General features: G+C 41.4%; 3 protein-coding genes and 1 pseudogene across 3 annotated transcripts in view; 3 read left to right on the top strand and 1 right to left on the bottom strand.

Annotated features, from left to right (window-relative positions):
* The first annotated feature begins 8011 nt into the window (after window positions 1-8011).
* On the top strand, window positions 8012-21753 carry LOC139453238 (salivary peroxidase/catechol oxidase-like). Its single transcript, XM_071234864.1, has 11 exons — window positions 8012-8156; window positions 9470-9596; window positions 11156-11364; window positions 12967-13146; window positions 14517-14595; window positions 16210-16316; window positions 17505-17606; window positions 17994-18693; window positions 19610-19779; window positions 20622-20724; window positions 21549-21753. The coding sequence occupies exons 1-11, from the start codon at window positions 8012-8014 to the stop codon at window positions 21751-21753; spliced, it is 2127 nt and encodes a 708-aa protein (XP_071090965.1).
* A 7208-nt stretch (window positions 21754-28961) lies between these two features.
* Window positions 28962-30510, bottom strand: LOC139453337 (uncharacterized; annotated as a pseudogene).
* Window positions 30511-50274: 19764 nt separating this feature from the next.
* Window positions 50275-53548, top strand: LOC139453295 (uncharacterized). The gene is made up of 2 exons (XM_071234941.1): window positions 50275-51219; window positions 52752-53548. The coding sequence occupies exons 1-2, from the start codon at window positions 50275-50277 to the stop codon at window positions 53091-53093; spliced, it is 1287 nt and encodes a 428-aa protein (XP_071091042.1). The 3' UTR covers window positions 53094-53548.
* Window positions 53549-60314: 6766 nt separating this feature from the next.
* The window catches only part of LOC139451849 (mucin-2-like), a 14453-nt gene continuing 13819 nt past the window's right edge, over window positions 60315-60948 (top strand). The window contains exon 1 of the mRNA XM_071233149.1: window positions 60315-60328. Coding sequence (XP_071089250.1) covers window positions 60315-60328 — 14 coding nt within the window. The remainder of the gene's footprint in view (window positions 60329-60948) is intronic.

Below are 60948 nucleotides of genomic sequence, written 5' to 3'. Positions count from 1 at the left end.
AACAAACTGCTTGAGTATATACAGCGCCATATTTTGTTCGCTGATTCCGTAATTCAGATCGACAACCCACTCAAAACACTGGACTCAACTCATGCCGCTTCACTCAGTATATTTGCTAACACCAAAAAGTTCGCATTTTATATAGACGGCAATACGGCACGCGTTACAGTTGACAGCTGCGCCACCTTGAATATGATTTGACTTTCTGCTGCTTTGGCACTTGGCGTCAACCTAAGTTCTCAGTCAACTCACCGGGCAAATGGATTATCTCCCTTGAATGTTGTAGGTGAAGTTTCATTCTCCCTATCCAGAAATGATAGAATCTTCCATGTCACTGGACTGGTGGTAGAGTCTCTAGATGTAGACATTCGGGCGCGTATCCCGTTTATGGAGAAGAATGATGTTGCTGTACGCCCTGCTAAACGTTTTATCATTACTCGGAGACGGTTCATCATTCACGTATGGATCCACAAGTACATGTGACTCAAACCACAGTGTGAGACGTGCATGTGTGACAACAGTATGGCCAGGCAAATTTATTGAAGTTGCTGTGCCAACTGATTACTCTGAAACAGATGATACGTTTGCCATAGAACCTTGAATTGACACTCGTCCGACTCAGTCTGCCTTATGCCCTACCAGGCCAGCTATCGGAGTCCTCTCAAGTTAGTCAGGAAGAATAAGAATCTCTAATCTCACGCACCAAACACAGGTAATTAGGAACATTTTTTTCCAGATACGTCCAGCTAAAGTCCAAGAGGACTAGACCACCGCCGACAACGTAACTCGGATGCACAAGGTTCATGTTTCTGATGCCATAAAATGTCAGTAATTTTTTTGCAGATGTCCGTGTTGACTCTGAGAATGTCTTGTCCAAACAGAGCAAGCACACTTTTCTTGCTCTTATGATGGAGTTTGATGAAGTCTTTAGACCCCATATTGATGGATATAATGGCGCGTCAGAACGATGCCAAGCTCTTGTCAACACGGGTCTGGTCCAACCTCTGCAACGGAATTATAAAGTACCCCAGCATTCCCCTGGTCGCCTCGTCGAGTTGCAAGAAAAGTTTAATGAACTGGAAGATTTTGTTTGATCAGAAGATGTTTCAATCAAAGTTGAATACATGCCTCTTTCCTTGTCAAGAAAACTAAAAGAGGCCACAGGCTAGTCATAGCCTTCACAAATGCGGGAACGTACAGCAAGCCACAACCTTCACTGATGCCTGACGTGAACTCAACCCTTCATAGGGCATAGTAGTGAAACTTGCTGATGATTTGATAACCCAGATGATATCCAGGAAAACTGGTGGTGAGTACTCGAAGCATTCAAGGACAATAGGGTACGACTTTCCCAACATAAAACTGTCATTGCTCCTACATATTCAACAGTGCTAGAATGGCACTGGCAACAAGATACAATGCAATCGAGTAAACACTGCATTGTAACTCTCACAACATGTTAGCCACCTCAAACTGTGAAGGGACTACATCCATTTATTGGAGCTCACAAGGTCTTACCACAGGATGTTCAAATCCCCTTGCACCCCTTAACTGTGCTACTGTAGGACTACATTCTGGTGACAAGATTCTCCTGTCAGACAATTTGTTGGAGGCCTTTAAGATTGCTCAGGATGTGTTATTGACCAAAAAATTAATCACACTGACAACCCAGAGGACCAACCGTGCTGTGAGGAAATCGGAGCTCTACGTGACCGGAGGGACTTCATTCCATGTAACGGGATTTATCAGTCTGAAATTGAGACAACAATACATTTCTTAGCTACCATGTGAGATAGAGGTACTGTCCAATGCTGCTTCCACGAAATATTTAAGCCCATTCATTGTATGTTCTTAACTGAATGCTTGTATACTCAGACAGCAGACCATCTGTACTTGAATCAGCATTACAGTTAGCTGATACCAACATACAGACGAACACCTTGCAAGAGCATCTTACTTGCCTGTAAACTTTGCCAGCAGAAAAGCCCCAGTATGCGAAACAACTTTCTGTCAATGTGCTCCTTCGTTGTGGCCCCAGAAGAATAAGGATATCCTTGACGGAACCTTCAGATCGCCCTTCTTAGAACCGCCTGGCGCTCTCTCCAAGATGAGTGTCATGATCTCAGGCGGCCACATGCCCACCTTCTCCAAGGCACAAGGCCATCGAAGAAATTGACATATATAAGGGATGTGAAACGCTACCTACAGTCCTTCACAATAACTCTGTATAGCTTACTGGTGGTTAAACTTCAGACCCGCTCTGTGCTTGTTGTGAGTGCATCGTTGCTCTCTGATAGGTGTAAGATGGCCTTCTGACAGCTTTGCATATTTAATTGGATCATCCGTCAGCCAACCAGCTAAGACGAGTATGTTCTCGATATTCCTTTGCTTTGGACCTTGACAAGGCAATTGGCACTGTCCAAATCTTTTCACCGTTGTGGTATGCAAGTCACCCCACATTGTAGTTGATCAGAGTACATACGACATACCTGAAGCAGTAGGACGCACATTTGCTACAGAGGTCATGAGAAGAGAGCGACAACTGATCCTCGTCACGCGTGAATGCACTACATCATACATTTGAGGACGGAAGGGGCCCAACTCTTGGTCAACCCCTCCTACGTTCCAGCTTGGAACTCTTTCCCCTTTATGGCCCTCCATCTGTTATCGAGACTGACACTGCTCCAGAATTCTTCCGCTTGGAACTAGACCTCCTGCTAAAGCAACATCAACTCATTCTGGAAATTGGGAGGACTAACAATGATCATATTGCAGAGAAGGCCATTCAGTAGTTACATTAAGAAATTGCAAAATTCACTGGCAGTTGCGGTCGTCTGCCTCAACTTGTCAGGCACGATGTGAGGCACGAGGCTTGTCATCAAGGTTTATGCTGAATCAAAGAGATCAGTTTACAAACTGTCAAACACCAGTCTCTGACAATGAACTTATCGCAAAACAACACAGTAGTCACTTGACTTACCATCCCTATAGCGAGAGGCAGAAAGGACCACAAGGACGTAGACCAAAAAGTTTTGATTGATAGACGCTGGTCACTTAGTGTACTTATATTCTGACCTCAACCAGACTTGTTCTGGGAGCCGGTACTTTTTTAAGTTTGTTGAATAGCAACAGAAGTTACAAAAGCGACTAAGATGTATCTTAATATTCATGTCAGTATTATGTCACTGGGTCCATTAATCGATCCTTGTCACAGTCTAGTGACAGCACCACTCCCCGGCTTTATTTCAGACACCGATCTCGGGGCACGGGTGGACCAGTCGTCTAGGGCGCCGCGATTCGCTGTGCAGAGTTGCATCCCTTGGCCACACCAGAAACCTATTATGTTTCTAGGTTTGTCAGCACCATATACGTGCTCGTGGGTTTCACCGAAGTGGTAAACGTCTGAGACCTGCACCACTTCGGGCTTTCCTCCCACATTAAGCTGACACGCCTCGATAAAACTGGAATACTGATAAAAGCGGTGTTAAACCCAACTCACTTACTCAGACACCGATCGGGAAAGTCCGGCGGACGTCATTGTACAGTGTCATTGCATTCTAAGTTAGAGAATTAGAGACCCGACTATTTCATTCCCTTGTGATTAAATGGCACACTCATACCCTGTATTGACTTGATGTTGGTTATCTCCTATACGTTTGCTACCTTCTTCATGTCTCGAAAATGTTTTTGTGACTATAATTTTCAAACACTGGGGGAATTTATATGTACACTCAGATATGTATTTATGATACTGTTTGCTGCCTCAATCAAGACATGGATTGTTGTATCTTTAATGATGCCGTTGGATAGCTTATGGTTTATTTTGATACTTACATCTTCAGTGTGGATATTGTAGTTTGTTTGCTATTCTTGTTTTCTCCGTGTTTAAATACACTCGTTGGCTGAACTCCCCAGACTATTGTATTCCCCGGCTGTCCAGGAGAGATTGTCTCTGAGGTCCGCGTGCTGTATATATAAACATTTTCAAGATCTTGTGTCTTTACCCCCAAGGATTCGTTAGACCGATTTAAGGGTCGGTTTGCTACTGGGTGTTCGTACGAAACTCAGGATTCGTTAGTAAGTGATTACGGGCACATTCGATCAAGTACTGACTGACTCTGGTTGTATTGTGCTGAACTCTGACTTAGGTTTCCAATGCTCAGTTTTTCTTGTAATCCACGGATAACCTTCACGTGACTGTCTAGCTTTTTTGGAATTTTTCCTTGCTCAGTCAAAGTGGCTGAATCTTTAGTATATTAGACTAGTTTGATATTTAGACATTCTCGTCTATTTTATTGTTTAAGTGACTTATTTTAGGGGTAGGCCTAGGCCCTCTGTGTTTATTTCCCGTTATTTAATCCAGTCGAGGTTATTCACTCATTAGAGTTAATTGGCCACAGCCGCGGCTTAATTGGCTGTCAAAGCATCTGGTGGGTATCATGTCAAAGTGTCGTTTTAGCAACACTCATTTTATTATTGTAATACAGTTGCTTAGCTAAAACCGCTTGTGTATTTGCTCTTATTTAATTAATCAGGGATCTTTGTCAGCGCAGATTGGGTTTATTTTATCCTTTTATTGTCATAGTACAAATAGCTGATATTAATAAACCTGTGAACCTATTACCACGTTTTCATCATTACTTTATTCTTGTTTAATGACACCCCTGATCATTTACAATAAAGACAATTGTTTCGTAACATAATTTATAGGATCAGCTTGTTTGTGTCTTCCTGATGAAAGTGCCCTGCACTAAGCGGCTGCACAGCCTGCGGTGAATGACTTCTGATACATACTCAATTCAACTCTCTACCGAGGCACTAGTTTATTTCTGAATGTTTTCTTTATTTCATAGAAAAATGTTTCATAAATATTTAGTCATTGGGTAAACATGACGTTTCATCACTTCCTCGAAATAACCTTAAACAATATAAGTAAAACATATTTGGTGAAATGTACAATATGGGTATAATTTGATTAAATTTGAGCAAGGTGAAGCTCATGTAGATCCAAATAATTATCAATGTTCTAAGTTCAAAATCAAAATAGATATATTTTGATAGGTCTGACAAACATTTAGCATTTGTAAGTGACATGACAGGTACGAACGTTTCTAGACTGGGATTGTTGTGAAATATCGGAGGTGAATCGCGGAGTTCAAGTTCCGAGTATGCAGTGCACTCGTGAAGAAAGAAGTATTCATTTTCAACAAAATTAAAACCATAACGTTCACAATAAGTACAGATTCTGTTTTCAACATCTATGCTAGTTTTTCTCCCCTTTTCTATTTCTATATTGTGGTTGCTGGATCGAAAATTTAAAAGTGAAATCCGATACGTATTATTTTCAACACAAGTAAGATAACTTTATATAGGTTTCCTTTTGATTGCCTCCATAAAACTATGTTTCCTTCTTTTTTTAAGTAGCCCCTGTATCTAAAGACAGATGTTTGACTTATTTAACTTTAGTTTCCTTCTCCATTCATCACAAAATGTGTCAATACAATCAATTTGTTCCTGTAGGCGCCTAATACTATCAGATATGTTAACTACATTATAAACTACTGGGTAAACATGGGATCTGTTGTTGAACAGCCTTACGGAAACCAAACTCTTTTATTTGTAATAAAATCTGTCCATGTTTTAAGCCTTTCATTTAGGATTTTCGTGAACACATTTCCTAATACAGGAAGTAATGCTGTACCCCGATAGTTACCTACATATGTGGTTGAACCCTTGTTATGTATAGGACACATAACAGCTTTACACCAGACTCGGTGTATTGAAAAGTTTATGACAGATTGGCACGACATCGTCAAGCGAATGTTTAAATAATTCAAATTGTAGTCTATCAAATGCAGCGGATTTTTATTTTTCATGTAAATAATACTTGTCGAGATTTCGTTTTTAGTAATGTATAATTTAAGATCATTCGATTATTTTGAGTGTAATCAGTACAAGGGAAGCTATCCTGATGATATAATTCTGTATTAACCATGTCTGATATGGAGAAGATACATCGACATGATTCAGAAGTACTTGAAAATAAGAATTATATTAATGCGCAGTTATTAACGAGCTACTCTCGTACGTTGAAGCTTGCGAATTTTTCTTGGTCTGCCTTAATTTATTAAACTTTTCTCTTTTCAGCAATTTATGGTCTTCTTTCTTAGTTTCACAAACCTTCTTGAATTGTTATTTTAAGAAATTTATAGTTTTGCAAACTTTATCAGTACTTTATTGTCTTAACATATCTAAAACTGAGAATTTGTTACGCTTTGAGCGATCACACTCCTCATCCTACCATGGCGGTCGTGATGAGCAGTCACGTGACCTACATTTTCGCCTTATATGTGCAGCTGCTCTTTGATAAAACTTGTTCAAACTTTCAACAGCTTTCCGAATATCTACATCTATTTCTGAATCTATTTCTTTTATATGTTTTACGGATTGCTGGTCAGCCAAGGTATCACGGAATATGGTTTCCTGCTCGTTTTTCCATAAATATTTATATAAAGGGAATTCGTAAACAAATTAATCATTTTGAAATTTCTGAATATCTACCTGGAAAAACATGAAATGGGGAAGTGATCTTAATCATTCATGTCAAGGACAGCGAAATTTTGAACATTTAGAATCAAATATGACGAAGCAATCATGCTATCTACTGTATTTTTACCATTATTTTCAAAACAACTAAAGTAACGTCACATTGAAATCTACCATTTAATATATGTAAAGAAAACCATTTGCAAAATTGTAACAAAATTATTTATTTATTTTTCTTTATTGTTTCTAGGTTTTGTAAACTCATCATTTTCATAGCAATCATCAAATTCATTTAAAATATGTTTGAAATTATCATCAATAATAAAGACGTCTTCTTCTCCAGTTCTGCAATTAAAATCACCTGTTAGAATTACTCCAGCATCATACATATAATTTATGTCGTATAATACATCTTCCAGTTCATCCACATTATTTTTGTCCTTGTTTAGATAATATGTTGATCTTTCTGGAGATCAGAAAACCTTAAACAAGATTTTTTCAATATTGAAAAAGGTATGGTCTAAGAGATAGACAGCATCTTTACACGCTTTAAATATACGTTTTCCACCTTTGATGACAGCTGCATGGACAAATAGCCCCACTCAACCATGTTTGCCCTTGTCTCTACAAAAGAGAAACAACAATGCGATGATAAAATATCTGACCAATTATGATACAAGAAAAACTATGTCTCCAACAGGCCAACTAAAGTTAAACAACCTTCCAATACTCATCCCGTTTCATTGCTTTCAACTATTCCATCATGTTTCCAAGCAAATTTAACGCAGTACATATCTTAATCGCTACCCCGTTAACGCATATCTCAATAAAATACAAATAACCCCCAACTCAGATGACATTTGCACCTGTGAAAATGTGAGGTCATCACCTCGGGACAAGAAAGGTCATCACTTCAGGTTATAGGCCATTACATACATGCATGAAAACACATGAATATTTTTTAAGCATAATTATGTCAATGTTACTTACAAATGCAGTCATAGGTCATAATGTATGTCATGACGTAATGCACTCTCTAGACATTAAAATGTGCTTTCCCCCTCAAGTATTATAACCGTTGCATATTTGACCGTTCGATCATTATTTTATATGTTTCATGAACATATTTAAATGGGGTTTAATTATAAATATGTTTAAACACTAAACATGTTTAAACGTCTGAATATGTTTAGTATGAAAACATGTTAAATTTCCTAACATGTTTAGATAATTAGGATGTTGTGTTTCGGTGTTTTTTAGACTGTGAGACGATATCTCATTTCATGTGTTTACACCCAAAGACACACCGATGTGCATTCCGTTTACGATTGAAACACATTCCTAAACATGTTTAGATCTAAACATGTCTTGTTTGTGCTTACATTCTAAACACTTTTTTTACAGTGTACTACATTCACTGGACATCAGCGATCTTTTCAAGCAGTGGACCAGTAAACGGTCTGGCATGATTCGAAAACAATGGCTTTCAGGGGCATGTTTTCTGATTGGCTGTTTTGGGTTGGTGATGCCACAGCCAGTTGTCGGAATACAGTCGGCTAAAAATGACTTCGCTTTCCAGCGTCAACTAGACCGCCAGTTTGCGATAACAGGTATGTTTTCTTGCTTAAATGTACCACAATATTTCCCGCAAGTCGAATGAATTTGGAAAAACCCGTTTAAAACAGATCTGTGTATGAGTCCGAGAAGGCCTTGAGAGACGATCCAAAATAATAACCTCGTGAGACGATCCAAAATAATACCCTTGTGAAACGAAGGTAAAGGTGGTACACGCATGCTGTAGTGCTCATGAAGGTAGTTCTCAGTCATACGATCGGTGCGACAATGTATAATACATTTCATACAAATATTCCCAGTGGGTTAAACCCGTGAAGAGGGGCGGTCGGGTAGCCTAGTGGTTAAAGCGTTCGCTCGTCACGCTGAAGACCCGGGTTCGATTCCCGACATGGGTACAATGTGTGAAGCCCATTTCTGGTGTCCCTCGCCGTGATATTGCTGGAATAGTGCTGAAAGCGGCGTAAAACCACACTCACTCACTCACAAAACCCGTGAAGATCCGGGGTCTTCAGCAACCCATGCTTGCCTTAAAAGGCAACTATGCTTGTCGTAAAAGGCGACTAACGGGATCGGTGGTCAGGCTCGCTGACTTGGTTGATGCATGTCATCGATCCCAATTGCGTGGATCGATGCTCATATTATCAATCGCTGGATTGTCTGGTCCACGTTCGATTATGTACAGACCGCCGTCATATAACTGGAATATTGCTTAGTGCGGCTTAAAACAACAAACCAACCAACCCAGTGGGTTAAATAGATCTCAAAAAGATCCCATGGTGAATCATCCACATGTTTATGTTCCCTAACTTTTTTGTTCAGTATGTAAAGAATATTTCACTCGTTCTCGTAAGCTACCATTTTACCATGTTAAAATGCAGCATGGTATCTCAGTAGACTGGCACTATAAAATCGGCATTAATTCGGACTAGTACAAACAGCCACACACACACACACACACACACGCACACACACACAGCCACACACAGCCACACACACACACACACACACACACACACACACACACACACACACACACACACACACACACACATGCATGCACGTCGTTTTATAAATCTTAACGCGTGGATAAAGCACATTTCACCTCTTTGTATCCAATGAATCTGCTTAAATTTGATTGACATTCAAGAACCCAATACATTGCAATGATGTATTGAGATTGATCGTCCTTGGAGAATACTTCTGTACATTTGATTGATAGCCAAGAACCCAATACATTGCAGTGATGTATTGGGATTAGTCGTAATGCAGGAATCTTCTGTACATTTGATTGATAGTCAAGAACCAATACACCACATTTTTGTATTACGATTGGTCGTTTCTGTTGTAGATGTAGATTCTTCAAGGCCGTCTGCTCGAGCCTCGCACACCGCATTTTCAGGTAGCGGCGCCATAGCTCGGGCACTGGGCGACCAGTTTCTGAACCGCATAACAGCAGCTAGGAACGCAGCACCCGGGTGAGTCTAGGCCAAGTCACAACATTTTGATGGACAAGTCTCTATAATATACAGCTATTTAAATACATCGATGATTGATACGTCGCCTGGAGACGTCCAAACGATTGAGTACAATCGTGTGTTTTATCTCAAAGTGACGCATATTTGTGGTGTCATAATCTTATAAGAAATTCTCCAAATGACTTTAAGATATTTGTGTCCAACGTCCTACAGTATGTTCATTGTAGAAATCCTTGAAGTCGTAGTGACCCAATGTGGATTCCAGTTCAGAAAAGGAGCCGGCTGGTGGGGCTTACAAAGAACTTGGTTCAAGATAAACACAAAAATGTGCAAATAAAAGAAGCTAAGTTAATGGAAACTAGGAAATTTTAAAAGTTGGCAGGTATTTAATTGTGTATTTAAAATTGTGTTCCCAAATGTGCTGTGTGACTAATATTACTCTCTCATACAGGAAACGGAAGCTGACAATGACAAGATATCTGATTACGAGGGCTGGTCAAAAAGATCTAAGCCTGACTTACTATGGGCCATAACAAAGTGAACAAGTCAATGTAGTACATCGATTGAGTAGTTCATTGCAGTGTTTTTGGTCTGTTGAGGCCGTATGTATATTAGTGAGAGCCAGTTGAACGTGATAGGGATTAAAATGGACACAGAAAAGAACAAATACCGTTATTGACTTTAGAGAAAACTACTCCGCATGTCACAAGTGTATTGGGATAAGTGCCCTAGCTATTCCACTGTTAAACGTTGGGCAGCTATGCTTAAGGCTGGGAGAACAAGCCTTGATGATGACCCTAGGTCTGGACGTCCCTCAATCAAGATTCAATCAAGGAGATAGAAACAATTATACTGTCAGATAGACGTATTACCATTGCTGAACTTGAGGAAGACGCAGGTCTAAGCCATGGATCCAGTGAAACGATTATTCATGAACATTTACAGATGCATAAGACATCTGCTCATTGGGTGCCAAAGTTTCTCAATTCTCATCTTAAGGAACAAAGAACTGACATTGCCAGAGAAAAGTTAAAGCTAATTGAAGAGGATTTCGTCAAGTTCAAAAAGAGATTAGTAACGGGTGATGAAACATGGGTCTACCACTATGATCTCGAGTCAAAACGTCAATCCATGGAATGGCACCATTTCACTTCTCCGGCACCAAAGAAATTCAAGTCTTCAAGATCAGTGAAGAAAGTTATGGCCACTTATTCTGGCATGCAAAGTGTGTGATCCGTGTTGATTACTGGTGCGGTCGGATAGCCTTGTGGTTAAAGCGTTCGCTCGTCACGCCGAAGACCCGGGTTCGATTCCCGACATGGGTACAATGTGTGAAGCGCATTAATGGTGTCCCCCGCCGTGATATTGTTGGAATATTGCTAAAAGCGGCGTAAAACCATACACACGCACTCACTCTCACCAAACGGAACAACTATAATAGACCTGGCTATTGAATACGACAGTGTATACCTTTATATATTTCAATGTTTCCAGTTAATCCATTTAATTCCAACAATATTAGAAATATAAGCCCATTTCATTTTCCTATTTCCGCCAAGACCCCGGCCTGGTGCGACCCTTCAGGATACCATGAAGCAGGCGATGATGACAGTTCCAAAGGTTGGGGTGTGTTCAGCCTTCATGGGCGTCTGTGACAACTCAAGCATCTACCGCACAGCCGACGGCAGCTGCAACAACCTCAACAACCCAACATGGGGAATGTCCAATACACCACAGAGACGCTACTTGATACCCCAGTATAATGACGGTTAGTAGTGGTTCTTGAAGTCCGGTGATTGAAGGGTAATTGGTGTTACTATTTTCATTACTGAATATCTATGATCCACTCAAGCAGTTGTCCCCTTTTGCGTTAACTGTTACGCCCAAATGAATCTGTTTCGGCATATACTTGAGACTGATTATTCCCTGGCGTTGAAGCGTTACAATTACGTACACCATAGACAACACGAAACCAAAGTAGTAAACCAGTGGTTGATAGCATGTTATATTTGTCGATAAGGCATGGCGACATACATCAAGTCCGTGAGCCACTATATCACTGATTAGAGCATGGGCCACATTGAAGAATGGCTCTTTGCATGAGACGATCTTCGAGGTATTTTATGACACAGGTCACACATTTTAAGCACCTAGTCAACCGGTCTGTTTCTGGGACAAGCTACTGATCATATGGTCTTAAACGGTAGTCCCACAAGAACAAAAGTGATCTATCAAGCTGGACATCAAGTACTGCTTGGTACCCATACAGACACTATGGCTTTAATGCTATCATTTCGGTAGTCTCAACACGAGGAAGGAACGTCCTTTGTATCCATTGGCACAGGTCGTTTGAGACGCCGCTATTCGCTGTGAAGAGTTGCCTCACTTTGGCGTGCCAGAAACCTATGATCGTAGGTTTAAAGACCAGGTTGGTCCAGATTGTATTTCTAGGTTTGTCATATTCGTACTCGTGGGCCTCCAGAGAGGTAAATATTCGTCATTTCGGGCTTTCCTCTCACATTACGCAGTGCTACAACCAACTAACTCACTTACCCACTCACCTTTACATTGCTGTTATATAGATAAACGCGACGTTAAACCGCTCACTAAGATATAATAGAATGTGTACATGTGTATATAAGTATTCATCTTTCCTCTGTGTGTATGATGGTCCAGTGGTCTAAGGCTACGCGGATTTGCGCCCCTTAGTTGTGCCAGGAGCCCATGATCATGGGTTCGAGTCCCAGATTCACCCCGATGATAATTCATGGTTTGGCAGCACTCTACCACGCATCATCTTCCCGATGCAAGAGAGTTAACTGACTATAAAAGTCCAGTTTCCACCCTTGCGGGATTAGGCCGGTATTATGGAGTCTCAGTTTGACTGGACTAACGAGTCTGTGCATTGTCCAATCAAAATCGCGCAACGAAATCTGCATCCGTTTCGTAAACTGTCGTGCAGTTTTCGGTCGATTGCAGGATTTGCAAAGCATGTGCACCGCCAACTCCTTATCAACAGATATTTTCCAAAACTTTTCATGTTTTTAATAAAGGTGCTCACGTGATTTGCTGCACTTCGCGATGTAAGACCCGATTTATCACAATGTGGATCGTGATTATCGATCAGATCGTCTTGACCTGGCGCCGCCATTTTGTTTGATACGAGAGGTGGAAACTGATTGGTCCATGGGAGAGGTTTAGAAGGGACATAACTCGTAATAACCACTGGTGGCGCTACGATCGAGCCCAGGAATTCCAGCCTGGTTCGGCAAGGGTGGAAACTGGACTTATAAAGTCAGTTAACTCTCTTGCCTCGGATACTGTTCAAAGCATAGTTAGACTCAACTCACTGACCTCATTGAATGTTAAGGAATACGCAGTCCACGTACTCGTGGTGTGTTCGGCGACCCTCTGCCAAGTGCCCGACTGGTCAGCACCACCGTCCACGCCCCCGACGACAAGGCCCCTCAGATGAAATTCATCTCCCAAATACTGACGCAGTGGGGGCTGTTCCTGACCCTCGACATCACAAGCACGCCAATAAGGACAGGTGCGTCCGACATCCAACTGGGTGCGCGCGTGTGTGTGTGTGTGTGTGTGTGTGTGTGTGTGTGTGTGTGTGTGTGTGTGTGTGTGTGTGTGTGTGTGTGTGTGTGTGTGTGTGTGTGTGCGTGCGTGTGTGCGCTTTAGTGTGTCTGTCTATGAGTGTGTGTTTGTTTGTGTGCGTGTGTGTGTGTGTGATTGTGTCTTTGTGTGTGTTTGTCTGTATGCGTGTGTGTGAGCGTGTATGTGTGTGTACGATGGTGCATTAATGCGTTTGAGTGTGCTTGTATGTGTCGGACTAGTACCCCAAATTATATGGTTTATGGCGAACTTGGACGATCTTCTGTAATAAATGTACCTAAGATCAGAATGGTCTCTTTTGGGGCAAAACTCCTACACGGAAAATCATCAAAATTATCTTTACTGATTTACAAGCTTTTATATAATGATAACCTATTTGAAAGACGCAAACATAAATGGATAACGTTTGTAAAACAAATCTTCGACGATCTTGGCATGTTTCATTTGGCAATCACAAAGTTTTCATACTCCAAATCATCTTAAAAATATGGTTAAGAACAAATTAAATGATATCAATTTACAATGACGGAAAGTCACCCGACATATATATTACAAAGGAGCCATGCATACCATGGTATGAATCCCTGAATTTCAAAAGTTATTTAAATATTAAAGTAAGTATTTGGTAAGACTTATTACAATTTAGAACCTCCAATCACAATCTCCCAATTGAAACTGGAAAATGGTTAATAAAATACCTTTAACTGAGAGAAACTGTCCATTTTTTAAATCATTTGATGAAGGTGATTAGTTCCACTATCTATTCATCTGTACACTGTTTCAAAATGAGAGAAAACAGCTAATTAGAAAATATTTTTACATTTCACCAAATATGTCCAAAATGAATTTACCTTTTAAAGTAAAAGATTAGGAACATTCCAAAATGAATTTGCCGTTTAATAGTAAAAGATTGGGAACATTAGGGAAATTAGTTTTAAAAATTGTAAAATTAAAATGCTGCTATTTAACCCTACCAATATGTCATGTAACTGAACTCTGTGTGTGTGTGTGTGTGTGTGTGTGTGTGTGTGTGTGTGTGTGTGTGTGTGTGTGTGTGTGTGTGTGTGTGTGTGTGTGTGTGTGTGTGTGTAAACGGCGGGGCGTCAGTGTGTTTGTTCTTCATATTCCACAGTTATGTGTAACAATCGTGTTCAATTTGCTGATATTTTTTTTGTGTAATTTGTTGCATCTTTTGCTTCTTTTAAATATTCAACAGTTCTGTTTTGGGTTATTTATTTTTATTTTTATTTTTGTCAAACACAGTGGTAAATATAACAGCTCGTGTCTTTTATACAGGACTTGACGGTCGACCTCTGACATGTTGTCCTGAAGAGCTTCCGCCTCTGCTGAAGGGGATTCTTGACACGGCTCTTAGGTACTACATGTGTTTCTAAGATGCTTCGCTAAGAGATCAAAGGCGCTTGCTGTACTTTATCCTGCGTACACTTTCTGAGTTAAGTCATAATATATTGACGTCACGGCGCTGTTCAGATTACATCCCCCGTGATCTAGCGTATCCTTGGTAACTCTCAAGCAAGATGTCGTATTTACAACAAGATTCGACGAAAGAGCTTCTTTAAACTTGAAGAATATATGAGTATTATTACCTGGGAAGACTTATGGCAAGATAATTATACCTACCATATTTCAATACACTGGTCCGTGGTCATAAAATTGTCCAATGCAGGCGTTAATGCCTTACGAATTATGGTTGTCTCTCAGGACAAAGGAATGAGCAGTCCATGAAAAGTACCATAACCACATGTCGACATCTTCCCAAGTCAAGGGAATTGACAAGTACAAGTCCTATACAAGACTATACAAGTCCAGTTTTCATCCTTGCCAAAATGGGCTGGAATTATGGAGTTATGTTTTGGCTGGATTAACGAGTCAATGCATAATCCAATCAAAATCGCGTAACGAAATCGACATCCGGTTTTTTAACTGCAGTGAAGGTTTCGGTCGATTGCAGGATTTGCAAGGCATGTGTACCGCCAACATTCATTCAACAGAAATTTTCCAAATCTTTTCACGTTTTTAATTAACGTGCTCACGTGATTTGATGCACTCCGCAAAGTCAGACCCGTTTTTTAACAATATAGATCTCGATTATCGAACAAATCATGTTCACTAGCGCCGCCATTTTGTTTGAAGTTAATGCAAGATATATGAGAGGTGGAAGCCGATTGGTCAACAGGACCAGTGATGCAGGTCTCAGACGTTTACCACTTCGGTGAAATCCACGAGCACGGGTATGGTGCTGACCTAGAAACATAATCGGGGCGAGCCGGGATTCGAACCCCCAATTATAGGTTTCTGGCGTGCCAAAGGAACGTAACTCTGCACATCGAATCGCGGCACCTTAGACGACTGGGCCACCCGTGCCCCCATTAAAAAAGAACATCCATTTTGCAAGCATGAATATTATCATTGATTGGCGATGACTGTAGTAGGGTCTACGTATGCCACTCATAATAGCATTTCAATAGCATTTCAGCTTATTGTGCTCGGCATCCTTGAATAATGTGGCAATGTGACGCCGCCCATAAACATTTATCGCTGTTGTGAAACCCCAAAATACGGGTATGATGCAGATCATCTGTTCCGAAACTCATCTTCCCGAGGCAAGAGAGTTAACTGACATTAAAAGTCAAGTTTCCACCCTTGCCGAACTAGGCTGGAATTACTGGACTCGATCGTAGCGCCACCATTGGCTATTACCAGTTATGTCCCTTCTAAGGCTCTCCTATGGACCAATCAGATTCCACTGCTCGTATCACTTGTGTTTGCTTCACACAAAATGGTGGCGCCCAAACAGGACGATCTAATCGATAATCAAGATCGATAATCAAGATCTTACACCACGAAATGCATGAGCACCTTGATTAAAAACATGAAAAGATTTGGGAAATATCTGCTGCCAACATGTTGGGGGTGCAACAGAAATATTTCTTTGTAGGATACACACCTACAATATTTGTGTTCACAGAGACGGGTGTTTCCCTATCGAGATCCCCCTAGGGGACAGGTTCTTCCGTAGGAGATGCATGCACTTCCCCCGGTCAATACAGGTAGAGAATCCGCAATGCACTGGAGGTATGTCCCCAACACGTCTCCGTAGGTTCTGGATATCGGTGAGTGAGTGAGGTGATTTTAACGCCGCTTTGAACAGCATCCAGTCCTATCACGGCCTATCAACTTGATTTGGGAGAAACGCCCGATGTGACGCAGGTCTTAGACTTTTACCCCCCACGAGTTTGAACGCAGGATCATTGGTTCCTGGTACGAACAAGGGACGCAACTCTGCACAGCGGCACCTCAGACGACTGGGCCACCCTAAAACCATGTCCGTGTATCCATGGTAGTTTAATATATAAACAAGATCAAAATCTTGGGCCAATAAGTAAAAGTTTCATGAGTCGTTGTTCCTAGAAAGCATCACGTGGAGATTTGCAGTATGTCTGTTTGTTTCTTGTTTCTTAAACGAACACTCAGCATATTCCAGCCATAAAACGGAGGCCTGTTAATAATAATGTCTGGGACAGACAACACCAGGGTACGATGACACGCAATCAATCAGGTCATTGTGCTTCACCACCGAATCTATTTTAATCGCCTTGTACGACACACTTAGGTTACAGGGAACCAATTCTCCCCAGGATTGACCAGAAGCGATCGAGCTGACTACTTGTCCAGAGCGCCGCAATTCGCTTACAGAGTCGCGTCCCTTGGGCACTCAGGAAACCTATGATTGTGGGTTCGAATCCCGGTTCGCCCCGATTATGTTACTAGGTTTGTCAGCACCACAACCATGCTGGTGGGTTTCGCCGAAGTGGTAAACGTCTGAGACCTGCATCACTTCGGGCTTTCCTCCCACATTAAGCTGACACACCGTGATATAACTGGAATACTGTTACCACCCACCCAAAACCCGTTAAGCATAACGCACTCACTCACAGACATCACATAACGACATTAACTCGGGTAGTTTGCACCTTGATACTACGGCTTGTAGGGGATTAGGGTTGACTTTTTATAGAAACCAAATATGTACATGACAGTAAGTAAGCAAATAATAAAATTTGTCACTGTTTCAATATTTGAAATTTAAAAGGAATCATTAAATAATCAGCAGGCTTTCCTCAGCATCTTATTATGCATTCACGGGTCTATAAATACTCACCAAATACCATTCAGAGTAATGTGCCTTTGCCAAATCCTCAGTTCATCTAAACAATTCACCTCTCTGGTGTCTCTGCAATTACTATGTGCTGTGTCTTGCAGTGCCAGCGGAGCAGCTCAACCAACGGACGGCGTACATCGACGCCTCCCCTCTGTACGGGACGACTGCTGAAGAGGCCGCAGGCCTCCGGGCCATGGTTGATGGTGAATATGTATATGTATCACCGGTGGGGCAGGACTCGTTCGCGAACACATGGCATCATGATTATTTGATAGTCGCGCCGATGATATAGTCGGAAACGTACAATGGATTTGGCGTTCAGCGGAGAGTTCTTATGACTAATGATGTGTCGCTTTTCTTTACGTCATTTCATAAAACAAATAAGCCTTCTCGGTTGGATAAGATGTTTTGCTCCATCATTATTGTTTAGGTCATAATAAGATTAAGTGACAAACAATGTTTGAACATTTCTTCAGACTGACTATTTTTCTTGTTCCCTTTAGTGTAAATTTCAAATGTTCGAATAGATATTAAGTCTGTATTGTCAACGGTAAATATTTGATTCCTGCTTTATGATGATATTTTGTCAGGTTTATTGAAAACGTCGATGGGCGTGTCCAGTATACAGACCATCTTCATGAGGGAGCATAACAGAACAGCCCGGTCTCTCAAGAAGATCAACCCACATTGGAATGACGAAAGACTGTTTCAGGAGACCAGGAGAATTATTGGCGCCATCGTCCAGAAGATTACTTATAACCATTTCCTTCCGCTCGTTCTGAACAAGTTCGCCCTCGCCAAGTATAAGCTGGGATCCCCCAAATACGGATACTATAACGTTTATAGTAGATCCACTGACGCAAGCATCGTTAACGCGTTTTCGACAGCCGCACTTCGGTTCGGACACTCCATCCCTAGATCTGTGGTCAGCAGAGTGCGGCCGGACTTCTCCACAAGGAGGTTTGAGCGTTTGTTTTGGGTGTTTCTCAAAACCGGGTCAAGTGATGGGGAAGCTGTTGGTGAATATGTAAGGGGTGAGTTAAAGGACAGAGCGAATCCGGTTGACCGCTTCATGTCGACAGATCTGACAGACAGGCTGTTTCTCGTCAATAACAACAGCCTCGATCTGGCCGCTTTCAACATCCAGCGGGGTCGGGACCATGGCTTGCCGGGATATTCGGCGTTCAGGCAGCTGTGTGGTCTACCCGGGGTGTACAACTTCCGACCTTCCCATGGGGGACTCGTGGACCATGATCCCCACACTGCAAGACTTCTGGAATCTGTCTACAAGTTAGTGTCTGCACATGTTTCGCATTACACAGTGTTTCACAACACTTTTCCTAAAACATCAATTTAAAAAAAAATCATTTCTTTTGCATACCGAGTAACCTCGTTATTCTGGAACCACTCCTGTCTGGCCATCATTATGAAAGTGCTACCTAATCAAAGGGACATTACTCTAAACCATGATTCGTTAATCCAGACCTCGTTAGTCTGGAAACCACTCCTGCTGGGCCATCATTATGAAAGTGCTACCTAATCAAAGGGACATTACTCTAAACCATGATTCGTTAATCCGGAAACGAGATATTTCACCGTTCGGATTAACGGGGGTTTAGTGTATATGCTTCAATGGCATCACTCCGTAATTTGCAAACACGAAACGAATCACAAGATCAGCGAGGATTCCGGACCTCAGTGTCCCATGCTTGTCGTAAGACGGCTAATGAGGATTGGATGGGTACAATGAACGAACAGGAGGGGTGTGTCACCGTGCACCAGTTGCTTGGCTCGTTGCTACTGCTAACAGCCGACATCATTATTTACAGGCTTTCATATCGCTGAATGCGGCGTAGAACATCATGCACTCATTCAGTCTATATTTGTTCGTTTGTTTGTTTCTTCTTTCATATCGCTTAATGCGGCGTAGAAAATCATGCACTCATTCATTCTATATTTGTTCGTTTGTTTCTTTCTTTCTTTGGTTGGTTGGTGGGTTGATTGTTCATTAAGGCCGTACTCAGCAATATTCTGGTCATATGACGGCGGTCTGTTAATTATCGAGTCTGGACCAGGCAAATCGATCTACGCGATGACATGCAGCGAGGTCTGACCACCCGATCCCGTCAGCATGGGTTGCTGAGAACCATTTCTAACCCTGTTTTTCGCGAAAGCCTTCGTCTATAACTCATGAAACTTTTTACAGGGATCCTGAGGATATTGACCTGTTTACTGGAGGGGTCTCGGAGAAACCAATCGAAAAGAGTTTAGTTGGACCCCTGTTTACCTGTCTACTGGGACGTCAGTTTTCAGCCTTGAAGAGAGGGGATCGGTTCTGGTATGAGCTCAGTGACCCTGTCACGCGGTTTACACCGGGTGAGTGAAGAATATTTCACACAGCACGTGAGTTGGGGTTAACGCCGCTTTGAACATTATTCCAGTTATATCACGGCGTGTCAGCTTAATGTGGGAGGAAAGCCCGAGGTGATCCAGGTCTGAGACGTTTACCACTTTGGTCAGATCCGCGAGCATGGGTATAGTGCTGACAAACCTAGAAACATAATCGAGATTCGAATCCAGAAGTACCTGATGGCATGGATAACACGACAATCGAACATTTCCCCTTTGGCATATTTGCTGCTGGTCAGGGCCTTTGCAAAAGGTGATCTTAGCGTTAAAGCGATCTTTAATACAGACTTACGACTGTCGTAGCGCTCAGATCGCTTTGTCGGACGGGGCACAGTAAAGCGTTTTACACATGGCCTTAGCGCTAAGGCGATCGTTACTGACATTCTTCAAAATACACTTACGACGGTCGTAGCGCTCAGATAGCTTTGTCGCACGGGGACCAGGACGCTAACGTACCCTGTACGCATACACTTCAGTTGTAGGCGAGTTGATACATTTACGTGAATGTCACAGCTGGCACTGTTTTCACCTCTATTATAGATCCGTTACCTAGATGCTACTTGACTGTAAACACTACGAGGTGTAAGTCGGTTTGGTAACGGTAAACCTCTAATCAAAGCACTAATTAATAGCTTTTTATGCAATATAATGATCGAGCAGAGTGTTGGAATCCGGAACATGACATCGTGGCTGATAACAAAGCGACGTATTGTAAAACCTGCAAACAATGACAGTCGCCGTTGTCATTCATTATAAGTTAAAGGCATATACATGTCCACGATTCTCATTAAACTGAGCTATTCTTCCAGATCAGCTGTTGGAGATTCGGAAGACCAGCCTGTCCCGCATCGTGTGTGACAACACCAATACCTTCCACATCCAGAGAGATGCCTTCAGACTCAAGTCCGCATCGTACGTACGCATTGACGGGTCGCTTCCACTCCACTTCCACTCCACTTCCACTCCACTCCACTCCACTTCCACTCCACTTCCATTCCACTCGTTCATTCGGCTGATTTCGATCACCTCATAACAACTTCGGGCAGCGATGCAGTAGGGATATTGCATGAATTCTCTTTCGACTATGGGGCCGCAATTCGCTGTGCAGAGTTGCGTCCCTTAAGTGCGCGAGGAACCTATTATAATGAGACAGAATCCAGGTTCGCCCAGATTACGTTTCTAGGTTTTTCAGCGCCATACCCATGCTCGTGGGTTTCACCAAAGTGACAAACGTCTAAAACATTAACTCCGTCTGGGTTCCACCCACAAGAATACAGCTAACAAACTGGCATTTCTTTGCAACGCAGCGCAAAACCAAACTCAATCACTCACGTGACAGGACATTCATCCAATAACATGTACTTTCAGTCATCTTGAGTGTGGTTACAACATACTACAAACTTAGATAAAATGAAGTTTTGAAAAAGTTGTCAACATGTGAAAAATATATAAATGTTAATTTAGCAAATTCTGTATACAGAGAGCTTAGACATTTTACCTTACATTTTCTTGGCATCAAATTTCAGCACACTCACAAATACATTCAATAAGAAAAATGCTTACTCTGGTAATCTGTGTTGAATATTTTTAGAATAAAACAAGTCCCATGGTACAGAGTGATATAGAGAATCCGTTATATGTTCCGCTACTACAGAAACAACCGATTATCTTGCTACAGACCTATATTGCAAATATGGTGCACGTGTAATTCATTTAATGTATTTTCTTGTTTCCAGGAATCCCCATGTCCCATGTTACAGCTTGCCTGGTCTGGACCTGACCAAGTGGAGAGAACAACAGCCTCAGTGGTCAAGCTGGTCCGCTGCGTCAGACTGTTCACCCGGAGTTACATTCCAGTTCCGGAAGAGGACATGCATACCGGAAGGAGGTGGATGTCGCGGCCCGCGGGAAATGAGGCGGAAGTGCCCGTCACGGGGGTAGCGGAATGGGATGTGCATGAAACATTATTGTGTTCGAAGTGTTTGTGTAGAGAATTGTGCACAATTTGAAACATGATTTTGGAATATTATAAATAATCATATTGGTCAAACGACACGTTTATTATAAGCTGTGCTGCAGTGTTGTCAGATGTGTTGTATAAATATCCTAAACTAAAGAAACTAGTGAGCACGTCCATCTAATCTCTGAGAGATGTGTGATTTGACCTTGAGAGTGATCCGTGATCAATGAATTTATTGATCTGAGCCACATCATAACGACAACACTAAATCGCCTGAATCAGGCACACCATTCGTCAATATTGTGGTTGACAGAGTATAAACATAGATCACATATTGGTTTATTGTGTGGTTGAGAGAGCTATGTCAATACACGAAATTAACTTTCACTATACAAAACATTGGTCGATATTGATAGTGCTTGGTTAAAGTAACTTCACCTGGATTCTCCAAAACACTGGTTAATTGTGTGGTTAAAGAGGTATATTAACACACTTATTTAAACTGGACTACACAAAACATTGTTTGACAGTGGGGTTGAAAGAGGTATGTTAACCCACTTAATTGATCTGGTTTCTAAAAAAGACACTGGTTGATATTGATAGACATATGTTAATACAGTTATTTAAACTGGATTATACAAAACATTGATATACTCACACTCACGAATAACCGTGACAATACAATCAGAATCCCTTTAACACCACACTCACGAATCACCGTGACACGACAATCAGAATCCCTTTAACACCACACTCACGAATCACCGTGACACGACAATCAGAATCCCTTTAACACCACACTCAAGAATCACCGTGACACAACAATCAGAATCCCTTTAACACCACACTCACGAATTACCGTGACACGACAATCAGAATCCCTTCAACACCACACTCACGAACCACCGTGACACTACAATCAGAATCCCTTCAACACCACACTCACGAACCACAAATATCTAAAGGGGCTCTCACACTTTGCCGAGTTGACTCGGGGGTACTCATATGGAGCTCGTGGCGAGGTCGTTCTAAACTCGGGGTAACTCGGGATACCTCATACTGATCTACGAGAGTTTTGGATCTGCTCAAAACAGTCGGGCCGCCAGCCAACTCCTAGTAAACTCGTAACAAACTCGTAAAACACTCGTCCTACTCGTAGTACCTCGTGGCGACCTCGTGGTGCTCGTACAGAACTCGTATGAGGATCGTCTGCAAAATTTATTGCCGAGTTGACCGAGTCTAATACGAGCGTAATTCCCGCCGAATTATTTAGCAGCTCGTAGCCATCTCGTACTTAAGTCGTACTAAACTCGTACCAAACTCGTACCAAACTCGTACAGCTTGTATCGAGATCGTTGTGCTCGTATGCAATTCTTAATAGACATATATCTTATATAAACAATGGAACGATGGCATTCAGACCAGAGGAACAACTATATGGCATCAAGCTCATGTACCGGAATATAGTCTATACACCTCGCTCATCCTATACTGATTTAATAACTCAGTAATTAGAGTGAGTGAGTGAGTATGGTTTACGCCGCTTTTAGCAATATTCCAGCGGCGGGGGACACCAGAAATGGGCTTCACACATTGTACCTATGTCGGGAAACTAACCCATGTCTTCGGCGTGACGAGCGAACGGTTTAGCCACTAGGCTACCCGACCGCCCCTCAGTAATAATAATACATGTATATGGTCTTACGGTAGTCTCGCTAAGATCGCTTTCTTTAAAGAATCCATGTGAGCTAAACCGTGTTGAAGTACGTCGATTATTAGCATTAACGCCGCCATCAGCACTATTCCAGTCATATGATGGTGACATGGAAGTAAGCGAGTCTGGACCAGACAATCCAGTGATTGATATTATAAGCATCGATCCACGCCGTCGGCTCCGATGGCACGGAATCGATCAAGGCACCGATCCTGACTACCCGATCAATTAAGTCGCCTCTTCCGACAAGAATCGGTCAAACCCGGAATCCCCCGGATTTTCTTTTTTAACGCAAAACAAAACTGTTGATGCAACACAGTCGAATAAACAAATAATCGGTTATAACGCAGTTGACTTCACCTCTGAGACTTACTGTGAAATCCCATTTGTTCTCAACCCGTCAGGAAGCCTCGGTTTATGTTAAGAACTTTTATATAATGGACAATACTCCGAACCCACGATTCTTTAATGGGTTTCGCCGGGTTTTACTGTAGATTTATTGATAACGAGGGAAAGACTGTGTTATATAGTTGCTATCAAACGGATAATAGTGAGTTGGATTTAATGCCTCTTTTAACTGTATCCCATTTATATCGGCGAGGAAAGCTCGAAGTGCTGACAAATCGGGGCGAACCGGGATTCGAACTGACCATAGGTTTCTGGTGTGCCCAAGGGACGCAACTATGCATAGCGAATACAGTTGCCTCTGACGACTAGGACAAACGTGACCCAGGATTATAGTCACGTCTAACATGGCATATGGTGTGACTCATGCAACACACTCTCGTATAATCTGTCAAAAAGGCAAAAAACATTTATTTCTATTTTCATGTAGTTAATGTCTGTATGACATGTGTTAAGTACATGAAGATTAATGTCCCAGTGTGGCTATGTGACATTGCCGACTGGACTACCGCTGCAGTACCTTTTAAAGTGCCTGGTGACAATGGCAAGATTTGTTTTTTAATTATATGAGTTTCAGTTCATGATGGAATACACATTTCAAAGTATTCCCCCTTACCCTACGCTGTGCAACAAATGGGCATTCTGAGATCAGATGTCTGATATAAAAAAAATCGGAATATATTGCTAAAAGAGAGACTGACTGGGTGCACATGTCAACAGTAGTTCAAGGAACACATATATCGGATACAGGAACACATATATCGGATACAGGAACACATATATCGGATACAGGAACACATATATCGGATACAGGAACACATATATCGGATACAGGAACACATATATCGGATACAGGAACACATATATCGGATACAGGAACACATATATCGGATACAGGAACACATATATCGGATACAGGAACACATATTTCGGATACAGGAACACATATATCGGATACAGGAACACATATATCGGATACAGGAACACATATATCGGATACAGGAACACATATATCGGATACAGGAACACATATATCGGATACAGGAACACATATATCGGATACAGGAACACATATTTCGGATACAGGAACACATATATCGGATACAGGAACACATATATCGGATACAGGAACACATATATCGGATACAGGAACACATATATCGGATACAGGAACACAAACAAATATTATATACTCTCCAAACGAGGACACGCATGAGGGATAACAATATTTTCAAAATATTGTGGATAGAACGTATTCGATTTTGCAATTTTATGTGAAAATAAAAAACTCTGCATATTCTTTTTACTGATAAAGTGTTTGAAAACGGTTTTATTGTCTATTTTAGATTATCGATTAACTTTCTTTGGAAACTAAAATTCTGCTTGCGCGTGCAACTCGTGGTCGCTATCACGGGTTTCTTGGGGAAGTTTATGATACGTACAATTCTCAGAAATCATTCAATTAACGAAGTGAGTTTTCAACATCGCCATGCAAAGACTCAATAATAACGGGAGAAATCACAATACTGGTAGACTTGAACTTGGCTTATCACATGCTTAAATAACATGGCAGTTCTACATTGCCCAGAGCAACGATGACACCACTAGAGATAATCTAAGATCTGAGAGTCCCCGCATCACCGCAGCATCCCAGGTTAGCTACATCCGGGTCCTTCAACTTCGAAACAGAAACCCGTTTCTCCATTTACGCTTGATGAACTCTGATTCGCTTTGTAATGTTCCAAACATAGACGCCCACTTATCGCTTTTAACGCCTTGTAGAAATCACAGAATGAATCTGAAAACAATATATTCTTCTTTGGGGAGCGAGATATGTAACCAGACGTATTGAAGTAACGTCATCATGTCAGAACGGGCGACAACTGCACGAAGCGGCCTATAAATCTCTTTTCTTCACCACTGACATACCTGCCTACCGAACAATTGTTCGAAGATCCGGACTCCACAAAACCTTGTAGGGTTCCGATCCCTGAAGTAAGGATGACAGAAAACACATCTTCCAACACTCGAGAATATGAGTGTGCCTCTTTTGCGTACCTCCAGAGAGCCGTGAAGATCCGGGGTAGAATCGATCTTCAGCAACCCATGCTTGCTGTAACAGCTATGCTTGTCGTAAGAGGGGACTGACGGGATCGACTTGATTGATGCATGTCATCGATCCCAATTGAGTGGATCGATGCTCATGATATTAATCACTGGATTGTCTGGTCTAGACTCGATTATTTACAGACCGCCATCATATAGCTGGAGTACTGCCGAGTCTGGCGTTAAACAACAAACCAACCAACCAAGCGTACCTTTAAGGTAGATATATTGTGTTTTAGGTAGTTACGTGTTTTTCGTGTTCGCACGCACATGTAGAGTCTACTTACATATAAGGTGTATATATTTTTATTTGCTGACCAATAACGAGTTCCTGTGTGTAGATTTTATCGTAATTATAACTTTGGTCCAGAGGCTCAAATTTTGTAGCATACCTACTTAGTGATGCAAGTAACTATACTGTCATAAAGCGCACATTGTAACTCAAAAGATCAGGGGTAATTAGTTTAGTTGTGAGTGTGTTTGTTATTTTAACCACGAACCATACTTCTCTATCAGAGTTACCTCCCTAATGGTAAAATGTTTACTCCTATAGCCTGTAACGCCAATTATTCACACTGTCCAAAAGTGCTAATATCTCGCACAACGGAAACTGGGTCAACGTTTCCCGCATATTGATATGATGTAGGCCTATCCCGACCCTCTCGACAGGCAGAACCCGCTACACGAAAATAGGTCGACTCTTCCAGCATACCGAAATGCTGTATGGGGAATAAGGTCGGACAGAGCTAGACTGGAACCATGCCCTCTGACTCCTAGCGCTGCAGGCGAAGAAGCGAAACGCTCTTGGGCAGGTAAACTAGTCTAGGCAAGAGTGGGTTTCCCTCTTATGATTGCTGCCGAATAACATGTTAAGTGTAACAATTTATATCGTAGGTAGTACAAGTCCAACTTTATCACGGCGAACTGTACATGATCGCGCCTAGACCAGTGGTTGATAGAAGGAGCACCTATCAGCGCCTTCGGGCGTTATGACACACCTGGACATTACCTGACGCTCATAGGTATGACAAGCGTGGGGTACTGGGGACCTATTAGGCCCCGTATCTTCACAGCGGTAGTTGGTTCTGTACATTAGGCGCGGAAGGACCTTTTATTTAAAAAAAGAGATTGTACTTGATACCGGCATGTCAATGAAGAAAGGAGGTGATGCAGTTACGGGAGATTCATTCAAGTCGCTATAGTGAGTGAGTGAGTTGGGTTTAACGCCGCTTTTAACAGTATTCCAGTTATATCGCAGCGTGTCAGCTTAATGTGGGAGGAAAGCCCGAAGTGATGCATGACTCAGACGTTTACCACTTCGGTGAAACCCACGAGCACGACAAACCTAGAAACATAATCGGGGCGAACCGGGATTCGAACCCACAATCATAGGTTTCTGGCACGCCCAAGGGACGCAACTCTGCACAGCGAATCGCGCCGCCTTAGACGACTGGGCCAACCGTGCCCCCGTCAAGTCGCTATAAACAATAATACATGTTTGTAACAATGCTTTTGTGAGTCGGGAATGTAGAGCGCGTCAATGAAAGAGGTGTCTTGTGTTGTAAATGGGTATGGTTTTACGCCGTTTATAACAGTATAATTCCAGAAATATAACGGTTGATTCCAAGAACACGTTACACAAAGTGTACACACACGAAACCACATCTTAGGCGTGCCGAGCGAACGCTTTATCGACTTTATCAATAATGTAGATGTTAGATTTTCAGTTAAAATTTCATGCGAGGCCTTACATTTCACCCATCACCCTCAACCTTGTTTTCCTGCCTTCCTGGGGATAAAACAAAGACTCGTCCGCTCGGAGTCAGTACAATGTGTCTGAGGGATAGCCATGTTAATCTGCGGTATCGTATCGCAGTGGGCTAGCACTATATAACTGAATGTATAAATCGGAACTAGTGCAAGCAGCCACATGCACGCACGCACGCACGCGTGACCTAGTCACCTGTTTTGTTTGTTTTGTTTGTTTGTTGTTTAACGCCGCACTCAGCCATATTCCAGCTATATGGCGGCGGTCTGAAAATAATCGAGTCTGGGCGAGACAATCCAGTGATTGACATCATGAGCATCGATCCACGCAATCTGAGGCGTCGCAATTCGCGTCACAATGGCACGCAAGAAACCTTTGATCGTGAGTTCGAATCCCGGTTCGCCGCGATTATGTTTCTAGGTCTGCCAGCACCATACCCGTGCTCGTGAGTTTCACCAAAGTGGTAAACGTTTCAGACCTGCATCCCTTCGGGCTCTCCTCCGAAATTAATCTAACACGCCGTGATGTAAAAAAAGTGGCATTACCCAGCTCACGCACTCACTCACTCACTCACTGTACCCCATTTCACCTCACCTCCCCTTGATAATCATGAAGGATACAGTGTTTGTTTGGTTGTTTATTTATTGTTTAACGCAGCACTCAGCAATATTCCAGCTATATGACAGCGGTCTGTAAATAAGCGAGTCTGGACGAGACAATCCAGTGACTGACATGATGAGCATCGATCCACGCTATATGAATACGATGACATGCATCAACAATGTCAGCGAACCTGACCACCCGATCCCGTTAATCGCCTCTTACGACAGACATAGTCTTTTACAGCAAGGGGGCGGTCGGCTAGCCTAGTGGTTAAAGCGTTCGCTCGTCACGCCGAAGACCCGGGTTCGATTCCCGACATGGGTACAATGTGTGAAGCTCATTTCTGGTGTCCCCCGCCGTGATATTGCTTGAATATTGCTAAAAGCGGCGTAAAGCCATACTCACTCACCCACTTTTACAGCAAGCATAGGTTGCTGAAAACCTATTCTACCCCGGATCGTCACGGGTGAGGGTACAGTGTAAAAACAACATGAACTATCTAAGTAACTGATTGAAACATATTCATGGTAAATAGCAAGTGAGTTACATACATGCATTAAATGATTTCATCGTCTTTACATAACACACAATACTTATACTATATACTGTGTTTTCAATCTTTCAAATAAAGGTTTCACTTTAGGCTCATCAACCGCTCGTACGTGGATCATGTCTCCACTACAGTCTTCCGGGGGCCTATCATCAATTTCAGGGTCAAGGTCATTGTCAAACTCCTCCTCCCGCAGACTATGGAGCCAATTGAACACCTTCAAGTTCCGATGTGTCCTGTCCAGATTCTGGCCTCGGTTCCACATTGCGAGATCTTGCACCGAGATCTCGTGATACCGTGGCCTGCCCATGCGCACTTTAATATCCTGCTGAATGACATGGCTCAGCTGCGGCGAAATGCGAATCTTCTGCACAATTTTGGGTAGATAACTGTAATCCTCCTCAACAAGAGATGGAAATTCGGATAAAGGTCCTGTTGTAGTCCTGAGGCCATTGTCATCCCCATAGCCTGTAACCCGAGACAGAGCACGGGTGGTGGTTGCAATCTTCATTTTCACCTTTGAGGTCATCTCTCTGTTCATATCAATCGCCAATATCTTAGTATCTCCTGCCCACATCGTTGTCTTCAGTTCCGGTTCACCCTGTAACGTCACAGGAACAACAGACTCCGATGGTGTTTTAAACACGTCGATGCTGGCTGTTGATGCTGTCGACAACCGCCTTGTACTGCTACGTGTGCTTCGACTCTTCCGACTAATTAGGGATCCTTTGGAGCTCTGTCTGGCCAGGAGCTTCTGATGACGTGCCTGTTGGGCTAACTTCTGTTTTACCATCTGCTGCTTCAACTCTTGGAAGTTTATAGGTTTGCCCCGGAACCTTGTTCTTCCTGCCGAAGCAAGAGGTCTCTGTGGTGCCTTGATATCGTTCCTGATGTCCGTCATGCTTCCGCTTTTCTTCAACCCTGGTGGGAGATGGAGACCGTTACTCTTTCCACAATGGAAAACCATCCTCTGTTCATCTGGTTCCAACATATCAAAAATGGTATCGTGTGCAGCTGGCATCCCCGTACCCACTGACTGAGCAACCTGTCTCTTCATCATCTTGTCTAAAGCGCCGACCTTCCTGCTCGCAAGTGCAATCCATTTACTCACCGTGGCAGGTTTCTCTGAGGTGGTTTCAGATTTGGGCTTTCTCTTCCTCCTGCGTCTCACCACTTGTTTTCGTTTTCCGTTTGAGGAACACGAGAGCAAAGACAGCTGTGTCGTGATGGATTCCTCGCTGCCTGCTCTCTTTATCCGGGGTTCTCTTCCAAGTCGGGCGCTGTAAACAGGTTCCCGTACCGTCGGCTCTCGGGGTTCGATGCCGCAAACGGAATACTCCGGCATCCAATCTTGCAGGGCACGTGATATCCGCCCTTCATCTGTCTCAAAGTCACTGAAACTGGATCCGGATGCGAATAAATCTGAATCGCTGTCATAGTTGTGGATGAAGTAAACATCCGGTTCTTGGTCCTGAATCAGTTCATCTCGACTATCAACCAGTCTCACTGACTTAGTGGACACTGGTCGCACACTTGACTTGCTACATGTACTCATTTTCAATCACACATACCTTGTTAACAAATCCAATCATTGATGTCCCGACCTCGGTGTGTCAACGCTGAAGAGTACGGGTATATTGTATTCCATGTCGATGGATTTAGTGACAAAATGACAAGTCATCTTACTGTAACACAATCATCACATCTTCCTGGCAACACGTTACAAGTAGTCCATTTCACAATTCCCACATATGTATCTTCATGAAAACAGTCGTACGAAGGTCGCATACAGTCTATAATCACCGCTATGTTGGTGGGATCATGCCCTCTGTCAACGAGGCATAAGGCCTGACGCGGTAACTGAAAGAACTCACGCTTCTATTGACAGTGGGTTCATTAAAGCCACACAATCGTCCACCATATTCACACAACCTCTGTCAGTAGGTCCAAACGGTCACCTCTGTTTCCAGTCAAGTAAAGCCGTGGATCTTCTGTCGGCCTGTACAGGTTGTCGACATACTGCCATTGTAGCCCCGATATTGTTTCTATTTTGCCCGCTGCGTTTTGTCGCCAGGCTGGTGATCAATGGGCAGGGCTACCCCTTTCCACTGAATGATTGCCACTGTTTGAACAGGTCCGTTCTACCGGATTAATAACTCTGATTTGATCTCACTGGTCAGTCACGTGTGTGACGTCACTTCTCCGCTCGCTAGGTTATTGTCGTCTGCTCGCACGCTCTGTCAAGTGGAAAAAAAGAAATGATTAAATGGAGATATTACCCAGCTGAGAGTTTGTCGTACAACTCTCCAACCTGGCGTGAAAGTCCCTTTCATCATGAAGTGATTTGTAAGAACAATCATTAGGTTCTTTGAACGTTCGGATAAATTGGCTTCCAAAGAAAGCTGACTATGTACGTGTGCGGAGCGTGATTTAGGCCTTATCGAAACGTAAAGCGCCAAGTTTTCTAAAGAGTTGGTAAAAATGTACAGCAATCTAATCTTATTGCGACCGGTTATCGCCTAATGCCGTACACTATAGGACTAAGCTGACTTGACATTTTAAGCACGCGGAGTAGTATATGTGGGCTAAATCCCTGCAAGTCTATTGAGTAAGAATTGTGTAAGCTAAAAAGGATCATACCGTTCAATATAACTGTACATAACAAATCTGTCATACACGTTACATTGAATACAGCCAAGATGAGTTGCCTGGCCAATGCATATGTATGAGAGTGAGTGAGTGAGTGAGTGAGTGAGTGAGTGGGTGAGTGAGTGGGTGGGCGGGTGGGTGGGTGGGTGGGTGAGTGAGTGAGTGAGTGGGTGGGTGGGTGGGTGGGTGAGTGAGTGAGTGAGCCCTAACCCATCATCCCTGACAGTAGTGAGTCAGTTTGGGTTTAACGCTTCTTTTAGAGGAATCCTAAATGTGACCTATTGAAATCCGCGAGCCAGTGCCGACAGACAAAGAGCCTTAATAGGGGCCGAGTTCAATTGGACCCTCGTGCGGCTCGACATCTTCGATTATCCATTGCATTATATGTCCATTTTAACACAATTAATACCCTGGGACCCGTTCTACAAAGCGATCTTAGCGCTACGACTGTCTTAAGTCAGTGTTAAAGAATGGGAGTTACGAGCGACTTAACGCTAAGATCGCTTTGTAGAACGGGGCCCTGGACCGATCCGCCACCATAACGTCGAAAGTAACAACCTCCCTCCTATCACTAACACACAAGTCATGAAAGTTATTTAACTAGATGGATCTTTTTTGTGTCATGTCATTCAAATCAGCCTTAAAATGAAGCTACTGTGGTGAACAGTCCCAGATTATTTATTATAACTGAGATATAATATCCTGGATAATCGAGGATTCGGCTATGGTGAGGTGGGGTGGGGTTTCACGTCGCGTCCAAGATTATTGCACTTATATAGCGACGTGCATGCACGTGTGTGTGTGTGTGTGGCTGTTTGTACTAGTCCGGACTGATGCCGATTTATAATGCTAGGTCACTGAGATACCATGCCGTAGTTTAACATGAATACCCCACTCAGACACAGTATACTGAATCCGAGCCGATCAGTCCTTGTTTTAGCCCCTTAATGCCGAGCGCCAGACAGGGTAACAACAAGTACCATCTTTTAACGTCTTTTGGTATGACGCGGTTGGGGGTCGAACCCTGGACCTTCCGCTCTCCGGGCGAACGCTCTACCACTAGACCACGTAGGCGGTCCTGGTTCGGCTATGGAGGCACATACCCAGATCACTGGGTGACAGTTACTTAGCGGGCAGAGTATACCCTGTGTGGTTCGTCGACGTGTTCTTACTTTATGCATGGCAAATTTAATGAGTGGGTGAGTTGGTTTAACGCCGCTGTGAGCAGTATTTTGTGTTATATTATGGCATGGCACGGAGGCATACCCCTGATGCAAGTTCTAGATATGTATAGCTTTTGTTAAACCCACGACCACGGTACGGTGCTGACAAACCTAGAACATGATCGGGATGAACCGAGATTGGAACCACGTGACAAGGTTTCTGTACGCCTAAGGGACGTAACTCTGCATCCGTGCCCCTAATATTAACGTCTCGCGATATAATCGCAATACTGAAACGTAATGATAATGAAAAGTAAACGGTGGATGGCAAGTCATGTTTTGATTACAGAATGAATTTAAAAAGTAAAAATGACTAAGGCTAAACTTCAAATAAATTAGTTCAAATGTTTGTATTCCTTACCATATATGGTCACGACTAATATACATAACAAAGTTAACACAATAGAGTCACATGCCTCACTGTAAATACATAATATATGGATTTAAAGGTCTGTGCAAGAGCCCATTGTCATGGGAATGCGTGCTACTTGTCATGCAAATATTTCGTAATTGATTAATCCTCTTACCTATGAAGGTGGTACCTGACAGAAGATTGGGGCCTTAACGCTCGCAATGTTCCCGTGACGGTGTTTGTTATGTCAACAAATACCTGCCTTGTTATCGGTTCTATTTTGACACTTCAAGCTCTCATATGACATTTATGAGACATATTCCCCAGAATGATACGCCATATTGGAGACATAAATACTCGTATAATGCAATGTGTCGTCTTATAAATTATTCACTCCCTAAAAAGACATACTCAGCTAAAACTATCGTTGATATGGTTGTAGAATTGACTAAAAATAAGCCTCGGTGGCAGTTTTCTTCCAAGCTATTCAATACATGTTGATTGTCGTTGCGTTGGTGGTGGTTGTGAGTATACATACGTGAATGTATTTTTCCGAAAACAACTTTACAGGTAACGGAAAAAACATTTTATTAATTAGAAGTCGTGATATTATAAGTCTTAGTTATAATTTAAGTATATACGTCTCCATATTTAATCCAAAATAAGCTTTATGTAGAATAAAAATTAAAATGACCTACCTTCCTAGAATGTCATACTGTCAACACCCAGGACAAGTAGCCTCTCAACATGTTCCCAGCACCAGTCAGTACACAGGTATATACGGGAAGACCAGGTGTGCACAGGTAAGTATAAGTACAGGTAGACAGGTAAATGTACCTGTTGAGTAGATGGGAGCTCAACGCTTCTCCTCCAATGTCCACAAGCACTTAGTGAAGTCAGGAGACATGAGTGTGTATTAATATGTGATCTGTGTATTGTTGTGTTATCTATTGTCTGTCATACCCCCACCCTAACTGATCTAATCACAACCAGATATCGGGTGACGTCGGGGCTGAGGGGTGACAGGATCGGGAGAGGCGTGGGGTGAGGGTAGTGGAAGGTAGAAGGGTTATGCAGTCGTTCTGTTGCCTAACGTTGATTACTGTACGGTTCAATTCGTTTGTACTGATTTATGACGTCAGTGACAGATCGTGCGGACTTAGGGAGCTGATGGATATCCATGCACGAAACAGTCAGCAGTGTTACTGCTAAAGCATGACCTGTGTATTGTTACTGAGTGAGTTGGGGTTAACGCCGCTTTGAACAGTAAACGCCGCTGTGAACAGTATTTCAGTTACATTACGGCGTGTCAGGTTGATGTGGGATGAAAGCCCTGAAGAGACGCAAATCTCAGACATTTTCCTCTCAGGAGGAACCTACATACACGCTTGGGTGCTCACAAACCAAGAAACATAATCGGGTCGAATATGTTAGCCTGTATACTCGTATATTTGATTCCATTGTGTGAGTGAGTGAGTGAGTGAGTATGGTTTTACGCCGCTTTTAGCAATATTCCAGCAATATCACGGCGGGGGACACCAGAAATGGGCTTCACACATTGTAACCATGTCGGGAATCGAACCCGGGTCTTCGGCGTGACGAGCGAACGCTTTAACCACTAGGCTACCGACCGCCCCTGATTCCATTGAATAACAAGAGCAACTTTTCACAATCTACAAAATATTGACCTGCAGGCTACTTACGGCATATTTTGGGTTACAGTAAACTACTTTTATAACGAACACGCTTATCACGAACTGACGGATATATCGAACTTACTTTTTTGTCCCGACTATTTGCTGTAGATATGCTGTGTGTATGCTTATAACGAACTACGGTTATCACGAACTAAATTAGAGGTCCCTTTGAGTTCGTTATAACCGTAGTTTACTGTATGTAATTGGGATGATCGATGTCTGCTGTTTCACGCGTTCTTTCGGGAACCAAATTACCGCACATATTTCATATCACTAAATGTCAGTGGCTAATGGCTACATTGAAAATTATCAAGTTCACAGTGAGAATGTGACGCACGGGTGCTATACATTTTGTGACGCCATATTTCAATTTTCTTACTTGGTTCAGAATGGACGTCAGCGGCGTCGGTATACAACATTCGTGACATATACATGGCGTATTACGTCACTGACACACATTCCATGGCCGGGAGCAGTTCTCTTTGATGTATGTAATCCTACACCGCCAGGTCACCAACAACAAACATCCGATCTACGACCGGGGGATCTGTCAGTCTTGTCAATATACTCGTCAGTCAGGTAGAGTGACATGCGATCTGAATATATATTATCACCAGTATCTACAATAAAACACACGATTTATATATTCATTTACAACTGACGTTCGTGTGCATTGCATACTACCACAGACTCCCCGAGTGTGTATATGTTTCATATACTCATGGACAGAAATAAGGGAACGGTTATAAAGAGAAGGATGCGTCCATGCGAATATCTCAGGCAACAAAAAAGTGAACACACAAGACACTACCATTTTCGGAATTATGCATTAATAATGTACACAGAAATACGCATCAATCCTAAGCATTTCTATGTGTCCCTTACCTTACACCATCAGTATATATGTGCATTTTCTCATCGTTTATTACTACTACTGTCATTTAGGCCGTCATTACTTATACTATCCGTTTTACCCAAATATTTTCAAACCTCAACAGCGCATTTACACCACTGCTATCTCAAATGTCCGTAATATTTTTTTTCTTTTTAAATACAATATAAAGGTTACACGTATTTTAAGTTTAATTTTAGTTAAATTATTGTTTGATCAAAGTCTGGCATTTGGTCCTAGGCATCCGTTCACAAACAAGTCATTATTGTTGTCTCGTATCACTGTATAGAAGGTGGGGTAGCCAAGTGGTTAAAGTGTTAGCTCGTCACACGGAAGACCAGGTTCGATTCCCGAATGGATATAGTGTGTCAATACCGTTAGTTTATTAGGCTGCTATAGTATTGTTAGAAGTAATGTAAAACCATGTTCAGTCAATGAATTCTTAGTTCAGTGTTAGCTTGAGCTGAAATACCACCTGCACACCATAAAACGCTTCAGCAGAAGTGTGCAATGTCCTTGACTTTACGTGGCTCTTCAAACATAACTTCACACGAAGCAGTCTTAAGGGGAACAGTACATAAACCAGTCATACACTGTCTTGTTACACGGGTTACTTTATGGAGGAAGGAGGCACGCGTGGTCCAGTCAGCTAAAACGTCACAATTCGTCGTACAGAGTTGTGTCCCTTATAAGTGTGCTTTTATCAAGCTCCTTTCATTACACTCTCGGTAGTATTGTGCTAGAATGCCAGCATTAATATGGGGCTATGAGTGGATGTTGTGAATAAAATCATCAAATTGTAAGTTTTTTTAGTACCATACGCAATATGTATAAATAAATACCCAAGGGTGAAATGTCATCGCAGATTTTCAGTGATCTAGTCATCTAATTCTCAACACAATTTTGCCTTTTACGCCAAACTGAATCTGTTTCGGTTAATAATCGCAACAGGTTATTCTCTGAAGTTGACGTATCGCATCATAAACGCTCCAGTTCAAACAGGTGTTGCAATAACCGCCACATACACTAGACAATGGAATTATATATATGTCTCTTACATATACCCTGAAAGACAAAACCCACCTACGTTTAACCGAATAGCACAAACGCCTGGAACGTGTTCTCTTGTTCTTCTACCGAACTCGTCAGGAACTGATTGCTATCTGCGATAAAGCACTCTTCTAAATGAAACGGACTGCTCCGCATTGTCTGGGGCCTATCCTCGGGTGCCTGCTGGTAGGCCAGTAGATCATTGTATTCACGATGTTCAGTCGGGTGTTAACGACGCAACTGTTATAGACCGATAAGCTTGATTAGATTTCATTGTCCTGGGGTTAAATCTCAACTTATTGTTAAACAGTTGGTGTGGGGTGTCGTGTTCATACACGAGTATGTAAATAAGGACTTGGTTCAAAAGACACTGCCTAGGCCTGTATATTTTGTTATTCTTGGTGTTGACATGGAATGCATATTACGCTGTATGTGCTACGTGGAACATATGTTATAAAATACATAGTTGTGTATATAAAAGCGTACGTCTGCTGTTTTTTATGATAGATGTTTCAATGTTCACAGTTTGTTTTAGAGGAAGAAGATTAAACATCATATTAAACATCTGGTATGTTTGTGTGTCCCTCATTTCATAAAACGAAGAATCTGCATTCATTCATTTATTCATTCATTCATTCATTCATTCATTCATTCATTCATTCATTCATTCATTCATTCATTCATTCATCCATTCATTCATTCATTCATTCATTCATTCATCCATTCATTCATTTATTCATTCATTCATTCATTCATATTGTACATTTTTTCTGGATGATTTCTGCATTTGTGCACACTACTATCCACTACTACCACTATTTCTGCTACTACCACTACCACTACTATAACCACTACTACAACCACCACCACTACTTCTACTACCCCCCACTACTATCACTATTACTACTTCTCCTGCTACTACCACTGCATCTTCTTCTTCTGCTACTACCACTACCACTACTATTACCACTACCACTACTACAACCACCACTACTACTTCTACTACCCCGACTACTATCACTATTACTATGACTACTTATTCTGCTACTACCACTACTACCACTGCATCTTCTTCTTCTGCTACTACCACTACTACTATTATTATTTCTACCTCTACGACGACTGCTACAACTACTGCTACATGTGAGCATCCTGGCTTGCCCAAGGGTTTCACCAGAGTAACAAATGTTATATTTGGGATAACACTTTCTGAGTTTTGCCAAAGTGTTTAACTCAACGGCCTGCGTCGCGTTCAGGCTTTCTTCTCACGTTATGGTGGAACGCCGTCACGTGACTCAAACACGATTCAAAACGGCATTTACCCAGCTCAACTCACTCAATACAGAGTGCAAACTAAATAGCTATAACATATCCGCAAGTTTGATCACTCCAGTTGTTGAGTGACATGGGGAACGGGTAAGGAAAGGGGTATTTACAGGCCGCTTCCTTCACTTACAATCGCAGCGGCTGGTCAAGGACGCTTTATGCAGTCGTGATATTTTTGGATAGATTCCAGAAATTATGGAAGCGTTACCACGGTAACAATGGAAATGTTTTCTACTTAGTTTATATCAATACGTATCAGTATGAAAGATAAAGAGAATTACCAACAATCAATATTCAAATGGCAAAACATAATGGTGCGCAAACTTAATACATGTATGTCATAAATTATTGCATTTTGCAGACATAACATCATCTTTAGAAATGGCTAGTAATCACACGAGTGACAACTGTTCTTTTTAATAATTTCTTACCATGACCGGTTAAGTCTATCTCGATGCTATATAATTTGTATTTTTCATCTCGAACCTCAACTGGAATTTTGTCAATGCTTCAATGCTTCACCAATACATTCAGGCAGCTTCGGTTGTATACTCCCTAGGGAGCTGAGAATGAAAATCGAGTGCTCACAGATCCATTGACCGGGGTTATAATAGTGTAGCGCTATGAGCATCCACTTGGTGAATGGAATCTGGCGTATTATATATGCACTATTATTATTTTTATTATCTTTTTTATTTTTTTATTTTATTTTTTATTATTTTATTTTTCACCGACCTTTGCACAAACAATAAATACTGAAACCGGATTAATAATAGGTTATTATTCAAGCTTTGCTAAACATGCACGTCTTCTGTTTATGTTTAATGACAAGGCGTGTAACATGGACAAGTGCATGTATGTATGTGTCTGCAGATGGTTTCTTTTCATCCAAACATAATGAATGTACATAGAAGAGGTTTATTAAAAAAGAAGACTCGGCTACGAGCCCCTTATCTTACAATGTACAGATACATGGTGGGGGAGTCAGCAGTAATTAAAAGTTTGTGTTGTTTAAATCCATACTCAGCAATATTACAGCTATATGACGGCGGTCTGTAAATAATCGAGTCAGGACAATGGGGTGATTGACATCATAAGCATCGATCTACGTAATTTGAATACGATGACATGTATCAACCAAGTCAGCGAGCCTGACCACCTGATCCCATTAGTCGCCTCTTACGACAAGCATGAATTGCTGAGGCCTATTCTCTCACCGGATCTTCATGGGTCAATTTCTTTATAGACCGATACAAACTATGTTATTTTTGTTTATAATTGTAACAATTAAATAATTATATTTTTACAGAAATTTGAAACAAGATTTTGATGTAAAGGGCAAAATCGTTTAAATGGATAGCAACAACTTCTGAATGATGCCGGACTCAGTTTTCATAAACCCATCTATTTGCTCAACGTCATTTAAGACCAAATTATTCAACAGAATGTATCTTATCAAGTTAAAAAAATCATATAACCAACACTTTATAAAGAATTAACAAAATTCAAAAAGTTCCTATTACTTCCCAAAAAATATATACTTACCGATTTAAACATTTCGCGCATAGAATCACTATTTGCCAATTGAAACCGGCCGGTGGCGAGGGCTTCTGAGGGACACCGTGTTTGGACACTATACAATTCATCTGCTGCTGGAGACGAGTTTCACTGTCTTTTTAGGTGTGAAGCTCTTCCCCAACAAGGACTTCTTTATATCCCAAAGAATTGTTACATCTGGCCAAATATGTGTAAACTGCCTAAAACGTTATAACCTGAAAATACATCCACTTTAAAACATCTGTCCCGATTCATTGTACAGTTGAACTCTTTACAGGGTTAAAATGTCTAAATTACTTTTTAAAGCATGTTACCATCGTCACCTTCATTGAATACATATTACATGTTGTATATATGTACTCTTGTACCACCGTTGGAGATTTTTTTTCAGAGGAATAAAATGAACGGAAAATGAGAGTTTAGTGGTTAGTTTCAAGGCGCTCATTTACATTGTCATGCTGTTGAATTGTTGAACGAAATACAACCTGCAAAGACACTGGGTAGAATAGGTCTCCAGCAACCCATGCTTGCCGTAAAAGGCGACTGCGCTTTCATAAGAGGCGACTAACGGGATCGGTGGTCAGGCTCGTTGACTTGGTTGATGCACGTCATCGTATCCCAACTGCGTGGGTCGATGCTCATGATGTCAATCACTGGATTGTCTGGTCCAGACTCGATTATTTACAGACCGCCGTCATATAGCTGGAATGTTGCTGAGTGCGGCGTTAAACAACAAACAAACAAAAAACATGAAAGAAATACAAAATAGACACATCTTTAAAACACACAAATTAAAGGTAAAAGATACAAAAAAGAATTGTACAAGTTGATTAAATAAACAAAAACAAAATAAACAAATGTGATCTGAATTGTTGTATTTTGCCCACAACAACAAAACGTCGTTAATCTTTGCCATGTTTAACTAACAAAAACAAATTTTCTTACACGTAAGCTACGTTTCAAAGTAACGCATTGGTCCTCTATTGATCCACCCGTTCTCTTTGTATTACAGCAAGCTATGAGATCAGAGAGATAAAGACTCATATTTAACCTATGTAAATTACTTACGAAAATATATACTCGGTGTAATGTGTGCGCACAAGTAGCATTGTTACGTGTTGTTACTGGCCGTGATCAGTACGCCGACCTCAGTTACCTCCCTTGCCGTCTGTTGTAATTAGCTCATTAGGAGGCGTATGTTGTTCGGGTTTTAAAGCCTACTCCGCTCTGCCACTCGACTCGATCCACAATCAAAGCGGTATGCTTGGGCATAAAAGATTTACATGAAAAAACAACCGAGACAATGGGGTTGGTAATTTGCCAAATTGCCACTCTGTGAACCTGTTCTCTCAACGCGATTCTCCCAGCATGTATTGGACTTGTTGTTGTAAGCATATAGGTATATATGTTATTATGATACGGGTGTGTTGAGTCAGTGCACCTGAGGTTACAAGACGTGATACCTGAGTCGAGACGCCGACATACCTGAGGTGAGGAACTACATTACTTACCTGTAATCAGCGTTAACTGTGGAGTATTTCCAGGTACACATTATGGACTGTGGATAAACAGCAAGGTGAGCCGCAGCCTTTTTGTGGTGGATATGTACAATATTAACGTTGTAAACACTTACAAAATTATGACAAGGTATATTATTAATAACATCTTATTATCCAAACGCAATGTTTCAAGGCTTCTTTCGACCCTTCATCAGGTGAATTCACTTGACGAAGGATGAAATAGTAGCCCTGAAACGAGCCCTGAAAGGACAATGAAAGTCCGTTGCTTTGCCCAAAATGACATCCTCATTGAACTGAAGAAGGGTCCAAAAGTGACCCTGGGACGATGTGTATGTTTAATAGAGAAGTTGTTGTCCATTATATTCCTTGTTATACTCATCTGATTACAAAATGCCCATACACACTAATTTACATTTTTTTATTTATTTTTTGGCATCTGACATTAAATGTTCATGAATAACAGGCGGGGCAGAATACGCTCACCTTTTCGCGAACACCTGGTATCATAACTATTTGGTAGTGATTGATAAACACATGCTCATCCAATTGTACAATCGGAAAGTGTTTTGTCGCTTTATTTATATTCAAATGAACTTCAGCTGTGAAAAAGACATACGTAATGTCAGTAGAAACACAACCGACATGTTGTATACTGATATCGAACTGTATACGAATTCTTACATTATAAATGTACATAGTACACAGCGGTAGTGTTGACACGCATTGTTTACGTAGGACAACAGGCTAGCGGGGATGACCTTGGTATATTCTAAAATAGCGCAATCTAACTGATCATTACGCAGGATATTGATACAGATACTAACAGCCAAGTACTTGATACATCAATACAGCCAGTTTGTGGTCACGTATATTTCCATAGTACCTGTACCTGTACGCCTATTACTTTAATACATGCATGTGACATGCATAACAACTCTACCGCCTCCGTGGTGCAGTGGATAGAGCGTCTGCCCGAACAGCGGAACGTCGGTGGTTCGATCCCCGGTCGCATCACACCAAAAGACGTTAAACGGTCATACTTGACGTCACCCTACCTGCTCGACATTTAAGGGACTGAAACAAGGACTAGTTGGCTCGGAGTCAGTATACTGTGTCTGAGTGCGGTGTCCATGTTAAACTGCGGCATGGTATCTCAGTGGTGTAGCCCAATAAAACTGGCATTTGTCCCAAAATGTATACACACATACACACATATACACGCACACGCACACGCACACGTCACTACATAAGTACAATAAGTTTGAACGCGACTTTAAACCCCATGTTATCTCTGCTCATTTATTAATTTGTAACCAATTACCAAGGTGACTTGGTTATGTCCCAGACGAACAATGAATACCAACAGACGTTCTGTACGTGACAGTCGTGTTTGCATACAGTGGAACCTCGTTAATACGGACCTCGTTAATCCGGAAACCCACATCCCGAATCTTCACTGGTACGTCGTTACGATTAAAAAGAAAATCAGCCCGTGCTCAGAATTTGTTAATCGGTAATTTGTTTAATCCTGGCGATTTCTCTGGAATGATATCGCCCGGTTTAAGGAGATTTTTATGTAGATATACTTCTCTTGGAGACGGAATCTGATGTCAGGAGTATTCGGTTTAGGATTATTTGGTTTCAACATTAACACAACACTAGCATATTCGGGACCGAAGGCACATCGTGTATGTAAAAAGTTTAATTACGAGTGGATAATCGATACACTAGCAGTGCATGATTACAAGCAGGTATGCGTGTTATAGACATCTATCTGTGAAAGGACAAGTTACAACCATTCAACCATGAAATAGATAGTCGTCTCAGTGTAGGTCACATTGAAACATCAGAGCACAGGGCATGTAGCCCATCGCGTGAACAAGTTTGAGGATAATTCAAAGCCTTAGATCAATTTTTTTTAAATCCAATCAAACAATCGAATCTACATCTACATCTATTCATAAAATAGGTATAGAAAAGATAAGAAATGTTAAGGTTCTAACGTACAATTTCGGTATCACGATTAACTATGTTTTCTGATGTCAGCAATACCGACCATTTGACTCTACTTTCTGACGACTTCATTGTATTACGCATTCAAATCAGGACAACATTAAATCGATCAGACCAAGAATAGTCCCTCCGCGGAAAATGATCTCTGGACGCTCCGCGATAACGCCTGAAGTCACATGCTCCGTGTGATTCGGTTCAGTGTGACATTTTATTCGATATTCATCATAGATATATTTCTATCTGTCGACAAGCAATTCAACTGTTTTGATGGACAATTGAGAAAGATAATCGCTTATTTTGAGTCACGACACACTCTCTGAGCCGACGTGATTTCAGGTGGCTGGCGTGTTGTCGGTGTAGTCGTGCAAGTTTCAGAGCATTGACGACTGTCATACCATTCCCGCGGTAGTTAGCTGATTTTCATTACATTTTGTTGTTTGTTTGTTTGTTGTTTAACGCCGCACTGAGCAATATTCCAGCTATATGACGGCGGTCTGTAAATAATTGAGGCTGGACCAGACGATCCAGTGATTGACAACATGAGCATGCATCAACCATGTCACCGATCCTGACCACCCGATCCCGTTAGTCGCCTTTTTCCGACAAGCATATTCGCCTTTATGGCAAGCATGGCTTGCTGAAGACTTATTCTACCCCGGATCTTCACGGGCAGATTTTCATTACAAGCCAAATTTTAAAGTACATATTTTAAAGTAAGTGCAATTAAATAATCTGCAGTTCGTATTTAACTTCAATGGTCAACTAGGACCAGGCCTTAGGGGAACAGAGCCGCGTGGAATTCCTGACCATGGCAAAACACCGCCTCCGTGCTCGAGTGGAAAGAGCGTCTGCCCGGAGAGCGTAAGGTCGGTGGTTCGATCCCTGGTCGCGTCGTGCCAACTTTAAAAGATAGTACTTTATTGTTTCCCTGTCTGGTGCTCGAAATTAAGGGCATAAAGCAACGACTGGTCGGTTCGGGTGAGTGAGTGAGTTGGGTTTAACGCCGCTTTTAACAGTATTCCAGTTATATCGCGGCGTGTCAGCTTATTGTGGGAGGAAAGCCCGAAGTGATGCAGGTCTGAGACGTTTACCACTTCGGTGAAACCCACGAGCGCGGATATGGTCGGTTCGGAGTCAGTGTACTATGTCTGAGTTGGGTAAAAGTGCGTCATGGTATCTCAGTGGGCTTGCACTATTAAACCAGATAATAACAAGTAGCCACGCTCACGCACACGCACACGCACATGCACACGCACATGTACACACGTCGCCACATCGTGCAATAATCTTGAACGTGACAAACCCCAAATCACCTACTTCACGTCGTTCGTCAAATAACCGAAGCCCAACACGTTAGCCAACTTTGTGATTTGTCAACGTTACCTAGGGCACCCCTTCACTATAACAACGCAGCGTAACGTTTTAGCTTCTCTGTGTACAATTAATGCTATACACCGCATTCCTTTAACCATGTCTTAATACCGAGGTATTTTAGTTAGATTGAAAACTTTTATGTCAACAAAGGCCAATACACAAAATCTCCGTATCTTACGGCGGTACGGTATCAACTTTGAAATGAGACACCGCGGTAGTCATATAATCCACAAACACACCGTGCCTTATTTCGTTTCTTGATTAATGCATATATTAGGATCATCGTATTTCAGCATTTCGATCGCCTGTCTTATTATTGATGGCTTGTGACTTCAAATATATTGACGGGGCACGGATACATTGATCACTCCGCGGGGGGTGGGGGTGGGTCATCCAAGAGGGGGGTAACTAAGTCTTGTATTTAGTGTATATTTGTAAACATATACTCCCGAGGTTACTCGTGAGATCAGCATGGTTGTATGAGACTCGTCGCAACACGCACCTGCTCCCGATACTGGGACACAGTTAATGTGATACCACTAAATCTTGGATATCTTTGAGATCTATACAAGGCTTGAATAACCACCAAGCAAGTGGTGAACTTTGTACTTTACCTATAATGTAAGCATATACACAGGTGGCAGGCAAGGTCACACATTTGCTAATGGACATGACTGGCTCGAGACTTGTTAAATATAATTGATTTATGAAAATTTAAAAGTCAAAGTGTAGAAAAAATTATTTCCTAAAATACTAACACTGGCATTATCCATCAACGGACAAAGAAAGTATACACTCAGTTTGGATTTGACCAAACAATTACAAAAATCATCAAAATGTTACTAGATGAAAACAGTCGCTGAAACACTGCAAACGTAATGTCCATTATCGTGTATGACACCCCTATCAAATACATCGCCGTCGAATAACCAGTTCTTGTTTGTTCGATTTTTTTGGCAATCATCAAACATGGGTAAATACTTTCTTTTGCCCGGCAGTTTATTAATATAATTGGGGAAATACACCCACAAACAAATATTAGATACTGAAAAGCATACATTATAAATCCTATCTACCTCGTCCAATATTGATCATATGCGTTAAATGTCTAGTTTAAATAGCTTGCATTTATTTTTATCACAATCAACCCAAGTAAAAGAATGGGAGTATTGTACAAGGGAGATAACTGCGTGGCTAAAAGAAAAATGTTTTAAATGACGTCACGGTAAAATCGATCAGTGTAAATCTATCGATCAGATAGATAGTGTAGAGCCTGTCAGTAACGCAGTGAGATACCATGTAAGCAGACAGTACGTGCCGCCAACACACGGGGGGACGACGTGTCTACCTGCTCGCAATGGCGGACACTATCTGTGTCATCGGAGTCGCGATGGCAGTCTTCTCGAACGGTACCAGGTCAGCACTTTCATGTATTTCAGCGCCGTTTGTGGTAGAGCGTAGCTGGTTCTTATCACAAATGTTTCAAAAACTTCATAAGTTTAGTATCAAATTTAACAACCGGCACATCTGAAATATCACCCTTATTGAGACCTAACAGAATTGACGATACCAACACCGATTATTTTTACAATATGTATTTTTTTTACATATTTCTATGAAACGCATCAGTTAAACATGACGTCAATTCCTATTTTGCCCAAGTGTCACCTTAACTGTAACAAATTATACTTACATGACCCGTAATTCATTACTCTATCATATGTCTAAATGAGAAATGGTAAATTAGACATAGCCAGCTGTCTCTCTGTAATAGGTTGACTCAGGGTTAGGTGTTTATGTTTATTTAAGTGTCCCATGTTAAAAATATCAAAATTGAAAACGTGTAAATGAGCACTTAATATAACATCCGGCCAATAACCGGCCTCTGGGGCACTATTATAGACATTTAAAGCTTAATACATATATTTGTACAAATGGTGAAATGGCCCATGACCCATGAGACACCATAATGGTTGGGAAAAATATAGTGGGTATACGTACCTGTAAAAATGGTGTATGTGTATTCTACAATTTATACTGTACACACACTTTCCTCTAGAACATCCTGTGCAAACACACCATTTTCACTCACTCACTCACCATGCGTAACAGCACTCACTCACTCACTCACCATGCGTAACAGCACTCATGTCTGAAATCCCCTTCCGGTGGAGAACGTCAATCGTTCTGATCTCTCAGAAGGTGGTGACCTAAGACAAGCGGATTGCACTCGCGCTGTTTTTACAGGATGTCTAATGTAAATGTATTTTAACGTTTATTGTGCTTAGTTTAACTGTTACGACACATCAATTAGGATTGATCTATGGTGACTTCCTTTACCGAGTTCGGTAAACAAAGTAACTACGGTTATAACGAACACGCTTATAACGAAATGACGGATATAACGAATTTACTTTTTTGTCCCGACAATTTGCTGTAGTTATGCTGTATATATGCTTATAACGAACTACGGTTAAAACGAACTAAAAATAGTAGAGTTCGTTATAATAGTAGTTTACTGTATTTGGAAATATTCTAGCACTAGGGATAACGTTTTGTACCTGTATATATTCTTACAAGTGGGAATCAAACCCAGGTAAAACCATCACATTAACCACAGGACTACCTCGCCGCCGTACTTCCTCGTATGTAGAGGTGAGGTGAAATGGGGTTTAACGTCGCGTCCAAGATTATTGCACTTATATAGCGACGTGCATGTATGTGTGTGTTTGTGTGTCTGCTTGTACTAGATTTATAGTGCTAGCTCACTGAGATACCATGCCGCAGTTTAACATGAATACCCCACTCAGACACAGTATACTGACTCCGAGCCGACCAGTCCTTGTTTTAGCCCCTTAATGCCGAGCGCCAGACAGGGTAACAAGAAGTACACTCTTTTAACGTATTTTGGTATGACGCGGCCGGGGATCGATCCCCGGACCTTCCGCTCTCCGGGCGGACACTCCACCACTAGACCACGGAGGCGGTCTCCCGTATGTAGAGACACTAAACCCAAAATATGGATTTTCTTTAAAAGCCTTCTTGTGTTAAGCAATTTGTGTATTACCTCCGGAGAATAATAATATCGCACCTCCCCCATGGCACGCCATGTTGTATCTGCTGATCACACTGTTTGCATGGAGTTCGTATACACATGGCTGTCTAGATACATCATATCAAGATTGGAACTGATGCCATGTTCTTCTGTATACACATTATGATAGTTCCGGCTGTAAACAATGACAGTCTAGATGATCCTACAGTCTGTGCTGAGTGGCACTGATTGGATGACACCTGTCTGTCTCCTCCTCCTGATAAACTTTACCAATTCTAAATCCCCAAGGACAATCACTCACACATTTCTGAACACGTTGTGACCTCTACAGCTGTCATTTACGAAAACACGACTAATTGTTGTCATCACCTACAAATCCCCACTACAGTGATAAGCACGATTGTTGTTGTCCGGCCTAGCGTCCCTAAGAGGGTAATGGAAGAAGTGATCGCTCGGACTCAGCCCCTCCCCTCCTTCCCCATACCCTGGGGATACAATCACACCAATTGCCAATAGTTAGATCGGCGCCTTGCTTCTTAGTGTACATATACGTGATTGCCATTGACTCACTCTAATCACAGTTACCGCGGCTGCCAATTCAGCCGTTGATAAAAAGCTTTAATTTAGGCTTAAGTTTTCTAATTGTCTTTCCGTGTTTCGCTAGTATGGATAGGCCTTCTTTGAAGATTCAATGGTGTCCGATCGTGCGTTAGCTGGTCAGTGGTAGAGGTAGTAAGGCTGTGTCGGGCGTACGCGAAGGACGGAATACACGGCGTCTTGTGCATGCTGGAAAGGTGAAGTCCTTCACTCATACTTTTCTATTCCGAAACCATCACTAATCATGAACTGATCACAAAGTAATTACAAGGGAATGAGTATTTGTGTTTTGTGTGTATTTTTTGTTTCTTTGAGGTTTGTTGCTGTTTTTGATCTGTTGGATGTGATGTCTTCTTTTTTTGTCTATGTTCGGCTGGTTTTCGTTGGGTTTAAAGTTGTTGTTTGCGTGTGTGTTGTTTTGAAGGTTTTTGTTTTAGGTTTTCGAGGGTTTTTTGTTTTGGAGGTTTCATGACAATTCAAAAGGCAGGTTTGGGTCATGTGATCTATTAACTTTAACATGTATGTCAGGTTATATGGGAAAGAGTAGTTTTATAATGTTATACCGTTTCATGTAATTATATTGCAAATACCCACATCGTGCTTCTACACGTCGATACAAACCAACATTGTACAAGCCAATTAGTAGGCGTTTGAAACTTAAAAATTGGGAAGGGGATCTGCGATATATTGACGTTAATCTCATTCTTACATTAATCCAAATGTGTATCCTCGATCACGCTAATCCGCTAATCCTTCGTTTGGCACGTATAATCCTTAAAGCACCTGCAGTTCTGGGACAACTAAGTGGCCAAGGCTTGACGCACAAAGCGAGGCACACAGTCAGCCAGTTATGCCTGTGTACGAGAAAACCCATTTGTCAACAACACCTGTAACCTGAGATAATAACCCCTAAACTTCAGACAGAATGTCAGGCACTGTTAATCTCGGTCTAGCTTTCTCTGGACGGATACAGGCAAAGTAACAAGTAGGTTTTGGCATGTCGGTAAAGTTAAGATTGGTTAATATTATTTAGATTTCATCACGGTTCCATAAAATATTTGAAAAATCTGTCCCATTTGTTCCACAATGGTAAGTTACAATGGACATGCGTATTCCGCATTTTAATGTTCAGATTTATTTGATTTAAACAGTATTTTATTTCCATTAATGTTCAGATTTTACATTAAATAGCATTACAAAATGGAAAAAGGATTAGCAAACAGGCCCAAAAGGCCTATATTAATGCTTCTCCTAATATTTTACATTATACATGTAGATTGTAATGAAGTCTATAGAGCAGACATTAATGAGTGACACAACATGAAATAAAATGGAAAGCAAGATACCAAATGCATTTTATATTCTTAAGTTGACACATAACTTACGTAAAGCGGTTTGTTTCAATGATGTAATTGTGAACTGATTTTATAATGTATTCATTGTCAGATTTATTTCATGAAGGACTTTGAACAGTCCTCAAGTACACTACTGAAGAATAGTTAAGGCCCACTCGATTCTTTCATATACCTATAGTTAACATATTATGCCACACCATCATAACTATAGCAATATAAAATAATAAGGTGGTCCTTAACTTGTTTAAAGTAGCATACAAACATGTGTATTTGTGTTATTATCGCAAGAAAAATGAATGTCGATATTAAAATCTATAGTGAGGTTTGGTTCAGATGGTTTGGTTCTGATATAATATTTTCAACGACCAAATAGGGATTTAGGAAAAGGATCTGTCCACGAAAGTGGCAAAACTCGTTCTCTCATCCCATCAATATTGTTGCAGCTGCTTGCTTAGCCGTCCCTTCTAACTTTACAGACGAGAACAGCTTCTATGACCATACATTACTATAATCTGTCGGAGATGTAAGCTATACTGTGATCTAATTCCTTGTAATTTTATGTCCATGTGTGATTGTCACCCTGTGAGTGCTATGTTAACGTCGACAGTGTGTGGTCATCGTGACAAATTTATTGCCCGAACCCGTCCGTCATGTGTGCTGTTGTCTGTCCACAGGGATCACTAGCACACCACCACCATGCTGAGAACTTGCACCCCGGGGCCTGCTCCCCACCTTCGAGCCCCGTCCCCCACGGAGGGACTGCGACGCCAGATCGTTGATATGGTGAGGATCACAGACCATGGGCAGGGGCAACGCTCGGCCACCATCATATATGACTTGAGGCAGAGACAGGTGGTTCAAGGGGACACAACTCGCGGTAAAACACCCGATATACGTCGAATCACTGCAAGAAACCGACCGGGAGATTTTGGGCATGACCTCGATACATCCAAATCATCCGGATCTTTCCCCCAGCCTTGTAAGACATCAACGCCCTGCATTCAAAGGCGTGAGATAAAACGTGCGACGGAGGTTAGAAACCTGTCCCCTAATCGCTTCAAGATCCCAAGCCCCCCGCGGACTTCCCCGGGTGTCCCTGAGACTACAAAGAGGCCCCGGACCGGTCAGGGCCGAGAGCGGAGGGTCGTAAGGACAAAGAGCATCCGGCTTCAGAATGACACTGCAGGTCCTCACTGTCAATCCTCGGATTCATCCAGTCCATCGGACGAGAAAACTACCAGCAAAACATCGGGGGAACCTTGCGAAGTTCGTGGCAACGCCATCAGTACGTCTCCAACACGACCAAGAGTTATGTCCCCTGTGAAGCGGGCTGAGGTGCAGCGCCGCGCTACGCTGTTCTCGACCTCGCTTGAACTGTTCCGAAGGCGATTGAAGATGAACCAAAGCAAATTTTTCAGTTGTAATAAAGTTAACCCGGAGGAATATGTGATAAGGAAAGATGAGAGAAAACCTTCAGCTAAACAACGACTTAATGTCAACAATATTCAAAATTCAAACAAACCATCATCACCGGTACGTGTCGCTCAAACGCAACTGGACGATTCAGCAGACGACAGATTGGAGACGAAGCAGACAAGATGTTCCTACAGACTTCCTGAATTAACGGATGAAGAGAAACCGGTAAGGGCAATAAAACCCTCCGAAATGTATATATAGATTTACAGTATTTTTCAAACATTACTCTGAAGAAAATATTTCTACTCATTGTTAATTGATAAAGTGGCCGACTCGTCGCCCCAGGATTACCGCCATGGTTTATGCCTTTAGAGCGCCACACTCAATGAAGCTTTAAAAGAAATGTTTATTTGCCCTTTACAACCATTGCACTTCAATCCTGGCTTTTATTGCACATATTATACCCAAGGTGAAATTCGCCGACAAACCTGTTTTCCAGCAGCACAACTGATGTCAAACCGAACAAAAGGCTAATGTCACTTGACCTTAGGCAATTAGACGTAGAGGGGTGTAAATAGAGGAAACAATACCTTTCTCTCCCGGATATAATCCCCACAATAAACATTACCTTTGCTCCAACCTCCATTCAATCAGACCCTACCTCCACGGCCAATTAATCTCCGCATGAAGGACTCATTATGACACAAAACATAAGACCGCCAATGCCCTGTCCTGCTTGAAGTGGAGTTAATTAGACAGGTACCGGCACACCCGTGTGAGTTAGGATACAGGTACCCGGTGGGAGACAAGCAGGTGCCCGTTGAGGGAGAGGTCTTAGGGAGGAGAAGCAGTGTCCAGTGAGGTTGGACAGGCAGTGGACGATGGCCAGCTTCCATCATCAGAGTTTTCCTTGGCAAGGGTTCGTGTGGGACATGGCCCACCCATTTTACCCCTACAGACCAGTGAGATACCCTCTTGTTAACCTCCTTTCCCACATCCTTCTTCATAGTACATTTATTTCCCAGTTACAGTAAAGAGTTCTCGTGTATGTGCGTTACTTAACTGTCGCCGCAACATACTCAGAACTACAGCAGGCCTAAAACAGTCAGATTATGCGATATTTTGACAGAATTTGCCTTTCTGTTGTTTCCGATGCCGTAGAGTTGTTAAGAAATTGTACCGTAACATTTGATAATGGTTGCAAATTTCCCATGTGTACCCGAAGTTGTCTCTTTATGATGCTCTCGTGTGTATTTCATACGTGACTAAACGCGATGTTTGATTTTGTCAATATATGCGATCCTTTTGGAATGGTTTTACTATTTCGACCGGTTCGGCTTTCAGATATTGCGGTCATTGTCATAATAATTTTCTTATTTGTTTCATGTACATGTAATTGATTCTTATAAACTGTAGCACGTGGCACATTTAGAAAGTTTGAGCTTAGTTTGTTGTCGGATTTCAACCTGTGTACATAAACTATTACAAAAACAACATGACAGATAAACTACATATAAACTATATACGAAACTTCCTAAACTTTGACTTGGTAGTATATATTGTTTGTACATAACCGATGCCAATCTCGCGAAGATGCAAAGAAAGCTATATTAACTGCATTGATATAATTAATATTTGGTTTATTTAGGTAATATTGTGACATACAACAACTTAGTAGGGTATGCATTATTTTGTTTTGGCCTTTCTTTTTACATTTATGTACATAGAAATTGCAATGAAGCTATTTTTCTCCCCAGGTGACGTTCGGCGACCTCCGCAGCCTCCCGCAAGTACAGACATACGTCCTGGAAGATGATGGCACAGACCACGTCCGTCGACGCACATTCAACGAACCTGCTCCGTTGACGTCTCACAACCTCGGCATTCACAACATGTTTATGGACCAGCAACGTCGGCGGCCTCGCGTTGAGGCTAATGGTGTCATTTATGACGCCCGGACGTGGCGCTGGGTGGAAGAATCGAATGCACAAGGCAGGGTCCAAAGAATGGTTCGATTCAACATCACGTCTAATCCCGTCACAGAAACTGTGCCTATGTCAGACTCGAGTAAAGTGGTGTCCGACGGGTCACGTGATTAGTGTCACACCGTCCTTATAAACGTAATAGGGACTAGTTCCCTGGTGCCTGTGATAATGGTGGACCTTGTGATATTTCATTCATCGGAGTATCCAAATGGATTATCGACGTGTTATATTCGGATACCTATCTGTTTGACATGTCTGTATACAAGCGATCCCGTGATTTAGTGGTGATGGATATGGGTCATTAACCCTGGTTTTGCCTTGATGAATATACTGATGAATATACTTTGTATAACACCGTGTACATAGTTACAAGTTTCAAACTAACCACAGTGTTTCAAATGTCTTGGCATAGAAAATAAGATTTGTCTACCGCCCTAATTGTAGTTTATGTTCATCCGAAAAACTCAACTTTGTCCGTCCGGCACTCCATCGCTCGCCATTTCGTTTCTAGGGTCTTGATGGCTACACGTCCTTCATTGAGACACCCTGCTCCATGGTTCGCAAATATTTCCGACTGTAACGGAAGTTGTAATGTTGAATATTTTCGATAAGGCCCCCATGTGTTTGTGGACCTTGGTGAATTTTACCCCTTATTTTCGGTGGCGGGTAAAGACACATTTGGTTCGCTAGAGCATCGAGCGTGGAAACGAGCTGACACTAAGTGTCCTCAACATTGCAAAAATAGTTTCATCAGAAAAGTGGGATGACGTTAATCTTTGTGACGTTTTTTGTCCTGACGCGTATCAAATATAAAGTTTCGATGTACACTATATATAGTGAACCGTCAGCTCGAATACGTTTTCGTCATGATGCATGACGTTATTTATTTCGGAATATTAGAAGATAGATTCGTTTTGATTTTCTTCACCGTCCACACATTTCATGACTCCATGAACCGATTTGACGCGAGAGCTGTAGTAGGGGCAGGTAACTCAACACGGTTTTTTTCACGTTCCCCTTGACATATGTCAGTCGGCCTACATCTCGGAACGGTATATACGCTGCAAAGAATACTTGTTTATGTGAACAAGTGCGAATTTTCGGTATTGCATTGGCGTTGAATGGACATTGGTTTACGATCTTTCTATGAAACTCCACGTCCTTCAAATTGACTGAATAGATTATTGCAGACTCGCGTAAAGTACAACAGGTGTTTCCTACACTTCCTGGATGCTTCGAGTGAAGATACTTTCCTGATTGATGAAACCTGCTGGAGGGAGAAGCTTTTGGATCAGTTAACATTTGCATGGTCGTTTCCTTAGCATGTTCAGACATGTTCACACCTGCTGGAGGAAGTAGCTTTTGGATCAGTTCACATTTGCATGGTCGTTTCCTTAGCATGTTCAGACATGTTCAGACCTACTGGAGGGGGAAGCTTTTGGATCAGTTCACATTTGCATGGTCGTTTCCTTAGCATGTTCAGACATGTTCAGACCTGCTGGAGGGGGAAGCTTTTGGATCAGTTCACATTTGCATGGTCGTTTCCTTAGCATTTTACTATTTCAGTTGTTTCGTGCTTTCATGCATTGGTTGCTAACTGATATTTCGCTGACCCCATACCATCAGATCATATCATCAGTTAACGTATCAGTTTCGGTTAACTAGTATTTCACGGAATATTTCGCTGTCACTCTATACAATCAGTTCACATTATCAGTTTCGGTTAACTGTTATTTAGCTGAATATTATTTTGTATTAAAAAAAACATCGGTTCAGATCACCAGTCCTCATCAGTTTTCGTCTGACTGATATTTTGCTGAATATTTCATGGCACGATATGCCATCGCTTCATATTCTCAGTTATTCCTAGTTTCGATTAACTGATATTTCGCTGAATATGTCAAGAAACGATATGCTACCAGTTAATATTCTCAGTTAACCCTAGTTTCGATGAACTGATATTTCACTGAATATTTCATGACACGATATTCCATCAGTTAATATTCTCAGTTAACCCTAGTTTCGATTAACTGATATTTCGCTGAATATTTCATGACACGATATACCATCAGTTTATATTCTCAGTTAACCCTATTTTCGATTAACTGATATTTCGCTGAATATTTCATGAAACGATATGCCATCAGTTCATATTCTCAGTTATTCCTAGTTTCGATAAAGTGATGTTTGCAGAATATTTCATGACACGATATACCATCAGGTCGTATTCCCAGTTATTCCTTGTTTCGATTGACTGATATTACGTGGAATATTTCATGACATGATATGCCATCAGTTAATATTCTCAGTAAACACTAGTTTCGATTGACTGATATTTCGTTGAATATTTTATGACATGATATACCATCAGTTAATATTCTCAGTTAACCCTAGTTTCGAATAACTGATATTTCGCAGAATAATTCATGAAACGATATGCTATCAGTTAATATTCTCAGTTAACCCTAGTTTCGATTGACTGATATTTCGCTGAATATTCCATGACATGATATGCCATCAGTTAATATTCTCAGTTAACCCTAGTTTCGATTAACTTATCTTTCGCTGAATATTTTATGACACGATATGCCATCAGTTAATATTCTCAGTTAGCACTATTTTCGATTAACTGATATTTCGCTGAATATTTCATGAAATGATATGCCATCGGTTAATATTCACAGAAAACCCTTTTTTCGATTAACTGATATTTCGCTGAATATTTCATGGCACGATATACCATCAGGTCGTATTCCCAGTTATTCCTTGTTTCGATTGACTGATATTTCGCGGAATATTTCATGACATGATATGCCATCAGTTAATATTCTCAGTAAACACTAGTTTCGATTGACTGATATTTCGTTGAATATTTTATGACATGATATACCATCAGTTAATATTCTCAGTTAACCCTAATTTCGAATAACTGATATTTCGCAGAATAATTCATGAAACGATATGCTATCAGTTAATATTCTCAGTTAACCCTAGTTTCGATTGACTGATATTTCGCTGAATATTCCATGACATGATATGCCATCAGTTAATATTCTCAGTTAACCCTAGTTTCGATTAACTTATCTTTCGCTGAATATTTTATGACACGATATGCCATCAGTTAATATTCTCAGTTAGCACTATTTTCGATTAACTGATATTTCGCTGAATATTTCATGAAACGATATGCCATCAGTTAATATTCACAGAAAACCCTTTTTTCGATTAACTGATATTTCGCAGAATATTTCATGACACGATATACCATCAGTTCGTATTTTCAGTCATTCCTAGTTTCGATAAAGTGATGTTTCGCAGAATATTTCATGGCACGATATACCATGAGGTCGTATTCTCAGTTATTCCTAGTTTCGATAAACTGATATTTCGCTGAATATTTCATGGCACGTTATACCATCAGTTCGTATTCCCAGTTATTCCTTGTTTCGATTAACTGATGTTTGGCAGAATATTTCATGGCACGATATACCATCAGTTCATATTATCAGTTAACCCCAGTTAACGCATACTTCGGTGACACGATGTCTCGTATCGACGTCGGTTAACCGATATTGCGCTGAATACTAGTATACAGTTTGTTAGTCTTTATGCCCTCGTAACCCATCCGTTCACATTATCAGTTAACCTGGTTAAATGATAATTCGTTCAGTTTCGAACTTTTTCGCTGAACACACGTACTGATGGATTTATCCCACATTCCGAGATACCATGCTTGGTCACATTCCTTTTGGTCGTAAATGTAATTGAGAAACACGACCTACTCTTCCGAAACCAGTAGTCGATTTCGAGATGTGGAAACCCAGAATGTTAATGTGATGATGGACATTTAGTTGAATTTTCAAGAATTTTCCTGAGATACCCTCTCGAGGTTTCGAATTTTGCCATTCTACTTGCGCTTATGGCGCACGTCATTACTGCTGTAGATACCCAAAGAAACTACAAGTGCCAAGTTTTTCGCCCTCTTTGATTTTTTCGCCCGGCACTGTTCGCAGAACTGACAGAAAAGGGGAAATAACTCCACGACTTCCAGACTGAGTAGGCGAACGCCCAATTATTTCGCCTTTACGCAAAATCTGACGCGACCACAAGGGTAGTATCAAGACACGGCGATTTTGTTTACGTCTGGTTCTTGCACAATATTATTTTCCCAACATGTTTTGGGGAAAATAGTAAATTAGTTTCACAAAGACTTACTCCCCCTTTCAGTTACTTGCAAGTTCCCCTTGGACACGTGGACAAAGTTTCCCATGTTGTGGCGGGATAGACATGAATTGTTTCTATGCCAAGACAGATATTATATTATGTACATTACTCTACACGAAATACGTATTAATCTAAATACTAGTACTCTAACAATTCGAATGTGATAATGTGTAATTGTGATACGCTCCAACCTCCTGAAAATGTAACCAACGATGAAATTGGAAAGCCATTCCCTTTAAAACTTTAACAGGTTTGGTTACTTAATTTCCTTCCCAGCCATACAATCTACGAACCCGGAAGGAAGGTGCATATGCCTGCATATGAACGACCAAGCAATACATACATCACGGTAAATATGCAGATCTAAGTGCCATGTTTAATGTAACGCCCATGCGTTGCGTGTATATATATATGTGTGTGTGTCTCTCAGTCATGTACCTCGTGTGATGTGATCGGAAGTGTCAATGTACATCTTTTCCAAAAGATACTCAAATTAGCTGGGAATCTATACGTGCACGTGTTTTGAGTGTACCAAGAAAACGAGCTTCACTTTTCATTTTCATTGTGATTGTTTTTATGTACATACTTTTATAAAGGCGAACATTGACATTTCTTATTGTTTCAAAATATATGTGTGACAATAAACAGTAAACAATTGCACATCGTCGTTATCGTTTTCTCTCGCTGGGTAGCGTTTGTTATTTTATGTTTGCTTCGTTGAATTTAGGCTCAATCTCATTAAAATCAGACCTTATAGTTCTCGCCACCGCGAAACAAAGATCTGAGGACATCCCATTTCGGGACGAGTCAGACCGACCTCCAGCGAACTTTGACCGACCAATGGAATGACAGACAAGAAGTCGACATTAGCCAATCAGAAGGCAGCTTTCTCGTACTTTACTGCACTAATTTCAAATTGGCGACTGCGCTTCGAAATATTTTAACAAATTCTCGATTACAAATTTGAAACCTGAACTAAAGAACATTCTTGAACGGCTAATAGATGATCTAGATTGTATGGACTCAGTCGTTAAGACCGTAACTATCGTTCGGAATACCCCGTATTAACGTTTTCGAGGTTGCGTGATTAGAAATCACAATCCGACTGTCACTTTCATGATCTGGTAAGCGACGCTTTGATTGGTCTGATGAAAGGTTGTCTAACGTGATCCCTAATGGGATGTCCTCAGATCTTTGCTTAGCGGTAGAAGAGAGAATTTGTGTAAAGTACAAATTGGTTGTTATTAATGTACTTATCTTTGGAAAGCCCAATAAAAGAAACAGTGTCTTTAAATGGTCAGCACAAGGAAAACCCAGGCAAGAAAACTGGACCTGCCAGGCAGAACTTGATATATACCCACCATTAGTGCCAATAAAAGAAATAATTGTCCTATATATAGTCCTATATAACACAACAAATGTCATTCTTAAACATGCTTTTGCAGCAAATATCAATATTTCTGGTCAAAATGTTGGTTGGGTTAAATAAAACAAACTGTTTAAATAGTAAACACAAGAAAAATGTAATGAATCCACTGGAAATAAACTTAAGTTCAAATGTAAAAATTCATGCAATTATTAAGGGATTCCTATTGATCTAACAGCAAGTTAAGGACACACAGTTTGGTCAAGACATCTATAAATATTGATATTTGTCTTACATATTTTTAAAACAAAGGCCATGGGTCACTTTTCTCAAAACTTCGTTCAAGTACTGGTAATCACAAACTTAAAATTGAAAAATTGGTAGATATACAAAAACACCAACCACACTGGAACAACGTCTCTGTGAAACATGCGATGTCTCAGAAGATGAGCAACATTACGCACTTTCTTGTATAAAATACAACCAAGAAAGAAAATCACAAATAAGCCCCAATCATGATAAAGAATTTGGTACACTCTGTAACAAGGAACAGTTCTTCATACTCTTACCAACAGTTATCCTGAAACAATTTCCATGATCTGTTAGCATATCAACAAATACAAACAAATTCCTTGTATGTGCAACATTACCACAGTTTTGCTCAATTCTCATAGTGTTTCCATATCATTACAATACACTTGTTTCGAAAAGGATTGTTATAATGTACCCCCTTTGTATGTTGAATGTACCTGTGTTTTTTAATCGTCGGTTATTGTGCATGTATTTTGTAGTTTGTGATAGTGTAATATTGCTACTTCATGGAATGTTCCGCAATATATATGTCATCTAAAACATCTTTGTTGTATGATAGTTTCTTACAGTTGTGTACGGGGGCACGGTTGGCCCAGTCGGCGAAGGCGCTGCAATTCGCTATGCAGAGTCGTGTCCCTTGGGCACGCCAGAAACCTATGACAGTGTGTTTGAATCCCGGTTCGCCCCGATTTTGTTGTCAGCCCCAAATCCGTGCTCGTTGGTTTCACCAAAGTGGTGAACGTCTAAGACCTGCATCACTTCGGGGTTTCCTCCCACATCAAGCTGACACGGAATACTATTCAACGGCGTTAAACCCAACTCACTCACTCACTCTTGAGGTTCCGTTTGGTTAACTGGGTTTGTGTTGTGATTGCTTCCAGTTTAGATTTGAAGTATGTTTAGAAGAATGTTACTATGTTCAACCCAAACATCGGGAAGATATCATGCAACCGTATTATTTTTTAGGAAAATAATTGCAAAATACTGACCAACCTGTTGATTTCCTATGTATCCAGAAGCAAAGGACATATACGGGTGTATAATCTCTGCCGGAAGTTAAAAAAATGTCAAAGCAATAAACCATGTAGAACCGTAAACCGCCGCATGAAACGGCATGAATCATACATTACATACAGTGAACTATTTGAAACAATACTTTGCTCAACTATGCCCAGCAAGGGTCTTACATGTGATTATGAAGACAACTAGTTACACATTTCTCATATCAAACCCGTTGTTTTACACGTGCCGTTTATTGAACAAAGTCAGACTTTATAGAAGCCTGGTATTTAATCGTGTTGAACAATATGTTGCAACAGCAATGTGAAGTTGAAAGATTGAGTGCGCGTAACAGGCTTGATCTAAATTCCTCCCTGGAACCTTTCTCGATGGCTGCCTGAATAACATACGATATATTGCAAAGGTAGTGCGCAATGGAGCTGTTCGGGTAAGGGAGATGATCACTCACGTTCAGGGATACAGCTTGAATAAGATACGATGTACAGCATTGCAAGGTCAGTGCGTGATAAAGCTCTATACTACGCCTATAGCTAAAGGAGATAATCGCCCAATGCGCAATAGTTAATTCTTACAAAATATAGACCGGTTAACTTTAGCGAAATGAGATATATATTTCCCCTAAACATTTTATAGCTCTTTTAAAAACAAAATGAACAAATTTCATGGGTTATCCGCATAACGAAACGTGAAAAAAGTCTCAGAATAGCAAGACGATTTTGAAGTATCTCTTATCGCCGGAAAAGAATAGCATCAACATTCCACGCACATGATTTGTAAGTTTCGTTTCGGTAAATGCGAGGCTTGAAATTTCAAATAAACCAACATGTCGACATACATGCTACAAAATTAACCGTTCCCGTATACTTTCCCGTCTTCAGGGCGGGGAATAATAACACGGCCCTATCACGCGCTTGACGTTCACTTCCGGAGAGGTTTTGCAAAATGAACGAGACGAGAACGAAACGGCGGCATTATCGCACTGTCTGCACAAATTATAGAGGGAAGGGGTGATATGGACGGGTGGTGACATTCCAGCGAATGTATCAC

The sequence above is a fragment of the Haliotis cracherodii genome, unplaced genomic scaffold (assembly GCF_022045235.1).
Source record: "Haliotis cracherodii isolate W230 unplaced genomic scaffold, xgHalCrac1.p SCAF_9, whole genome shotgun sequence".
NCBI classification, from domain to species: Eukaryota; Metazoa; Mollusca; class Gastropoda; order Lepetellida; family Haliotidae; genus Haliotis; species Haliotis cracherodii.
Note: the sequence above shows the minus strand (reverse complement) of the source record. Positions and strands in the feature narration are given on the sequence as shown.

What these genes read in the sequence shown, in the direction of transcription:
- LOC139453238 (XM_071234864.1), top strand. Translation starts at nt 8,012, where the DNA reads ATGATTCGAAAACAATGGCTTTCAGGGGCATGTTTTCTGATTGGCTGT. An exon ending in ATTCTTGACACGGCTCTTAG is followed by an intron (nt 14,596 to 16,209) that starts GTACTACATGTG and finishes TTGTGTTCACAG; the next exon opens with AGACGGGTGTTTCCCTATCG. An exon ending in TTCAGACTCAAGTCCGCATC is followed by an intron (nt 20,725 to 21,548) that starts GTACGTACGCAT and finishes TCTTGTTTCCAG; the next exon opens with GAATCCCCATGTCCCATGTT.
- LOC139453295 (XM_071234941.1), top strand. Translation starts at nt 50,275, where the DNA reads ATGCTGAGAACTTGCACCCCGGGGCCTGCTCCCCACCTTCGAGCCCCG. An exon ending in TAACGGATGAAGAGAAACCG is followed by an intron (nt 51,220 to 52,751) that starts GTAAGGGCAATA and finishes TTTTCTCCCCAG; the next exon opens with GTGACGTTCGGCGACCTCCG.